The sequence below is a fragment of the Cryptomeria japonica genome, unplaced genomic scaffold, assembly GCF_030272615.1.
Source record: "Cryptomeria japonica unplaced genomic scaffold, Sugi_1.0 HiC_scaffold_12, whole genome shotgun sequence".
Classification (NCBI taxonomy): domain Eukaryota; kingdom Viridiplantae; phylum Streptophyta; class Pinopsida; order Cupressales; family Cupressaceae; genus Cryptomeria; species Cryptomeria japonica.
The window spans coordinates 3,463-75,551 of NW_026728834.1; positions in this window are offsets into that span (position 1 = coordinate 3,463).

Genomic DNA, 72,089 nt, shown 5'->3' on the forward strand with positions numbered 1-72,089 from the left:
AACTTGATACTTAATATTGGTAAACCAAACTTAATGTGGGTTAATAGATTAAAATTTAATATCAATATCGGTGACAATGCATGAAACAAAGAGAGAAACAACATCCACAACACATAACATAGATATTTTAATGTGGAAACCCTGTAAGGGGAAAACCCATAGTGGGAACCTTACCTAGAATCATATGATACTACTCCTAAAAGAATCCGTATACAAATGGGGTTTGCACATGTAGAAAGGCCAACCGCCTAGAGAACACTGCTCAAATGGGAGTCGCAATGACTACAGTAGGATGGTTAAATCCTAGAATAATGTACTACTCAAAATAGCATCTACAATGCTAGATTCAGTACCGATTAAGCCTTGATAATCACCTTCAAACATTCCTTGAATCTTCTCTATGGTCTGCTCATATGATCTTCAATATTCGCACATACCATGTTACAATACCATAACCTTACATACCATATATCCTTTATCTCATCAATTGAGATCTTACATATATACAAAACCTAAGACCAAATGTGTAGGTCATCTCATTAATAATATTACAATAAAATCAATTACAAATAAGTCAAGATGCAATACATAATGTCAACTTAATATATTTACAATAATATCCAATCAAAAAATCATCTCCATAATGTGTTATGTTGATCTGGAATAGATAATGCATACCGGTCCATAACCTAGACCAATTTGCTGGTAACAGTAAATATGTCAACCCGATTAGACCAATAACCAAAATACCAAAACCAAGTATCCAAACCATGCCTTTGACATAATCAAGTGATCTCTAGATGATAACATGTCATCAACCATGTCGGTGAACCATATAACCTGTCGGTGAACAATATACCAGTGACTATGCATAAGTCACTGAACATGCTGGTAAACAAAATGTGCTGGTTCAACATAACCAAAGATCTCCGAAAGGATAAATGTTGACATCAATGACAAAACTAATGCAACACATCCATAATACCAACAATCCTTAAGTCTAAGAACACATTGCCAAGCATTGTTCTTTTCAAATTGATCCAACTCTTCTTCCATGGATCTTATCCATTTTTCATCTTTACAGGCTAAACAACATCTTTAGGTTCAACTTTAGAAATCAGGCATACTTCTTCTGCAGCTAACCTTCTTCTAGTCATCACACCTTTATTCTTATCACCAATAATCTAATTCTCAAATTGATTTAGTCTAATATACCTCAAATTCTTCTATTTGTTATGACCCTCAGGTTCCTACACATCATCACCAATAGCAACAACATCTAGATTAACAGTTTCTACTAGATCATTCTTATTAGGATCTTCAGGCTGAATAGGAGTTAAACAACATTTTGACCATTATCATAAGCTTTGATCTCCTTCCAAAGGTTCCCATCCACCATCACATTTGCACTCTCAACTATCTTTCTCGAACTCTTGTTATAGCACCGGTAAGCTTTACTCTTTGTGGAATATCCCAAAAAGATACCTTCATTTCTAGCATCAAACTTTCCAAGATCCTCATCTTTCTTAATATAACATTTTCTACTAAAAACTTTGAAATATTTCATAGTAGGAATATGACAAACCAAAGCTCATAAGGGGTCTTACTAGTATCACCTTTGATATGAACATTGTTGAGTATATAAACTGCAGTGCTAATATATTCTCTCGAGTATATGTTTAGAACATTTCCTTTAATCAACATGGTTCTTGCAGCATCCAAAGTAGTATGATTCTTCCTCTCAACAATCCCATTCTACTATGGAGTCCTAGGAGAAGATATCTATCTTTCAATTCCATGCATTTCACAGAATTAATTGAATTCACCGAAATAGAATTCTCCACCTCTATCAGATCTCGGGCACTTCAATTTCAATCTAGACTCATTTTCCACTTTATCTTTGAATATCTTAAATTTATCAAATTCTTTTGATTTTCCTTCAAAAAGACAACCCACATCATTCTAGAATAATAATCAATTAGTAGCATAAAGTATCTATCACCCTACACACTTCTAACATTTGTAGGTCCACAGGTCAATATGCATAGGATCTAGCAATCCATCAGATGTATAAGGTTTTCTCTTGAAATAAATCATTGTTTTCTTACCGAACTGATAGTCCTTACATATCGGATTAATAAGTTTAACAATATGAGGTAGATCTCTAACAACTTTTGTAGAACTGATCTTAATCAATGAATCAAAGTTTACATGATGCATCCTTCTATGCTACAACCAACTCTCATCTATCTTAGCAATCAAACAAATTTTCTCACCAGCATTCAAATGAAAAATGTTACCTTTAGTCTTAATCCTAGATGAAATCTCTATACCAGAGGTATTCAAGATCTTGCATTTACCATCCTTGAATTGTAGATCATAACCCTTATCAACCCTTTGTCCAAAACTCAAAAGATTATGCTTCAAACCTTCAACATACAAGACATCATCAATGTTATGCTTACCATCGAAAGAAATAGAACCTCTCCCATGGGCTTATAAATTTTCTTTTGTCACCAATCATATGATGTGAACAACCACTTTTAATCCCCCATACACCCTTTTCTTCTACCTTAGCAGCCAAAGCTTTCTCCTCAATAGGACAGCTTGTGGAATTACTAGGCATAGGTCTATCTTCTTTAATGGAAATAAACACAACTTCATCTCCTTCTGATTCATCATCTATAAAACCTTCATCTGCAGTATAATAATAGTTCTTCTAGTTCCTAAACTTCGAGTTAGACTTGTAAGGCTTATCATACTTTTCATGCTTATCATATCTATCATTCATATCATACTTATCAAACTTAGCCATTCTCTCTGGATGTCTAGAAGCAAAATGTCCTATCTTATTACAAGAAAAACATTTCAAGGGTAAATTTCCATCATACTTACCGACACCTTTAGGAAATATCTGAGCAATTAGTGCTTCAATCTCATCAAGCTCTTTTTATTTCTCTTCTATCTATCTTCTTTCTATTTCATATCTGGATATCCTACACTCATCAAGATCATACTTCTACTTACCGAATACTAATGTTGATGCTTTAAATGCAGTCTTAGACTTTCCATGTGATTCTCCAAATTTTCTTAGCTCAAATGCAGCAAGTTTTCCAACCAACAAATCTATTGTCACTGTAGTCACACTCTTGATCTCATCAATAGTAGCAACCTTATGTTTATAAGCAAGTAGCAAAGATCTCAGCACTTTAGCAAAAATGTCATCTTCCTCCATCTTTCCACCGACATTCCTAATATCAAGGACAAGTTCATTCACTTTAGTCATGTATGAATGTATGTTCTCATCATCTCCCATCTTCAATATCTCATATTTTCCCTTCAAGCTCTACAAATTATAAAATTTCACTTGGCTATGACCTTCATATAGGATCTCAAGCTTCTCCTAGATCTCATGTGTGGTCTAAGGTCCCATAACATTTGTCATTCCAAAATCAGTTAGGGCATTAAGCAATGCTTCCTTCACTCTGATGTTATATTCTGCTTCCTTAACCTCATTAGGAGTGGATGGTCCATTCTAAGGAACAACAGACATTCTTATTAATCTTCCAATAATCTTCTCCAAGACATTTCAAATGCACCTCCATCTGGCTCTTCCATATAGTATAGTTACTTCCATCAAACCTCAAACTATCCTTCTTGAAAAGAATACCTTGAGCTACCATCTCGGATCTCCTCAAACGATTAAGCTTCTACCAGAGGATCTAGCTCTGATACCAATTGTTAGCAAAAATCAAGAAGGAAGACTAAGAGGGGGGAGGGTGAATCAATCTTCCCAGATCAAAGTAGATTAAAATTCAAACCATAAACTGATAAACTATAGCAATGAATCAAATAAGAAAATTAACAACACAACACACAACACTAAGATTTTGACGTGAAAAACCCAGTTAAGGGAAAAAACATAGTGGGAACTTACCCACAATAAGATGATATTGTTAGTCAGTTCAAATAACCAAAAGACAACTAAGATAGGGGTGGTGAATAAATTGTCTCAGATTACCAAAACCTTAAGCAATTAAAACTTTAATACCAGAACCCAAAAGATCAATACCAAAATGCATAAACCAAATATCAAAATAGCAAATAAACCAATTAAGCATAAACAACAATCAAAGAATAAATACCATCCACATGACACCAAGATTTGAATGTGAAAAACCCAGTTAAGGGAAAAACCATGGTGGGAAGCCTACCCATAGTTAGATAATACTTCTGCAGTAAGTATGTGAATTACAATTGAGGGGCCTCGACTTGCAAGAAGGCCAATAGCTTAGAGCATAATTCTCATCACAAAAGGAGTCTCATTGACTATATAGAAATCCAGACTATAATCTGAAAGAAAGAATGAACTATAAAGATAGCATCTCCTATGCCAGAGTACAGTTCTGGTTAAGCTGAATACCAAAGGACTAAATCCTCTTACATAAATCCAACTCGATCACCAATGATTGACCAAATCCTCTGCCTAAATAATTATTACATTATTCATGCATTACATCCTCACATATCCCATTCACATATGATCTACAATGAGATCTTACATCATATATATACAAACCCTCAACTATAAACAATCAGGTTGACCACCAGACAATAAAAAAATTACATAATTACAAAAGAAGTCAGCCAAAGACCAAACAAATAATATCCAACCCATAAGACATCCTAGAAACACATCGAGAGTTTTAATCCACATGTTACATTAAGCTAGTCCATAACCTAGATAAACTGAGACCCAATTTAGAACCACACATGCTAAAGAAATGGTCCAGTTCCCAAGGATCAATCTCTTTATCTTTTCTTGTTTTTTGGGATGTTTTGAATGTGTTTGTAATAAGTCCTTGAAGGCCCTTTACTTATGTTGAGTTACAATTTCTATGAGGTCATCTTTGTTGTAATAAGCCCTTTAGGCTCTAGGGTGGTCAAAACTGATCAAAGGCCTTCCAAGGGTGCAATATTTCTATTTTAGGGTCGCTTAGGTTGTGTTGTGAATATTGAAGTTACATGGAGTCACAAATGTGTCAACTTTGTAATTGTTGCTAAAAAGTTGCTAAGTGCAACTTTGACAATTTTTGCAAATTGTTGCTTCCACCGACTAGTTGGTTATGCATGGTCATTGTAATTAGTTAAAGAGGTTCCAAGGAATTTTTTAAACCTCTAAAACTGATAGAGAATGTAATTTTGGAGATTCTGAAATAATTTGGAGATTTTTCTTTTATTGCAATCTTGTGTCTTTCCTACAAATTGACTATTTTCTACACTTGTACGGTCAGGTATGGATTGGCATCACTAATCAGAGTTCATGGTTGGATAGGCTAGTGACTTACCTTCACTTTGGATTTTGTTTAGAAGGATTGAAGTGTAATAATATGGGAGACCCATCACTTGGAAGTCTAACAGGTCTGAGAAACCCTTAAAATCAGGGTTTGGATGCAAATAGGTTCAAATTCTAACATTCCACCATGGGAACTTGTTGAGCCTTTGTGTAATGTTAGAATGGGTTATTACATAGATTATTTGGTAGTTCTTGTGAAGTTTGGAGCAGAATCTCTATTCTTTAGCATGATTCCCTAGGCTTGGCATAAGGGATGTGGCAAGCCTGTTGAGGGAGAAACTCAAGATAGCGGTGACTAGAAGATGTGTGGGAGTAAAAGGTTGGCACCTTGTGTATCCTTGATGATGTACAGACCCTAGACCAAGCCTCCTTCAAGTTCCATTTTGACTAGTGAATTTTTATGTCCAATTCTCTAATTGGTAGGCCTAATAGGCTTAATTGGCCCTAGGTGGGTTAACCCAGTCAAACTCAAAACCTAAGTCCCATTTTTCAATATATCTTGGAGGTTCCAAATGGGTATAAAGTAAATTCATCATCCTTAGGGTACCATAAATGATATTCAGATGTACCTTGCAAGTATCTAAAAATTCTTTTCATCGCACTCTCATGATTTTCTCTAGGATCACTCTGATATCTTGATGCAATACAAACAACATTCATTGTGTCAAGCCTAGTTTGAGTCAAATATAGCATACCTCCAATCATAGACTTGTATCTTGTAGGATTTACCAGTTTAGAAACATCTTTTGTTGTCATTTTCTCACTTGTAACCATAGGATTACTTCTTGGTTTAGAATCTTCGATGCCAAATTTCTTCATCAATTCCCTAGCATACTTAGTTTGACAGATGAAAATACCTTTATCAGCTTGAGTTATCTGCAAACCTAAGAAAAATTGCATTTCCCCAATCATAGACATTTCAAATTCTTTCTCCATATTTTTAGTAAATTCCATGCACAACTTATCTTCACCTCCAAAAATGATGTCATCAACAAAAACCTCCATAATCAGTATATCATCATTAATGACCTTATAATATAGATTACTATTAGCATTACCTTTAGTGAAACCAAGCTTCAAAAGATATTTATCTAAGCTTGCATAGCAAGATCTAGGTTCTTGTTTCAATCCATATAAATCTTTTCTTAACCTGCAAACCATGTTTTTATCATCTGAAAGTGAAAAACCATCAAGTTGCTCAATATAAACTTCCTCATCAAGGTCCCCATTCAAAAAGGCACACTTAACATCCATCTAACAAACCTTGTAGCTCTTATGTGCAGCATAGGCAAGAATTAATCTTACAACTTCAATCCTAGCTATAGGTGCAAAAGTTTCACCATAATCAGTTCCTTCCTTCTGAGAATATCCTTTGCAAACCAATCTAGCTTTATTCCTTACAACTTGACCATCTTCATTTAGTTTATTCCTAAAAACCCATTTAGTTCCAATAATATTCTTATTTTTAGGCCAGAGAACTAAAGTCCATGTGTTATTCTTCTCTATCTGATCTAATTCTTCTTCCATAGCTTTCAACCAATTGTTAGATAGTTCAAATAACCAGAAGACAACTAAGAGGGGGGGGGGGTCAATCAGTTGTCTCAGATTACTGGAGCCTTAAGTAATTAAAAATTTAATACCATAACCCAAAAGATCAATACCGAAATGCATAAACCAAATACCAAAATAAAAGATAAAATTAACAATAATCAGAGAATAAATACCATCCACATGACACCAAGATTTGTACATGGAAAACCTAGTAAAGGGAAAAACCATGGTGGGAAGCCTACCCATAGTAAGATAATACTTTTTTAGTAAGTATGTTAATTACAATTGAGGGGCCTGCACTTGTAGGAAGGCCAACAACCTAGAGCGCACTGCTCATCATAAAAGGAGTCTCACTGGTTACATAGAAATCTAGACTACAATCTGAAAGAAAAAATGAATTGCAAAGATAACATCTCCTATGCCTGGATATAGTTTCGATTAATCTCAATACTAGAGTACTAAATTCTCTTACATAAACCCAACTCGATCACCAATGATCAACCAAATCCTCTACCTAAATGATTATTACATTATTAGCTCACTGCATCCTCACATATCCCATTCCCATATGATCTACAATGAGATCTTACATCATATATATACAAATCCTCGACCATGAACAATCAGGTTGACCATTAGACAATAAAACAATTACATAAATTACAAAACATGTCAGTCAAAGACCAAACAAATAATATCCAACCCATAAGACATCTTGAAAACACATCAAGAGGTCCAATCCACATGTTACATTAAGTCGGTCCATAACCTAGATAAACTGGGACCCAATTTAGGTCCACACACACTAAAGAAATGATCCCAATCAACCAAGTCTCAAACATGATCACCATCAACATCCTGAATCTCCACTAGATGCCACACCGATACCACTTATGCATATCATCAAAGATCTTCAACAAAGATCTGTCAGTGAAACCCTCGCTAGAACAACAAACCAAGCTTACTAGTAAAACATGATAGCATCCGATCACCAAATCAAAACCAACTAACTGAATGTGAATCTGAGTAGCATGAATAAGCCAATTCCATAACTCAAACATATCGGAGCATACCAGATCTAATCCAACCAGAAACCAAATAACCTACCACGACCAGAAGGGTGTCGATAAAGCATCTAAAATAACTAGTGTTGACATCAATGACAAAACGTCAATGCAACACATAATCAATTCCTCCAAATGGCTAATAAATACTCTATAGTAGTATGTGAAAATATTACAATGAGGAATGCACATGCATTTAGGTACACTGCCTAGAGCTCACTTCTCAAAACATATTTTCCCGAAAGGCTATAACCCTCAGGGAAGTCTCACTAACTTATAATATGATTGAGACTACAATCCAGAAGAAATGAAATGCAATGATAGCATCTACAAATTCTTGATGATAGCTCTAGTTCAGCACAAATGTCTGCTCTGTAACACCAACCTCACCTCAACACTACACTAAATGATAAGTCTCTTGTTCTCACAATCACCTCTCTCTAATAATGCAGACATAATATCGACACCTAAATTACATAAGTATCTCACCTATAAATACAAATCATCAACCTTGATAACAAGATCGGCTAAACCCTAACCCTCAACTCATAATTATAAAAATTACATTACATGATACAAATATCAATCACTAGACCAATATAATGATTTATATTACATAACATGGACCTAATTAAAATTTCCAAATGATCACATCCACCGAAAATACCGCATAACATGAAAAATCATCACTGGTTCATAGAAATCACCAAAAACTCACACAAAGATCAATGCGGATCACCAAAACAAATAGGACACGACTAGGAAACACCAATAAACACATTATAACCCTCCAAAATAGTTGCAACAACACCATTTTTCAAATCTTCATCAATCAACATCTCAAAGCTCAAGAACACAACCAATTAGCAACTGTCATGAAGAAAGATATCATGAAGAGAACAAAAACATGAACCATCTGAAATGAAGATACACAATATCATCCCAATCAATATCCCAAAGTCTCAGCACAAGATCTGATCACACTGAAATATACCAGAGGAAATAGCAGATTCCACAAAACATTGATTAGCAAAACCAAACTTCAAAACCGGATTAGAAACTCTTTCCAAACTGACCAGAATATGTTGACATCATTAACAAGAACATATCCTTGTAGTAGAAATGACAATAAACAAATCCAACAAAGGCTTCCCAAGGTTTAATTATTTAGGAGATGGAGCTTAATTTGGCTAGCTTTTTCAATGAGGATATTGGTGGTTCTTAGATAATTTTACAGATGTCCCTATTTATCCTCTTGATAATTCTTATGATGAGGAGGAATCACTAACTAGGGTATCCGTTGACCAATTAGCGAAGATGGATAAACAATTTGGCAATCTTCAACAATGGATGAGTCAAGAATATGCGGAAAATGAATCTCTCCTAGTGATTGAAGGATTAAAAAGAATTATTCAAAGTGATAAACATGGTGTCGATATCTTGCATGGTATTTCTCATATTGTTGATTCTAATATTATGCCCATGAAGAGTTGCGTTGAAGCCCTCTATTTTGTTGATATTTTGGATAGAGATTGCATTAATGATATGTTGTCATTGATCTTAATTGGACCGGTAATGGTATTCATGTTATTGCTGATATTGTTGTTTTTGATATTGGCTAGTAACCGGTAAAGAGAGCTTAGTGGAAAATGTTGTAAACCTGTATGTTACGTTTGTGAGATAAACCAGTGAACCGGTGTAAAGGGTTAAACCTTTCTATGCATTGTAACCTATAAACCCTATCAGTTATTAAACCCTAACTGATCAAGTTTGATGGTTTATTATCTGATAAGCAGTAATGATGGAGACATGTGTGATCATTGAATGAGGATATGTTCAAATTGTTTTGGCACATTTGTTATTGTATAGGAAAGGAGCAAAGTGGATGGCATTTAATGCATAGTGTGTGATGAGTTACAAAGTCCTATGAAATGGTGATCATGGAGCAATTAGAATTTTCTTGAAGAATGTGAAGAGATTGTCATGATTTCTAATGGTCAAGATTATAATGACTTGTTTGTAATCTTGATGATGAGAATTAGGTTTTTGTTGTGTTACCAACCTGATTGATTTCTATTTAAGGTCGACGAAGTTGTTGTAAAGGTTGTTGGCAAGATTGGTAGAAAACCTGTTGAGTGTGCAGTTGCTCAACTAGTGAATGGATCTTCACTTTGAGTGAAGGTAGATTGAAGCTTAGAAGGATTTGATCAAGCAAATATAGTACTACTCTGACAAATCAAGAAAACCTATTGTTTTCTAACAATTATAGTAGAAGTAAAATCCCTTAACAAGGTAAGCTCTAACAAGCTTGGTTACTCATTAAATCCTCTAACAAGGTGGTCCATTAGCTTGGATTCTTAAATCCTACAGCGAGGTTACTCCTAACAGGGTATTGTGCTTTTAATCAAGGCATATTTGTAAATCCCTTAATTGGGTGATTCCTAACCGGAATTAGTTCTTAACATGACTTATTGTAAAGCTTTAATAGGCTTGACTCCTAACAAGGCAAACTTCAAAAGAGTTCAAATAGCTATCCTTGTGAGTCTCATCTCACCGTGGTTTTTACATATTTGGGTTTTCCACGTATAAACATTTGTGTCAAGTGGTGAATGCTTTTATGGTTGTGATCTTATTTGTTGATTTGGTTAATTTCTGATAAGACATGTTAAGTAGAAGCATTGAGAGATTGAAATATTGAGTTATTATTAAGCTTTGTTGATGTTCACAAGATTGAAGTTGTTTACTGTTAAAGTTGTCATAACAATTAAACCGGTTGATGTCAAGCATTCTTATGAATATTGATCTTGACTGAGACATGTTTACTTTATTTGACTAAGTTTGAGTTTGGGAACTTTGTATCAGTTTTTCAATATACAGATTCACCCCCCTCTCAATATTTTACTGGATACTTATTATTTTATCATACTATCACATTTTACACAACCTGCTAGTCAAGTTAATAATTCCATTAATTTGATAACTCCTATGACTAGTATTGCGACCTGCACATCAAACATCATGGCTACCTCTACACAAAATATCATACCCACAAGTGTTAGTCATGGGGGAAATCCCTCTTCTTTCATTCCTCCTACCATGAGTGTTCCCCTTGTTAGCCAATCACCTACACCACCTATAAATGTTATTCAAGGGGGAAAATCCTTCAATCACAATTCCTTCATTCCTCCTATGAGTCTTCCATTTGTTACCCAATCTTCTCTAATATCTACCTACCAAATGTCCCACCTCCTTATTCTCAATGTCTTCCTTCATTTAACAATGTTATTCCTCCCTCTCAATCTAACATCTCTAATTTCAATACTTTTGTATACACATAAAATTGGATATGAACAATTAAATAAATATTTACTATTTATTAAATAATTATTCTTCTATTAAATAGTTAATTTGAAAATATTAATTAATTTAATTGAGACATTTTATTAATTAATTCATTTAGCTTTTATTCTAATCAATTAATTAAATATCTAATGTTTAATTATTCTTCTATGGACTATCTTATAGTATTTTCAATTAAATAATTTCTTAATTATTTAATCTCCCTTTTCTAACTCCCCTCATATACACATCACTTCTTCTTTGCCAACTCATCCCCACCCTTATCTTCAACATTCATTTTATTTTTCAAATAATGTGTACATACACACATTCCTCAACCTTCCTATATTTTCTCCAACCTTCCTATGTCTTTGGAGGAAGTTGACCGTTGATCTCTGCCACCTAAGCTTGTGCACTCAAAAATATTTAAATAGAGGTCTCCTAAGCCATTTTTGAAACTAATAGCTAATCTTACAGTCATTCTAGGAGTCTTTATCTTTGCATCCATGAGTTCATGTGCTTAGCATTTTTAGATGTTTTGAGAAATTTAGCATAAATCATTTTCATAGTTTAGATTTGCATATCATATCAATTATCAGTCCATTCCACACTTGCCATCTTGGAAGCTACCAATGCTTATCTAAGAGAAAAATCATCTGCAACCAAGAACAATGGGGTTAGAACACAATGAGACATAATCCATGAAGGTATAACAATTTCTTTTTCTTTTTCATTTCATGTTGTTTCATTAGTTGAAGCTTGAGTTATATTTTCATGATAGACTAATGAGTTTGCAAGTTTAATCTCTAAGGTGAAACTTAAGTGGATACTTTTTTGGCTCCCACTGTGGGGACCAGGCCTCACACATATCCTTCTAATATCCTGTCTTATTCTCGTAGAAATCAATTTAACACATTTGTAAGTTAGATTCATGCTTATGTGCAATCTAGAAATGCATTTACTTAATAGGATAGCGCTTTTACTGCTTTGGTTAATACATATGCTAAATAGGTTAGCGCTTTTATTGTTGAAATCATGCAATTAAGTAGTAGAATAGTACATTTGTGACTACTGACTTATGTGCATGCAAGGTTTATTTTGAGCAATTTTCATGCATTTCCTCACTTAGTTTAACTAAGAGTACTCTGGGAAGTAAAAAATCATACATGTTTCACCTAGCTTAAATAAGAGGTAAATGAATAACATGCAACTTTCATCGTGTGTTTTCAGTAAGGTGGTTGCAATAGGTAATCTAAAGGGTAAAAGAACCATTGTCTAGTGTGCTAGTTTGAAATTATTAAGCAAGTATTCTCTCACCCTAATACTGTGATAAAAAAACTAGACCTTTTATTTTTCATGTTTTACCTTTAGAGGGCCTGCCTTCTTGAGCTTCCTTAAGGGGGCTAGTGAGAGGGAAATGGCCCAAGTGGAAATGGGCTAATATCAAGTCCTTCCGATCCACTCTTAAATAAATCATGTCTATGAAGAAATTCATTGACAACATGTGTTGATTAGTTCATATCGACACTATGTTTCCCCATAAACCCTATGGAGTGTAACCTCTATAGGCTGTGAACCTTATGTATTTACAGAGTGGAGAGCATCACATGTATGGCCACATGACCAAAAGCCCTTACTAAAAACCATTTGTATTAGCAGCCAAAATCCTTCTAATTATTAGCGTACGAGGTTGAACCTCTAAAGCGGCTCACACACATATGATTCTTAGTAGAGATATGAAGTTTGTCATGGGGAGTTTTCATGGAAACTAGTGCTTGGCTACCCCAGAGAAGAGAGTGTTGAGGGTGGAGCCAATGGAGTAAAGCACCTAAATATATGCTCTGAATAAGCGTAGCCTTGGGGGAAACCCTATGTGAGATTCAACAATTATTGTCTTGGCCTACCATAGGACTAGTGATTGCTTGTGTACTTTCATTTCTAAACATTGTGTCTTTTGTGTTTGTAAAATGTTCTCAAAATGGTCAAAAACTTTTTTAAAAAATCATCATCCTGAAATGAGTAAAGATCCAACACTTGTTGGAAAACTGAGAAATTCTTTAAACACAGTAAGAATCATACTTTTGTAATGCAGAAGAGTGCTTTTGCAACTCAGAAAAATGCTTTTGCATGTTAAAAAAACACTTTTTATCAATAGTACAATGCTTTTGACCTTTAAAATCATGCATTTTCTCAACAAAACAATGCTTTTACAACTAAAACAACCCTTTTGTGCCTTAATTTAACACTTTTATGGTGCAGAGCAGCATTTCCATTCAACAAAGCAACGCATTTGTTGTGCAAGTTAGAGCATTTGTTTTCCCACATTTGAAACAGTGAGCACTTCCACATATCAGACCAAAATTTCAACATCAGCTTTAGATACCCTTTTTCGAATAGATTTGTCTTCAACAATCACAAGTCTTCAAGCTAGTCAAACAATTAACTTATCAATCAAATAGGCTTTTTTCCAAAAATACCATAAGCATAAAACAACCAACAAGTTAGTGATTCAACCATCTCAAGTGCAAATCAACATCATTATTAGTTTCATATCAGGATATATCAAATCCTTTATCACAAAACTTGATCTTATCATCCTTTGTTCATTATCTTGGATATATAGTTCCTCTTTGAACCTAGGTTTTATAAAAATCAAGATTGCACTCACATTGGAATCAAAAAACTTGAAAATCATTACATGCTTATATGACTTTTAGATATTGCCTCAAAAAGGGAAAACCAAGTTGGAAGACTAACTTGAAGAAGAGGAAATTCTTATACATCAATCACAAAATCTTGCTAAAACATAGAACATTCCTACATCATTTTCATCACTATTTATGTGGTTACAGAATGGAGTTTGATAGAGAACTTTTGTAAGCACATGCCTTTCAACAAAAAGATGCCTTATCACAATGCACTAATAACGGTGGTAAAATCAACAAATCTTATCTTCCTAAATCAGTGATTACCTTTTGAGTTGCATTTAGAAATTAAAAAACTTGTGAAGTTCAAATCAATCACATGCTAGTTTGGACTAGAGCTCAACACAAGAAATTTAGAAGACAAAAAAAACAAATGGAAGAGGAAAATCCAATGTTTCATCAATTTGGATATGCAGATGTTGATGAAGAAGCAGTAAATAACACCATTAGAGACCTTGAACAAGATTATAAATTTGAAAAACTAATGGAATTTTTTTTGGAAAAACAAAAGGTAAAGTAAATCCTAATGTTGGCAAATTCAGGAGCTAAATTGCCACAAGCTTTTAATATAGAAGGTTTGAAACAAGATGTAGGAACAAGTAACAATCAAAACACTGATGATCACAATAATGAGGATGTAAATCAAGTAAACCTTGAGGAAACAAGAGGAGATACAAAAAGAAAAGACCATGAGGATGCAAAGAACCAAGATTAAATAAGAAGAGAGTGTAGTGATAGAAGAACTTATGAAGATACAAGAAGAACCCGTGTTGGTAATCCTTTGTTAACTCTCACTCAACAGATGCAAACCTTGCAACAACAAATATAGGATATGCAAAATGGAACAAGTTCTAAGAAATATTCATTGGAGGACATCTGTCCATATCCTTTTGATAAGAATTTAAACATGATACCATTCCCACAACATTGTGAAATTCCTAAATATGATAGATATGATGGAAAATATGATCCTCAGGATCACATTAGGGAATTTTGAATGATGAGTGTGGAGTTTGCACACAATGAAACTTACTTAATGCATCCATTTGCTAGAAGCTTAAGTGGACAATCAATGAAATGGTTTTCAAGACTACAATTTGGGATTAAATCTTTTGAAGAACTTGTGAATAGATTTATCTCACAATATTCCTACAACATAAGGCATGAGATAACAATGCTAGATCTATGCAACACTAAGCAAAAAAATGGTGAACCTTTCATGGTCTTTTTACAGTGATGAAGATGAATGTTCAATAGATATGCAAGAGTTGTACCAGATCAAGAGAAAATGGATATATTCATTGATAACCTTACCAGGGAAATGAGTTACCATCTTAAAATGTAATGTCCTCCTTCTTTTGTTAAAATGATTGAAAATTTTCTAAAGATAGAGAATGCAATTCTAAAGAAAGGAGATTTAAAACTCTACAACAGTTCCTACAACAAAAATTACAACAATAACAACAATCACAACAACAACAACAATGGTAACAATAACAATGACAAACCCAATTTTGGTCAAAGAATAGGAATGTTACCAATGGAGGAAATGACAATAACAATGCTACCAAAAAACAACCAATCTTCAAATTATCAAGTCAAGTACCAAATAACAATAATCGAGAGAACAGTAAATCCAAGTCTTTCTTCTCTAATCCTCACAGGTAATTCACAAACATTAGGGAACCATTGGAATCAACTTTGAAGACTCTTCTTGCAAACAAATTGATTACCTTACTAGAAGCAATAAATTATGAGCCTCAAGTTAAACCTAATTGGTGGAATGACAATCATTTTTGCAATTATCATCAAAACAAAGGACACCAAACCAATGATTGTCAAAGATTGAAGCACCGTATTCAATATTTAATCAATAATGGAACTATCATAGTGGATGGTCATAAAATGAATGAATCACATCTAGCATTCAAAACTCCACTCCCAAATTATGAAAAAGGTGAACAATCCAACCCAAATGATGACAAGGGCAAAGCTAAGGTAAATTATACTTACACATATTATGATGAGGTAAATGTCATCATTGTCAAAGACAAAATACCTTCAGAACCAATCAACGTCATTACAAGAAGCAAAGAAAAGGTTACATTTTTGGGTATAACAAATGAATCAACATCCACTTCAAGACAATAAAAATTAGTGGAATAACAGCAAAAGATACCTGCTCAAGTTTCAATTTTGGAGCTCCTAAAAGTTTCACCTATACATAAGAAAATATTTAAGAAAGCTCTAGTAGAAACAACATTCTCAAAAGACCTGGATATGGATCAATTCCAAAACATGGTGGGACATCTCATAACCCCACATTTGATTATCCTTTTCTAAAAATGATGATGCATCCTTGCAACACCCTCATAATGCTCTCCTACATATTGAAGTCACCATTCATAAAACCCATATCAAATGTGTACTCATAGATGGTGGATCTGGCTTTAACATTTGTGCATTAAGTTTAATAAAAGATTTGGGATATTCAGAAAATGTAGTGGATCCAAAGAAGAAAATAACTATCAAGGCTTATGATGAGGAAGAGCATTCTTATAAAGGGATTGTAGTGTTACTGATCAAAATAGGACTTGTGGGAAAAGATACATTGTGCCAAGTTCTAAACTTGAATTTATCTTATAACATTATTCTGGGAAAACAATGGATTCATGGCATGCAAGGCATTCCTTCTACCTATCATCAGTGTGTAAAATTTCCTCATAATGGACAAGAAATCACTATAGCAATAGACTCTAGTCAATATTGCAATAATCTGAAACCAATGCAAGATACAAGAGTTCCACATAACAAAGAAGCAGTCTATCCCACTAAAGAAACTCAAGAAAAATTATGGGAAAACTTTGAGAAAAAGGTTAAATTAAATGATGAAGGAATGGAAAAGTATTCTTTGCATAACTTACCACTTTCACCTAAATCATATTGAAAACCTACAAATGCTCAACCATGGATCCCACAGAAATCAGTTGAAATGTTTGATGGAGCACTTGTTAGAGTTAGAACACTTGCAAAGGAAACTAAAGAGAAGGACATTCTTAGTTGGTTGTACAAAGATGAAAACAAAAGTATAGTAATAGCTGCAGAAGTTAATCTTCCCACAATACAATATGGAAATGGTTACAAGATCATACAAAAGATGGGATATGAAGGAAAAGGACTAATTGGCAAGCAATAGGAAGGTATTTCAAAACCCATTTGTCATCATACAAAATCTAAGGAAGATAAATCAAGACTTGGGTTTTCTAAATCAAAGCAAAGGCACCATGATTATCAACATCCAAAGTGATGAAAGAAAGAAATCCCTAAAGAAGAACCATGGAAAGGAAAGCTACATCAAGCAACAGAAATAATAGCTAACAATCAGAAACAAGAAGAATATGAGAAACAATAGGAAGAACTTGCTATCAAAAGAGAAGAAGAATGTTGCAAACACATCCAAAGAGTACAAGAAAATATGGAACCTGATCAAGATATTCTAGAAGCAGTGAAAGAACAAATGACAAAAATCAAAGAACTCTTCTCACCATATAATATTCCTATTAGGTATAGTGGTGTGGTTCTAGCCAATGATTCAGAAACAGATTCAAATGAATATGAATGGGGTCCAGATCCATCATATGATGTATCAAGTGAAGAAAATGATGAGGAACAAGTTGTTGTTATAGGTGAGGACACACTTTTCACAAAACAAAGAATAGAGATGGAAAGAAGACAAGAAGAAATCATAATTTAGAGGAAAGAAGCATGTGCAAGACAACAAAGAAAAGAGAATGAGAAGGAACAAGAAATGATAAAAAAGGAAACATAAAATATCAAATCTATATAAAACATTGAGAAAGAGATACCAAGGTATGGAAGAACTACATAAGAACTAGTATAAATTCAAGCAAGAATGACTATTAGTCCAGAAGAAGCTAAGTTTGAGAGAAGGCAAAAGCTAGCAAAGAAAATAGTGACAAAATCATCTATATCATGTGCACAAGTATGTCAACTTCAATCCACAAATGAATCTATTGAAAGTGACCAAGAAGGAACCTGTAGTATCAAATATGTAGTATCAAAGATGTATGTGTTGATAGAATCCATTTGTTTGAGGGACAAATGTCAAATGATGAGTCACTTGAGAGTGAATTGTAAAATACCAATCTTGATTTTGTTAGAGCTAATTGGAGAGCACTTGGGAGAGATTATCCTCAAGAGAGTTTTATCTATGACATAACCTATTCTACACCAAACTATGACTATTACATCATGAACCTTGAAATACCCAACAATGACAATGACTATGACCTACCCCTGCTTCATCCAAAACTAATTGATTGTGATAACCTAGAAAACCCTGAATTGGATGTCTTTTCCAATGATCATGACTTAGCCATATATATTAATGTTGTTGAACCAATCAAACCTAAGATATCTTCCATCGATGAATTGAATAACACTTCTTACAGTTAGGAGAGTGCCAAACTTTCTAGTCGCAAAATTGAAATAAAACAAGGCAAAACACCTAGTACTGAAAACCATTTCATGGAAACACTAGATCAATCAAGAGGAAAAATAAAGGATGTATTTGATGGTGAAAACCTCCTTGAGGCACGAGAAGATAGAAATTTTGACATCCTCCTTGTATATTTTTCAGGAGAGATCTGCTATATTGATAGAGCCAACATAAGCAATAAACATTGGCACATCAAAGGATCCTAAGGTCCTTCATCCTACTGCATCATTATCAGATGAAGAAAAGAAATACTACATAGAATTATTCAAACAAAGGCAGATAATTTTTGCTTTGTCCTATGTAGACATGCCAAGACTTGATCTAGATCTTATCATGTGCAATCTCAATGTGGATCCAAAAGAAAAACCTATTAAACAAAAGCTAAGGAAGATGCATCCACATATCGCTCTCATCAAAATGGAGCTAAATAAACTATTAGTTGTGGGTTTCATAAGTCTTGTTGCCTATCTAGAATGGGTTTCAAGCATTATACTAGTATCCAAACCAGATAAAATCATAAGAGTCTGCACCAACTTCAAAGATTTGAATAAAGCATGTCCCAAAGATGATTTCCCACTCCCCAACATTGATATAATTGTAGACTTATCAATAGGACATGAGATGTTTTCCCTAATGGAGGGATTCTTGGGGTACAATCAAATAAGAATCGGCCCTGAAGATCAAGAAAAGATAGGATTCACTTGTGCATGGGGTACCTATTGCTGGAATGGCATGCCATTTGGGCTTAAAAATGCATAAGCAACTTATCAGAGGGCCATGATAACAATTTTCCATGACATGATGCATACATTTATGGAAGATTATGTAGATGACATACTTGCAAAATCTCATACAAGAAAAGAGCATTTGAACATCTTGGACAAGATATTTGATAGGATTGAACAATATTAGTTAAGATTGAGTCCAAAGAAATGTGCATTTGGAGTTACCTCTGGAAAAATTCTTGGGTACATTATATCATCTCGTGGAATTGAAGTAGATCCTGAAAAAGTTAAAGCTATCATGAAGATGGAGTCACCTAAGAACATAAGCCAATTGCGTTCTCTACAAGGGAGATTGCAATTGATTAGAAGATTTGTTGCACAGCCAACAGATAGATGTCATCCCTTCACTCACCTATTATACAAGAATTTTCCATCCAAATGGGATCATAAGTGTGAGGAATCTTTTTTGCAAATCAAGGAATATCTTGCAAATCCTCCAATACTGGTATCACCAATCAAAGGGAAATGATTGTTGCTTTACATTTCAACAACAACAGTAGGAGATCTTTTAGCATGACATGATGAAGAAGGAAAATAAAGAGTGGTGTATTACATCAGTATACCACTTGTAGGCTATGAATTGAATTATACATCAATTGAGAAGACATGTCTAGCAGTTGTATTTGTAACTTAGAAATTACAACACTATATGCTAACTCATTCTATAAAATTGATAGCAAAAATATATCCACTTGTTAAGAAAGTCAACTTTGACAAGAAGATTGGCTAAATGGGTTATGATACTAAGTGAGTTTGATATAGAGTATGCTGATCAAAAAGTTATCAAATGACGGGTCATTACTAATTAATTGGTTGAAGTACCCTTGCAAGATGACACACCATTGCATATTGAATTTCCTGATGTAGACATTCTGATAGTTAGCATAAATTGTTGGGAGTTGTACTTTGATGGCTCCTATACACAATATGGATTAGGTTCTGGAATCTTGTTCATCACACCTCAAGGTCACACATTGCCAAAATCATACAAATTGTGATTCCCATGCACAAACAACGCTGCACAATATGAGGCATTGGTCATTGGGATCAAAATGGCCATTAAATGGAACATCAAGGAATTGAATGTTTATGGTGATTCATAGCTCATAATCAACTAGATAAATAATTATTATCAAACTAAAAATGACAAGTTGATGCCCTATAAACTACTAGTTGAATATTTGAAAGAACACTTTGAAGAAATATCTTTTACTCAGATCCCAGGAAATGACAACAAAGTAGTAGATGTAATGGCTACAACAGCATCTCTTTTGTAGAATCAAGAAAATCAACAATGTTATGAATTATTGGTGGAAGATATCTTGAATCCTACTGTTGAATCCCAGAATACCCACATGATTTGCCATATATCTGGAACTGATCAATCCTTATATAGCCAAACTTATCAATACTTAAAAGAGAATATCCTTCCCCCTGACCTATCCCACAATCAAAAGAGAAATTTTATCTGTTAGTCATCTTGATGTACTATCATTGTTGATACCTTATATAGAAGAGGTTAGATAGTACTCTACTGAGATGTCTCAAACAAGAGGAATCTGAGAAAGTTCTTAACGAAGTCCATGTAGGTATTTGTGGCATGCACTCAAGTGGTTTAACACTAGCTAATAAACTTATTTGATTGGGTTACTATTGGCCTACTATGGAGAGAGATTCATTTACATACACTAAGAAATGCAAATAATGTCAAATCCATGGGAATCTCGTTCACGCACCATCACAAGAACTACTTCTTATGGCAATTTCTAACTCATTCTCTCAATGGGGTCTTGACTTAGTGGGTAAGATAAATCCTTCATCTTCTAATGGACATAAGTTCATTTTGACTACTACTGAGTATTTCACTAAATGGATTGAGGCATTGCCTTTGATAAAGGTGACAGGAAAGCAAATATCATCATTCATCCTGAATTACATAATCTGTCACTATGGAGTCCCTATGACCATCATTATTGATAATGGGAGGCCATTTAAAAATCAAGACATGAAGGAACTATGTGAGAAATTTCATATCCAACATAGGTTTTCTACAACATATTATCCATGGGGAAATGGTAAAGTTGAGGCATCAAATAAGACAATCCTAAAGATCTTGAAGAAAATAGTTAATGAAATTGGTAAAGACTAGCATATTCAGCTAAATCCTGCTCTTTGGGCATATCGAACCAACATCCACACACCAATAAGGGAAACTCCATATTGCTTAGTCTATGGATCAAAAGCCATATTGATGAGGAGGTAGAGTAGAAGTTGGTCTTCTTTGAGGTTGGTGGGCTTTTGTTCTCAATGTGCTTCCCAAATCAATCCCTAGGCACAAATGGGATTATTCTAAACCTTTCTCCTATCTCCTCCTCTCTATTCAACACTACTTGCACCCTATTGTATTGGACATCACTCCTCCTTACCTTCCATGCTAAGGCATTCAAGTCTGAAATGAGTTCCTCTTGAGTGTCACCAAAAATGAACAAGTTTGGTTGTCCAACTGGCTGAATCTCCTCTCTTCCAGGAATGGGCAACTGTTGGAGAACCATGGTTTACCTAACCTTGTTTGTACCTTTAAGGATTTCAATCATATTAATGTGTTGACTGAACATCTAAACAGGTCTGCAAAGTCTATTGACTGTCCTTCACCTTTCAAGAATGAGAATTTCCAAGTTGGGTGCAAAGAACGTTGGTTTACTCAAGGCAACTTCTAGGTTCAAATGGTAATTTTGATCAAATGACTTAATGAAATGCTATGGATCTTGTAGTAGGGTGTCTCAGGGCTTAACTCATCAATTTTTATGATTTGAAACAATCATTTGCTTCTCCTTCCTTACCGATTTCATGAAATTGTCAAATTTGCTCCAAAAAAGGCTACTAGAATTAGCCCTAGTTTCTAGTGAAAATTGTTCACCCTACTCAATCTGTTAAACTTCATGACAAACCCTTGGAGATGTGGTCTATTTATGATGAATAATCAAGGATTTTTGCTATGGCAAGTACTGTACGGACTGCTTGAGGACTATCCCACAAAAGAGGCATTTTTCAAGGGTTTTTGAAGGTTCTAGTGAGGATTTGCAATTTAAAAGTCTTCTCCATGATACTAGACCCAAATTGAATGTTTAAACATTTCTATGACATCTAAAAAAAACTTACAAGGATCCAAAAGCCAACTTAGGATAATATCATTATGTCAAACAAGTGCCATACTGCTGCCCTTACACAGAAAAAACAGTCTAGAGGACTGGGACAGCAATGTTTTTAGTGTTTTGCATACATTTTCAATATTTGTAAACCAAATACAATGAAGTTATATCAAATTCAGATGCAACAATGACTTAACATGATTTTGAACACCCTGCAAAGCAAATAAGAAGGGATTTCTTATGACTGTTGCTCATAAACCGCCATCATTGCACTTTAACAGTCTTACAACTGATTACAACTTTCTTTCTTTATTTGATTTGCTTCTTCACTCTATCCTTGGTCTGCAAGAAGGTGTTAATAACAAGGTAAAATAATACATATATCTTCTTCAAGGATCTTATGAGTTTGAACACTCAAAAGATGTCACAAAACATGGCAACCATATAAGACTGTGATAGAAAATACATTTCTCTAGGATCCTTATTTAGGTCCTTTACAACCAACTTGTGCATCTTGTCTTATTAGTATTAAAAGCATTTGTAAATACATTCCTTGATACATAAAAGAAAGAATCCATCATTCCATACTGTCCTTGAGGGAGGTTGGCACTGAGGTTTTAACAATGAAACAGTGACACACTGTCTTTCAGTCTATTTACACCTTTTCTTCTTGCATCCAACCAAGTCATGAGAGAGAAAAGGATGGTAAAGTGCAATAATAACTCTTGCCAACTTAATTCTACTTCAAAATTTCAAAGTACAGTGCTATGAACAATAAAGTACCATTCACACAACATTAAGAATACCCAAGCCAAGTTGATCACTTCATATACTTGCCATGGGTTTACAAACACTTGTACATTGCTAGAAAAGGAAAATAGATGTATGGTATAGTCTGTACAGATCCAAAAAATTCCCTCAAAGCCATGGATGAAGAGACTTTGGAGAAATTAGTTGGACCATGAATGATCTTCCATTGGAACCACAAAACAATGCCTTTCACAAGAGCACTCCAAACAAAAATTGTTCCAAACCCCAAGAAAAGATAAGAGATCACTACTCAAAAATCAAGATAGGTCACACCAATGAAAAAAAGGAGTAGTACGGACTCATGGAGCCATGGTACGGACTGTACTCTCAAAAGTACAGAAAACTAGTTAAAAACTCACAAAAAATGAGAGCAAAATAAGTATTTCTATTACTTTTCCAACATGACCAACCCATACAATGATGGGAACATGGTTTTTATACATGTTAAAACTTATTGAAGCCCTTTTATGGACAGGTATAGGCTGGAACTAACCAAAACCACCAAAAACCACTTTTTTGACAACTTTTGACAACTTTTTGACAACTTTTTGTTGCTCAAAAATTGCATTTTGACTTCCAATGACTTGGCACTCAAACCAATGACTCAACATCATTTAGAAACACTAAATAAACATGCTCCAATTCCTTTCAAGGATTTACAACATAAAAAATTCAAAAATGCTCATTTGGACCCAAAATTGACAATTTTTGGCCCACTAAGGAAAAACCAAAAATCTTGGAAACTCTTACACAAAATGAGTTCCAAACCTCATTACACCACAAAAAAAACCTATTAAACCTAATAGAAGCATAAAATAAACACACATACTTAATTTGCAACAAAATGCTATACCTGCTGTGATTTGAGCATTCAGGTGCTCAGGTGCTCCTGCACCACATATTACTAGTAGAATTAGAGATATCTTCTCTACAAGTATCCTTGAAAGGTCTTATCCTAGAAGAAGAATAGTGAGTCTCTAGACTTCAAGAACTTGAGCTGATTCAGGAGCATCACAAAATGCTTTAGATCATTTGAAAGCATATCAATAGAGAATGGAGAGAAGTTACAATCACAGAGTTAAGCCAAGAATTTTTCATATTAGAGATCTATTTCTAAGAGAAAATCCATGAAATCAACAAGATTGAGAAAAGAAAGGTAAATTTGAGCCAAACTGGTTAGGTTCCTTTGTCGAGGTAGCAACATATGGTTTAGGAGCATACATATTATCTACACTAGAAGGAGATTGGTTCGATGAGCCTATCAATACTATGCGTCTGAAGAAATTCTATGCTTAAAAGTATCACTCAAAAATACCCAAAATAGTGAAAAAGTAGAAAAAACCTAAAAATCCCTAAAAAGCATAAAAAGAGAAAATACAAAAACAATGAAAAACAACAAAAACTATTACAAAAAAATAAAAGATGGAAAAAATTCAATTGATTTAGATGGTGAAAACCTGGTAAACAGGCGCTATCTAAAAGTGGGTTCTTCCATCTATGAGATCGCTTTGCGTATCTATCCATCCTATCATATCCATCCATCCTTGTGTATCCATCTTATCTTTCACATTCATAGCTCTAAACCATTAGCAGAAAATATGCAACTTATCAAACAATTATCAATCTTTGATATACTTATCATAGTCATTATCTTAGATTTCTCATAATCAATCAATCTGCAATTGTATCTCACCATGGTTTGGATCATTCTTTTTACATCCATAATAAATAAAAAATCTGCTGGGGGCAAAATCCTAAACTCCTTTTGCTAAGGAGATCTTTGAAAATCCAAAAACATTTAGAAAACTTAGAAAAACCAAAAACACCTAGGGTTTCAAAACAAACGATAAATAACAAGGCAACGAAGATCAAGGCATTTGTAACAACTACATGGTGAAATTTAGAATACAAAGATTCAACCAGCAAGTAACGAAGGATTATCAATGATCATTCATCAAGATGATTATATCAGATAATGACCATGAGAACATATGTATGACTCACAAGATTCAGTGTTAATATCTTGATTCTCATTAATCATGTGTCTTACGAAACTAGATAATGTCCAAGACTAGAGGAGATAGAATGGGACTGATAATATGATGAAACTATAAAGATACGATCATCTACTGAGAGGGGGGGTGAATCAATAGTTAGAAAAGTACATACCTTATCAGTTGACCAAATACTTCAGTGATATAATGCAATAGATTTGAAACTTAAATACCATTTGACAAACACCTTAAACCACTTCACTAATACCAATAATAACATATTTCAGATCATTTCGATTCATTTAAGTATATCTATGAATATTTACCAGTCATTCATATCAACCATACCAAAAACACATCCACAAAATCATTCACCACTTGATACAATGATTTTTCATGTGGAAACCCAAATAGGAAAAACAATGGTGGGGATGAATACCCACAAGTATTTTGAACTCTTCTGAAGTTTACCTTGTTAGGAGCCAAGCCTAGTTAGAAGCTTATACAATAATATTATGTTAGGAACAGATCTAGTTAAGGACCACACAATTAAAGGATTGACTACAAATACCTTGTTAAAGGAAACCTTAGTGGAGGATTTCAAATCCAAGCTAATGGATTACCTGGTTAGAGGATTTCAACAACAAGCCTATTAAAGCTTACCCGATTAAGGGATTTTACTGTTGTAATGGTTAGAGAACAACAAGTTCTTGATCAATCTAGAAATAACACTTCCTTGCTAAATCAAATCCTTTACCACTCCAATCTGCCTTCACATCTTTCTGCAGACACACCTCCTGGTTCATCAACAATCAATTTCACACTTAGCCAAATTTTATGATATCTCATTGAATCAATCCATCAACCTTATAAACAAATACATTAGATCGGTAACACAACACAAACCCTAAAATTCTCATAGGGATTACAAACACATCAGTTCAATTTTCACCATTAGATTACATGCAATCAACTTTATATTCTTCTAGGCATCTACAACCTCTCCTGGATCATCGCATTTTGAATCTTGTAACACATCATGTGCTTGTCACTTCATACTATGAATGTGACCATTCCCAAGACAAACAGTTATCTTTACACACAAAAACCATTTTGAAACTCATCACGTGCAACATGCTTATGCGTAGTCTTCATCACCGATCATCATTCGGTCATAAATCATCGCAGCCGTCTCCAATCTCTATTGATTAGGGTTTGTCTTCTCAACTGGTTAGGGTTACTGATTGATCTTCACTACTTTATTACCAGTTGCTTTACTGCTTCATTACCGGTTGCTTTATTTCATCATTACTAGTTGCTTTACTACTTCATTACCAGTTGCAATTGACATCAATGACAACACTTCCAATCTTCATGCAATTCCAATAGGGGCATCATTATTTTCTTTGTTTGTTGTCTGTGGTTTATCTCTTAGTAAGGTATGTACTTTTCTAAGGATATGATTGGCAAAAGATCAAGGAGGACGTTCTGAGTCATGCATGAAAAAGGATAATTCTTGTCTGTTCTGCAAGAAACACTCAAGTCAACTTGATTCATTATATCAAGTTGCTTGTATAAACTTTCTATATCAAAATTGATGTAAGAAGCACTAAGGTCAGCTTGAATCATTATGTCAAGTTGCTTGTATTTTCTTACAACATTTAAAAGCTCAATGATGAAATCAAGCACTGTTACAAGAAAGAATGTGAGGAATGGTAGTATCATTTAGGTTAGATCATTTTAGATTAGTTCATTATCATTTGCATTATAAGCAGTCATTTTTAGTTGCATTATAAGCATTTCATTTGAGATCAACGGTTAAAATAAAGATTGAGTATATTTGGACAAAAAAACAAAAAAACAATTGCATTGATCATGATAAATTGCATTAGATTGCATTTAATTAATTAGGTTCATTTCATCTTTTAAAACATTAGGTTTTCATGTTATCATAATCATCATGTCATTCACTATTCATCATTTATCAGTTGCATTCATTTTAATTGCATTAGGTTTGCATTCATAGTCATTTGCATTGATCACATCATTATTAGTTAGATTCATCATGATCATCTTTTGCATCCAATTATCATTAGTTTCATTTAAAATCTTTAATCCTATTATTATTCCATCATTATTTATATCTCATCATTTAATCATTATAAGCATTTATATTTGCATCCATAATCATCAAATCAAAAATCAAATACATTTCAAGTAAATCATTTCATCATCTTATCATCACACGCATATACATCAAGGAATAGAAATAAACATCCATTTGCATATATAATCATTTTCATATAGGTCAACTAAATCATTTTATATTTTCATCATTTTCATATAGATCATGTCAAGCATATATAAATATCATGATCACATCACATTGATCATTATCATATCATCAAGATAACATCAAGGAATATAAAGGAAAGGAAAGATCATCATTACATCATCCATGAAATCACTACATATATAGATTAGTAAAGCATCATCCATGTAATCAATGCATATAGGTCATCACCATCATAGTAGTATGCATAATAAATCATGAACCATCAATATCATATAGTGTCCATATCTACATATCATCATAAAACAATAAAAAGTCCAAGTATACAATGATATCAAAGAAATAATCAATAACATACAACTGTCTCATAATATCAAATCAAGTCTCATGGCTGCCTTGTACTACTCCCACCTAACTTTTTCCATCTCTGTGGTTGTGGGGAGATGATCCTCCAGATGGACCTTCTCCATGACCCCTACTCCTCTAAGGAGGCCCTATAACCTCACCACTTCTAGTATCCATCTTGTCGGATGTAGGATTAGTCGCATAGCTCCCTACTCTTTGGCCTATAGAGGCTAGATCCTCATATCATTGTCATTAAAATGTTGTCTCCTTCCCAGACCGGTACAGTGCTCTAACATTAACAGCTGAGAGAGTGCCAGAATATGATCTAGAGTAGCCTATGTATCCTAATATCTCCTAACAACTTTGTCTCTCTCAACAGTGAGTGTCTAAACCTATGCCCTAAGCTAATCAATCTATGATCTAAGGTCATCTATGCTCTCTTATTGTGGCACATCCTACTGAGGTATATCTTGCATGGCATCATCACAACCTCCCTCTCCACCTACTTGAGTCTCCACCCATGTAGCTCACATAATCTGCTGTCGAATGAGGGGCACGTGATCCTCTAAATCCTCCTCCCCCTCATCCCAACCACCATGAGCTGTAATCACCCCTGGATCTGGATGCATCTAACCAAAATAAATCCCTCTCCCTCAACCTTTGTCCAATCCACCACCTCTTCCTAGTTATGGAGAGGGTAATCCTCTCGTTTCTCCAAATCTTCCTCTTCCTGTGTCTCTCCCAATCCGGCCGACATCTCTCCCTGCCATAGGAAGAGGCCTCCCAACTCTCCCAACCTATCCAAAAGGTCCTCCTTGGACTCTAACCCAACCTCCCCTCCATCCTTATCTCCCTCCTGTCTCATCTCCACCCTCATCCCCCCCATCTCACATGGCCTCTCGTGCAGCTATAAGCTCTTACCTCCATCTCCATCGTCAAATAATAGGATCATTTGAATCATCCTCCTCTTCTCCTGAGCTAGGAGGAGGGTCTGCAAGATTAGTAATGCACAAAAAGGGGTGTGAAATAAGGTACTGAGCATAATTTGATGTAATCCTCGCATCCAAAATGTGTGATCTCAAATCATATGCTACAATAGGAACAACCAAAAAATTTGCATATGCTATCTCAAAAGATAACGAAGGCCCCCAATCTTGCCTATCCCTATATCACCATGCATATATGGCGACACCAAAAGGAATGTGTTGAATAATACCAAACTATCTCAAAATGTGACCAAATAACTACCTCTCAATGATATAAGGAGTGTGGTTGATCAAATGCCTACTCTACAAAATCAATGGCAACATCTAAGTGTCCTCCAACCAAGGCTCACAATCAATATATGGCCTCCAAATCACAATGTCCATAGAGTCTAAAACCCATCACCAATACTCAAGCTTACCCATCTTAGGCTGATTAAAGATACCTCCATACAAATATACAAATGGCTGGTCATCACTGCAAAATCTATAATGAATAGCCTAGGTAATAGAAATGTGCTCCCAATACTAGACCTGAAGTAGTGTGCATCCAGACGAGAGACTAGCTCTGCCATCATAAACAACCTGATGTAGATCATGATATAAATGTGCAAGCATACACACACCCCATGCATATCAAGTATGATGTTGCATCATGCTCTGCAAGATCCCTCCCCATCCAATGACAAAAGCTCAAGATCTTCTATCAGGACAAATAAACCCACCAATCAACCCTACAAGAACCACTGGGAGACTCTCAAAATGCATCATCATGTCCTCCCATATAATCTCTCCCCCATGATGCTCTCATCATCGAACATTGTCCTGCATGCCTCAATCCCACCAAGATCTTGGTGGTCATATTAGATGAGCTTTATAGTCATAGGGATGTGTTGAATCCTATAGACATCCTTGACTATCATACTAATCTCAACAATGGGTAGGTGAAACATGTTATGCTCACTATGCCATCTCTCAACTAATGCAATCAATAAACCCCTATTATGTATAATACTATGTATAAGAGGTGATGGAATCCACAAGCATCAATATGTCTAATATCATCCCAAGCCAACTCTAGGACTAAATGGCACATTGCCCAAAAATTTTCCTGACACTGGAGAACATCTAGTTTCTCTCGTTCAATCAAAATCAACATTCAATCAAATCTTTTCTATCAGTCAAATCAACATTCAATCAAATAATTTCTATTAGTGAAATCAACATTCAATCAAATATTTTCTATCAATCAAATTAACATTCAATCAAATCTTTTCTATCAAGCAAATTAGGCTATCATTCAATCAATCAGGCTATCAATCAATCAATCAAGCTATCAATCAATTAATCAGCTATCTTATCAATAAATCATCTATCCTATGCATCAAATTTATCAAATCCTCTATTAATCAGACATCAATTATCTATCAATCTATCAAATTCAAGTATCAAACATCAAACCAATCAAACAAACTAGACTTAAAATTTTGAATCAATTCAAAAAGTTCATTTCAAATAGAAGTTGTTGATAATATGATGAAACTATAAGGATCCGATCAACTACTAAGAGGGAGGGGTGAATCAGTAGATAGAAAACAACCTAAACTTTCTCCAAACAAAATTTCAACTCAGAATCCAATCACTAAACTTAACTGGTTTAGTCACTATATAAAAAACTACAACTTCACTGTCAAAATTCACCAGTTGACCAAAAAAATAGTGATACAATGTAACAGATCTAGAACTCACATTCCATTTAACCAAAACATTAATCCACTTCACTAATATTAGTAATAGCTCATTTCAGATCATATCTAGCCATCTAAGCATATCTAAGTTGATTTACCAGTTAATCATATCAACCATATCAAAACACATCCACAAAATTATTCACCACTTGACATAATTATTTTTCATGTGGAAACCCAAATGGGAAAAACCATGATGGGGATGAATACCCACAACTATTTTTAACTCTTCTAAAGTTTGCCCTGTTAGGAGCCAAGCCTTGTTAGAAGCTTATAAAATAGTGTCCTGTTAACAATAGATCTCCTTAGGGACCACCTGATTAAGGGACTAACTACAATACCCTATTAAAGTCAATACCGTTTTAGAGGTAACTGTAGTAGAGGATTTCAAATCCAAGCTAATGGATCACCTGGTTAGAGGATTTAAACAACACCAAGCCATTTAAAGCTTACTTGACTAAGGGATTTAATTGTTGTAATGGTTAGAGAACAATAGGGTCTTTGCTGATCTGGTAATAGAAATGCCCTGCTTAATCAGATCCTTTTATGCTCCTATCTGCCTTCACAACATTCTGCAAACACTTTTTCTGGTTTGGCAACAAGCACACTACCACACTTAACCAAATTTTCCAACACAATAACAAACAACTCATCGCCCTTATAAGAAAATACAATAGGTCAGTAACACATCACAAAACCTACAAATCTCATAGAGATTACAAACATATCGGTTCAACCATGATCATTGGATTATATATCAATCAACTAAACATTGTTCTAGAAAACTTCAACCACTCCTAAACCACTACACATCGGATCCTATAACTCATCACATGGTTTCACTTAATGCTATGCATTTGATCATTCCCAAGATAAACATCAATCTTCATGCACCAAATCTACTTTGAAACTCATCACACACATCATGCATATGTGGCATCTTCATCTATGATCACCATTCGGTCATAGATCATCACAACCAATTCCCCAAGCTCCATCAGTTAGGGTTCTACTTATCAAATGGTTAGGGTTACCGGTTGATCACTCTACTTCAATAATAATACCGATATCGATTTTCTTCACTGCTTTGCTATTGGTTGCATTATTGCATCATTACCAGTTGCAATACATCTTCATTACCGGTTGCTATTGACATCAATGACAACACTAAGCTTCATCAATGCAATATTCATGCAAATACCGACAATGGTAACCTAATCATCGAATGCGCTAAACAAATATGTGCATGCGTGAACCAACTCAGAAGCACTACCCTATCACATGATTGTGTGAACTCATCAAGCATTTGTGCTAACCTAACATTTGCGCTAACATCCTAAGTGATTGCTTGAACACTCAATGTGCATGCATTAAACTAACAAATGTGGTAACCAAAACTATAAATGCGCTAATCTACAATGAAAAAGCACTACACCTAAGTGCGAAAATCAGAAATTTTTATATTTATCCTAAATCATGTGTCAATCACAGAAAATCATACAAAAATAAAAAAAACCAAGATCAGGATAGGTCACTCACCAGTGGGCTATACTCAATAGGTCTTTGATATCAATGAACGCGCTCCAATCGATGGCTCTGAATGGGATCACCATCATGCCAGCTCAGCACTCCAATTTATTTTGTCTCCAAAAGCTGACAAATTTGCAAATGAGGATAAAACTGACTTAGGTTAATTTTATTATTACCTTTTTTTTATTTTGGAAGTGGGGGCAATTTTATTTGTTTTTCAAAAATGAATTTAATTGAGAGGCCTATGGTCAATCAAATCTTTTAAATCAAATATTGTGAGATCAATCGCTCACTCAAAAATTTTCAACAATTTCACGATCAATCTCTCGACACACAATCAAGATTTTTATCTTCGTTAGGCGCATTATTGAGACTTGATTTAATCTTTGAAACAATGTTGTCTCAACATCATCTCAAAGAGGGGAAAAATGTATGCAAATAAATTTGTCTATGAGCAATTAAATAAATATTTTATATTTATTTAATAATTACTCTTCTATTAAATAGTTATTTTAAAAAGATTAATTTATTTAATTCATTTCAAATTCTTCTATTAATTAATTTAATTGAAACATTTTATTAATTAATTCATTTAGCTTTTCTTCTAATCAATTAATAGAGAGGCCTACACAAGAGAAATTACACAAGGGACATCTCATAACAACAATATATATGAGGAAAGCCTAAGATGGGAAAAACCTTGGTGAGCAATGCTACTAGAGTCTACTGATCCAATCCAGCCTCACAATGAAAACATTGTTACAAAGTTTAGGGCACCAACCCCTAACTTTATGGGCTACAACCAAAAGGAGCACCAACCCCTGCACCAAGCTACAACTCAGTGTTCTTAAAGTAAAATTCAAATACAAAAGTATATATCTTGTTACAAGCACGAATCTTGCAACCATTTCATATACCTTACTCAGTCGGTGAGATACCTTGTCTGCAACCCCAACTCACTTCTCTTGTTGCTCTTCACTTGTTGCTTCTCTGTCAGTAATCCCTATCGGTACACCTCTTAGATCTATTGGATCTCCACTTTAATCTTTTCTCTTTACCAGTACAACACTTTGCCAGTTTTTTGTCTATCTTCTCTGCAACCTCCTTCACTTTTGCTCTGTCGGTATGACCACTACTAGTTGTACCCTTCACTCTCCCTCTTGTCTTAGATACTCTCTGAGCACTTGGTTGATTTTCTCTCACATACATAAGTAACACTTAATCACTTCACAATAGCACAATATATTTCTTCTCTTCAGTAGCAACAACTAACTATTGTAGACGTATAAAAATGACCATATTCCTAAATGAATATTTTATGTTCATTTCTCTATTTAATTAAATCCAATTTAATTAAAATATCCACATTCCTCTATTTAATTAAGTAAATTACTCAATTAAATTCACTATACCATTTAATAGGATAAATCCATTTTATTCAATTAAAGCCCCTATCCACTTTTTAATTAAATTCAAATTTAATTAAAATAGTTATCCTAAATTAAATAAATCTAATTTATTTAATTGCAACCAAATTTAATTAAATTCAATTAAAACCTATTTTCCCTCACCCACTTGCAAAATCCTACACCTCCCACTTGCATACATAACCCTCTTTCTAACCTCTTCTAGATTCTTCTAATCCTAATTAATTAACTCAAACCCATCCATTATCCCTTTCCCCTAAATTTGAGGAGGTCACTTCTCAAATTTGGAGTAAAGTCTTCAAAATGCATTAAAGCCTTTATCCATTCAACAAGCTAACTTGTTGAATGCCCCCAATTTGGAAGGACTCTTACAAAGTTATCCCCAAAGTCTTCATAACCATTAATGGTTAACTCAAACCCTCTTACATAGTTAAATAATTTCCATAAACTCAACCTCCATCTAACCCAAGGGTCTCATCAAGCATTTATTTCTTTGACCATGGTTATCCTTAAACCTTTGCACAAGAGTTTATCCTTTGGGTAAAAGCTTTATCCAATGGATAATCTTAACCTAACCTTAACCCTTAACCCCTAGGGTAACCATGAGGTCTTCTCAAGCATTTAATGCTTCTTACACCTCCTCTCAACCAACCTTATGTTGACAATTGTCACCATTTCATTGGTGCCAATTACAAACATGGATTCCCAACTTTTAAACTTGGCCCTTGATTAACTCTTTCAATCTTGGCCATCCATTGCCTTGTTTCTGCTATAAATAGAGCTCTCATTCCTCCATTTTTGAGATATCCAAGACTTTAGCATCTCACTTATACTCAAATCCATTCAATCTTTCATATTTTATATGCTCATCATTTAGCTTCTCTTTTAAATTAGGAATTAATCTAAATATGCTGATTTAGAGTATGTTCCTTATCATATAGCTTAAATCATGAACTAATATAGCATGCTAGGATAGTTTTGTTTACTAACCTTGTCATCTTATAGCTAGTTTATTGCATTTGTAGCATCATGCATAGCTTAGGATTCATCTCATATTAAAAATCAACAAAAGACACCCTCGTTCTTGCATTTACCATCCCTAAACCATTTTTCTCAATGATCTAAGAGCAAAAACATTGGTTTAAGGGATCGTGCAAGATAGAGAACCATGGAACCATCTTTGGGAAGCTGAGCCATGCTTCATGACTCCATAGCTTGCACCAAGAAGTCCTGTGGGTGTGTGAGAAAGGCTCCATAGAGCTCAGTTTTTCACATATTGAGTTCTATCGACCCACTTTTCCTGCATACAACTTTATCTTTTTCCTTCACATTTATAGACTGGTTTTCCCACCAAGAGCCAATTCAAATTCTAGGTGGTTAGGGTTTCTTCACCATCCTTGAGGCAAACAAAAATTGAATAAGATCATGTCTGATCTAATCTTCTAGATTGTCAACCTACACAACTCTGCCATTTACGTGCCTCCTAGATCATGCCTTCCATATCTAACGATCTTCCTTTTACCCTATTGGCTGATCTCTTGGTCAAACACCAAGATTTGGTTCTATTGTTTCCTTCATCCACCTCGATCTCATCAATGACTCTTAGCAGGCTCGTAGTTGTCCTCCAGACCTTGAGCCACAAACCCCTTCAAAATTTCTGCAACATGTCCCGTGATTTGTGGGACCTTCCATTAATGTCAACCAACCCTATAACTACATTGTTGGTGTACATTCCATCTTTACCCAAATGTAGGTTCACCACCTTGACTCCAAGTGGCATCCATGTCAACCATCTACTAGCTTAGTTCTTCATGTCAATCCAAATAGGATCACTGACCAAACACTTCTATCAGTTCCTCTTCTCTATTGGTATACAAACTCTACCAACATCTCACACTCTACTAGTTAACTCATTTTTCTCTCTACTAAACTATCAGTGTAACACCTTGTGTGGTCGTCATACATTTTTATCTTGAGCATGCTCATTCCCACAAGGTGGAAAGACATCTGCATCTACACCTTGCTCATATTACTGGTGGACTTTCATACTGGTAAACCTTCTTGATGACATTCTGTCATCAACTATTAGTAGACTTCATCTTTAGTCCGACCATTCTCCTCTAGCAGCATCTGATCAGCTTTGCCTTCTTCCTAATCAACTCGGACTATATCACAACTAGTTTGTGAAAATGAAAGACACACCACACTCCTTCTGTACTGACATTTCAACATGCCTTTAATTCTTCTCTCTTATCTCAAATAATTATGATGCACACTATACATGCCTAGAGATAAGTTCCATTTACCAGTGGAGTAGAACCTTGTCTTTTGCATCTTGCAGTGTACTTATGTGACTACCCTATTTGTGGAGCATTTCTTCAAATAGGCACATGTGATTCGGTGATGGCATTTTCACTGTCAGTCATTTCATCTCATGATGACTGCATCTTCATCCGATGGGAATCCTACTGATCTGCAACCTCATAGCATATTGGTGGCCTGTTCATTGTTCTCCTCTAGTGTTGATATGATTGAGGTAACATTCTGCCTCTTCATCACAAACAACCACTCAACCCCTTGTCCATCCTTCTTGTACACTGGTCTTGACCTTTGCAGGCTAACAACCACTCACTTGGTTGATCAGACTTCCCCATGTCAACACGTTACTTACCAATTGACATCCTTTCCTTACTGGTGATCTCCAACACATGGTGATATCTAGGATATCTCAACCTATACTTCTTCTTGATAGTGTTGCAAATACATCTCTCATGCTGATAGTAATCCCATACCGGTTGACATCAATGACAATCCAATGCCAACAATCTCCCCCATTGGCATTGATGTCAACTCATGTAGTATCCGACATACTACATAATCCTTCTTCCCCTTTCATTGATCTATGGATTCTTAACACATGGAGTATGTTGTATACTACAAAATCCTTCTCCCCCTTTGACAACAATGGCAAAGGGCACTGTCAAGATATCATTCCTCCTTGTATTTACCAAGTACTGATAGAATTCTTTCTCCCCCTTTGTCTTTACCAAATGTCTTTCCTTCTTCGATACCAATTGTTACAAATTGTTACATTTTCTCAAGTCACAACTCTTGACATGGAGGATTCAACCATCAACTAACACCAATTGAGTATGTAAAAAATGTACCATTTGTTAAAACACTCAAATTTCATAGGGATGTGTAAGTGAACACTACTCACCTACTAGTCAACTTGCATCACCTCCTGTTTGATCCAAATTTCTTTAGGAATCAAATGTGATTGTACAACCAATGAAACCAACCAAAGGACAGGTAGATACCCCTTACAATGAAATTCTCCCAGGTATTCCTACTACAATTTTCATCAGCAATTTGGGCAGTCAGTATCCTTATCAGTTCAAGCATGTCAGTTCTGCATCATGAGAACTTGAACTCCCCCTGAGTTACACATCTTAGGTTCTCATCATTGGTCAAGTCCAATACCGGGACTCCAATCTTCACCATATATTGGTTGAGCCATGCATATATGATCATCTGATGATCCTTTAGTTCCATTGTATCCACCACAGCTTCTGACATGATCCTGAATTCACACAATGACATCATCATGCCATAAAATAAATTGGTTAGCCCAAAGATATGCAAGCCTACATGATCAGCAAAAGGGCCCACTCATGTCATTCAGGTCTTCATCAACACTACCTAAGACATAGCCAACACTACCTAAGACATAGCTTCACTCCATTCTACCGGGGCTATTGCAATGATCTCCAACCTTATTGTCTTACATAACCTGTAGGTACTTGTTGGTAGTCATATCTGTAACAATCTGCACATACCAGTTTCTTGTAATGGTCCATTATCACTACCGAAGCACCTTCATGTGACTCTTGACATCTTGTGTCACCATGTATATGATTCCAATTGTTATCTTGTCATGCACTTAACACATCCGTAGTGATCCAACATTCATCTGTAGGTGTGTAGTCAAGGAAGCCTCTACACACACTTATCTTTTCATTTTCATTCTGCATACCAACAACAACATGTCCTTCCATCTTGCCTTCATCACTAAGGGGGTGAATGATAAGTTCAATGTGCTACTCCCCCTAAGGTCCTACATCTCTTTTAGGCCTTAGGAGACATCACCTATGCAATGAGTGCATAGTGGTGGCCCATGGTCTTCTTCCTCCATACCTTCTTGGTCTCATTCTTCCTCTCATCTTCGGGCTGGGGAGAAGGTCTTTACTTCTTCTACTAATGGATCCTTCCATTTCCTGATTCTCCATTACTACCAGAGGTATTTCTATAGTAGCACACAACATCCATCCCAACTTCATGATTGGGAAATCTCTTGACATATCGGTTTAACCATCTCCTCCTGGTCATGTTGCTATGACTAGCAACTGGGACTGGTGGACCTCTTGCTCTCGTAGGGACATTTCTCCTTTGGTTCCATGTAGGTCTCTAACTTCCATATGCTTTGTTTTCACTTTTCTATAGATCATAGTTATTGTACCAGCCTCCATGTGGTTGCAAGTTCCTCTTCCTGCACTCAAATTCTCTATGGCCAAAAACATTGCAGTTATGATAGACAACATTTTCATAACCGGGAGAGGGGACATGCATGTATCTACTCCTAGATACATTTTTCTCATATGCATGATTTCTATGAGATCCTAGGTCATTCCTTCTAGATCTCTTTCTACATTCTTCTGCCCTATGGCTATAGGAATTACATGCAAAACAGTAACCGGTAAATGATGGCATATGACTTACAAATTTATTCTCCCATGCATGAGGAGATCTTATCGGTTTTGCATCTCCATTTCTTCTTCTTTGAGAATGGATTCTTGATTGTCCATTCTATGTAGCTCTTCCATCTGATCTCTTCTCCTCCCACACTTTCTTCGCCCTATGGGTAGTAGCATTTCTTTGTCCTCTATTGATAGAGGGTCTTCTTTGTTGCTTCCTTATCTCCCTGCTTTTGATGAAGTTGTCCTCTCCCATTTTCCCTTTACCTTTGGGATCTGCATGATTGTTCCTCTTTGTAGCTCTGGTCTTCACCCTAGTTTGCAAGTCCTCACCAGTTGTGGTTAGTTCAACCTTCATTCGAGGAGCATTTCTAACTAGGAAGGTCTGGCCTTTATTTCCTCCATTTGAGGAGATAAACAGAATGTCATTGTGGGGGACATTCTTGCTGGTGGAGCATTCACCGACACCACTTCTTGGTCCTTCAATGTCCTTGATGTGCCTTTGCTTCTTCAACATTTATTCCAAGGCATCACTATTGCCATCAGACCGAATTCTCACCTTGAGCTCATCTTTACATTTTTCAGGGTCATTTTGGAGGACCTCTATTTCTACGAGCAACTTATAATGTTCTTTATCTTTTATCTCTAGCTGAGAGGCTAGATCTTCACACTGGCACACCTTTGTGTTCTCTTCATGAGACTTCAACTCTAAGAAAAATTTATCAGTATCTTTAAGGCATTTTGTCACCTGGTTCTGCTCTATTGTAGCAACGTTCTTGAATAGCTTGTATTCCCTTCTAACTCTATTGAGTTCTTCAAGTGCATTCACAAGCTCTCCTTCAAGATCAACTTTTGCTTCATCCTCTTCTTCCCCTTCCTCATCACTTCCAAATGCATCTTGTCGATGGGATTTATTTGCCCTGGCACTTTTAGATGTGTGCTCCTCTTCTTCAAATCCTTGAGCCATGAAGAGGTGGATTCCTTCTTCATCACTACTATGGATGCTAGCAGATATATCTTCATCATCCTCACAAACATGAGATGTATTTCTCACATTTCCTTCACATGTTAAATCTACAGTAGTGGGCTCATTTCCATAGAGCCTCTTCAATCTTTCCCATAAGCTCTTTGTTGTTGTCCATTTGTCCACCGGTGAGGAGACATCACTAGTGAGTCCATTGAAAATAGCCTTCATGGCTTCTTCATTACACTAGTTTCTTCCTTCTTGTACAGATCCAGTAAGAAGACTGACCTTTCTAGGGAGACCATCAACTAGTGACAACCATATATCAAACCCTAAAGAGGATAGGAAGACTTCCATTCTACAACCAATAAATAAAGGAGCAGAGATTGACACTAGACAAACCATTGTGTCCTTAGGCCAAAATCCACCCAGGTTGGAGATCACCCTTCTAACTAGGAACCTATACCCTGATACCAATTGTTAGACACAATGCACCACTGAGAGGAGGAGGGGGTGAAGCAGTGGTTCTCAAACTTTTCCCATTATCTATCCCATGTGAGCACATCGGTTAATGGTTCTAACTAAATGTAGACTTACAAGTTAGTAGAGAGACCTACACAAGAGAAAAACAAGGGACATCTCATAACACCAATATTTACGAGGAAAACCCAAGATGGGAAAAGCCTCAGTGAGCAACACTGCTTGAGTCTACTGCTCCAATCCAGCCTCACAATGAAAACATTGTTACAAAGTTTAGGGCACCAACCCCTGACTTTATGGGCTACAACCCAAAGGAGCACCAACCCCTACAATGAGCTACAACTCAATGTTCTTAAAGTAAATTTCAAATACAAAAGTAGTTATCTTATTACAAGTGAATCTTGCAACCATTTCATATACCTTACTCTGTCAGTGAGATACCTTCTCTACAATACCGACTCACTTCTCTTGCTGCTTCTTTGTCGGTAAGCCCTACCGGTACAACTCTCCTCTTCTTTTTCTCTACTGGATCTCCAACTTAATCTCTGCTCTTTACCAGTACAACACTTTGCAAGTTTTCTGTCTACCTTCTCTGCAACCTACTTCACTTTTGCACTACCGGTATGACCACTATGGGTTATGCCCTTCACTCTCCCTCTTGTCTAAGATACTCTCTGAGCACTTGGTTGATTTTCTCTCACATGCAGAAGCAACACTTAATCACTTCGCAATAGCACAATATATTTCTTCTCTTCAACATCAATAGCTAACAATGTCTTTTGCCTTCATATTTATAGACTGGTTTTCCCATGGAGAGCCAAATCAAATTCTAGGAGGTTAGGGTTTCTTCACCATCCTCGAAGAAAACCAAATCCAATTAGATCATGTTCGATCGGATCTTCTAGATTGCCATCCTGCACAACTCCACTATTTATGTGCTTCCTAGATCACGCCTTCCATCTCTGGCAATCTTCTTTTTACCCTATTGGCTGGTCTCTTGGTCAAATACCAAGATTTGGTTCTATTGTTTCCTTCATCCACCTTGATCTTCTCAATCACTCTTAGTTGGCTCATAGTTTTCCTCCAGACCTCAAGCCACAAACCCCTACAAAATCTTTGCAACATGTCTTGTGATTTGTGGGACCTTCCATTAATGTCGACCAATCCTACAACTACATTGTCGGTGTACATTTCATCTTTATCCAAATGTAGGTTCACCACCTTGACTCCAAGTGGCATCCATGTCAACCATCTACCAACTTGGTTCTTCATGTCGGTCCAGATAGGATCACCAACCAAACACTTCTATCAGTTCCTCTTCTCTGTCGATATACAAACCCTATAGGCATCTCACACTCTACCGGTTAACTCATCATGTCTACTCTCTGCTGAACTATTGGTGGAACACCTTGTGCGGTCATCAGACATGTCTATCTTGAGCATGCTCATTCCCACAAGGTGGGAAGACATCTGCATCTGCACCTTTCTTATATTACTGGTGGAATTTCATATCGGTAAACCTTCTTGATGACACTTTGTCATCAACTATCAATAGACTTCATCTTCACTTGGGCCAATCTCCTCTGACAACATCTGATCGGCCTTGCCCTCTTCATGATCAACTCAAACTATATCACAACTAGTTTTTCAAAATGACAAACACACCACACTCCTTCTATATAGGCATTTCAACATGCCTTTACCTCTTTTCTCTTATCTCAAAGAATCATGATGCACACTATGCATGCCTGGAGATAAGTTTCATTTATCGGTGGAGTGGGACCTTGTCTTCTACATCCTGCATTGTACTTATGTGACTTCCCTATTTGTGTAGCATTTCTTCAAACAAGCACATGTGATCTGGTGATGGCACTTTCATTGTTAGACATTGCTTCTGATGATGACTGCATCTTCATCCAGTACGAGTCCTATTGATCGGCAACCTCATAGCATATCGGTGGCATGTTCATTATTCTCCTCCAGTGTTGATGTGATTTAGGTAATATTTTGCCTCTTCATCAAAAATAACTGCTTAACCTCTTTCCCATTCTTCTTGTACACTGGTCTTGACCTTTGCAGGATGACAACCACTCACTCGATTGATTAGACTTCCCCAAGTCAACATGTCACTTACCAATTGACATCCTTTCCTTACTGGTGATCTACAACACATGGCAATTGTTGGAATTTTGGCACTAAGTTGTCATTGAAGTCAACTAACATGATGGATATTCACATAAGGGTGAGCATAAAGATTCAAGGCCTACCAGTAAAGTACAAACTGGTCTCAGGGTTGGCTTCTTTGTTTATGATGAAGTGGGAGAATGTGAAAGTTGTCACAAACCATTGAGGGGAAGTTGTGCTACCAGTATAGTGTGCTCTACCAGCTAAACAAAATAATAAAGCTCTACTGGAAAAGGGATGTACTGGTATGTATTTACTAGACCGACTATGTGTTGGTGGGCCATGTCTTGATCACTGTAATGCCATGTGGAGTAGAGGAGGCAAACATGTTGTGGTTGGTAAAGCCTCATCGATAGGGTAGATGAAATAGATAATCACCATTAATGAAGGAGCCACAAATCATAGGATTGTATCTAACTGTTTGAAGCTTGAGGAAGAAGGAATGACAGAGGAATATTAGGGAGTAGTTGGCACCTAAATCAATGCAAAGGAAATTCAATTCAAGAAGTCCTCGAAAAGGAAACTACTGAAACACTTTATGTGTCAAATGATTTCATGACAGAAGATTTTATTTAAGATTGCCTTTTTTCCAGAAAATGTGTGTTGGATAATGGAAATTGTGTATAGGTGCATCCTTGAAAGACACGTGATCGATCCAACATAGGTAGGATTGGATCTCATCAAGATTGTGTCAGAAAGAAGAAACCCTTGCCGCTCAGGTTTTTGAATTGCGTTCTGGTGGGAAATCACGGTATAAGAAATAATATCTCAAGACAAAAATTTCTTGATGTTGCAAAGAAGGAGAAGAGAAGAGAGTGTGAGCAAGGAGAATGATTGCAAGCCATAGAGAGAGTTATAACAAAGTTGCAGTGTGCGTGAGCAATCATATTGGTGAGAGGGTTCTACCAGTAGAACTATAATCTTGCAGTTGAGCCTAACTGGCAAGATGTTGCAGATTAGGCAACATCCAAGTGTGACATAGTATGTTGAGAGACTATGTGTGAGAGGGAGAGAAAGATAACAAAGGTCAAGAATTAGAGAGAGTAATCTTACAACGAGAAGTGTGAGATTCAGTGAAGGAGAAAAGACTATCAACCAAAAAAGAGTTATTTGATTAAAGAGTTGCAAAATTCATTTACAACAAGAAGCCTTAATTGTATTCAAATAGTATTTCAATATACATCACCAAGTTGAAGCTTGGTGCAGGGGTTGGTGCTCCTTTGGTTGCTGCCCAAAATCTTTGTAAGTTAGTGTTTTGCCTATGAGGCTGGATTGGAATAGTAATCTTGAGTAGCTTTTCTCACCGAGGTTTTTCCCATATTAGGTTTTCATCATAAATCTGGTGTTGTGAAGTTACTTGTGTGTGAATGATCTATTTGGTCTTCTTTTTGTACTACCGGTATGACTATTTGGTAGTTAAGTGAAGAATAGATATTTAGAGGTTAGATCAGAAAATCAAAAAGGTTAGGAACCATTGATTCACCCCCCTCTCAATGGTATTCTGTGTTCAACAATTGGTATCAGAGCCTAGGTTCTTGGTTATCTTTAAGCCTTGGGTAGATTCTGGACTTTGAACACAATAGCAAGAAGTGAGTTTTCTTCCTCAAAAGCCCCCATGTTTGATGGATCCAACTATGCCTTTTGGAGTAGAAGAATGGAGACATATATTTCATCTCTTGGTTTTGATGTGTGGTTGTCGATCAAGAATGTGTATGTCATTGCTAATACTCCTCCCTCTGATCTAGATGCAGAAAAGGAGTATGAGAATAATGCAAAGGCAAAACATGCTATCTTGAGTGGACTATCCAATAATGAATATGTCAAAGTCATGCATTGTGTTTCAACAAATGAGACATGGGACAAATTGCAAAGGTTGTTTGAGGAAGATCTAAAATTCAAAGAAGCCAAGTTGCAAAAACTAAGGAGCCAACTTGAAAGAATCAAAATGAAAGATGATGAAAAGATTTCAGACTATCTTCATAGATTTGATGAGATCATGAATACTATTAGAGGACTTGGAGAAGAGATTGCCGAAGAGATTCTTGTGAATAAGATACTTAGATCTCTCACTCCCAAATATTATACTAAGGTGTTAGCCATAGAAGAAGCCAAGGATCTTAAGACTTTTACAATGGATGAGTTATTTGGCTCTCTGATAGCCTATGAGATGAAAACAATGGGTGATACCTCCTCAAGGAAAGAAGTAGGATTCAACATCACCAAAAACGGCAAAGAATTTTCTACTCATAAAGAATCCAGTGAAGAATTTGATGCAGAAGTAGCAAACTTTTTCAGGAAGCTCAAAAGAGGATGTGACTGGTACAAAGGAAAGATACCACTTAAATGCTTCAATTGTGGAAAGGTAGGACACTTCACTGCAAATTGTTCTCACAAAGAAATCAGTGGAGATGAGTCAAGAGAGTTTAGAAGATCTATCGGCAAAGATAGACAAAGGAATGACTACCAGCAGGGAAGGAGAGGATACCGGAACCAAAACACTCTATATACCATTGAGGATGACACAAAAAATGATGAAAATGCATCACAAGATGATTACCATGACAACGATAGAAAAATCAATCTTTTCATGGTACTTGATAGACTAGCTGATGAAGATAAGGAAGAAGAGGATATTGAAGCTAAAGTTGATTTGGAGAGCAAACTTATCAGTGTGCTTGAATAATTGAGTAAAACAAGAATATAACTCAAGAGGGTTATGCTTGTTGCAGTAGATGAAGAAGATCTCTTGAAGCAGTCTCTGGATGAGTCCGATCAAGTCATATCTGACTTGAAATTGCAACTAGAAGAAACTAAGAGGATTTGTGAAGCTACAACATCTGATCTGACAAAGAAAGAAAAGGAGCATCAAGAGCTAGAAGAAGAGATGGTAAAGCTCAAAAAGGAGCTTGAAGAGAGTAACGAAGAAATAACAATGAGTTGCAAGTATGAAGGCAGTATTGAGGCATTAGATTAGATGTTGAGCAAACAAAAGCAATCCAAAGACACCTTTGGCTTAGGCATTGAAGAAGGTCAAAGTTCAACCCACAAAGATAGATCTAAAAAAGGAATAATGTTCACCTCTTCAGTTAAAGGTGAAGAAAAGAAGACATTCACTGTAAGCAAGGATACTAGCAAAAAGACATATATAGATGTTGTTGGAAAATGCCACTCAAATCGGTATGCAAAAATGAACCGGAGCATGCACTTCCTACACCAATATGCAGACCCAAGGAGAAATACAAGGATTGACTGAGAAGGATTCACCAGATTTAACAACATGAAGGGAAGACCCCCAATGAGGCAGTTCCATTCAAGACCAAGACAACCTAACCGATATGTTTCAAACTTTCATGGTTACTGTTATCGGTGTAACAAATTTGGGCACAAAATAGCTGACTGTAGGTTAATCAATAATCCCTCTATGACCTATGAAAGTAGAAATCCTTTTAATGCACTCCACAATATGAGTGTTGTTTTCTATCAATGCAATGGATATGGTCATAAGAGTTTTGATTGTAGGAAGAATAAACTAGTACCCTACAATAATTTTAAGAACATCCCCTTAAATGAAAATGTAAAATGCTATAACTGTCAAGAATTTGGACACATAGAAAAATTATGCAAAAACAAGGAGATCAAACAAATGAAGGCAAATCTAGATCAAGAGCTGGTAACTAAACCTGAGTTTGATATAGCGGCTGACAAGAAGAAGGAAATCAAACCAATATGGGTTGAGAGAGAAAAATAAAAGGCATAATCAAGTCTCATAGTACAAACTGCATTGCATGCTGAAAGGAAAAATCTATGGGTGGTAGATAGTGGTTGTTCAAACCATATGACTGGTGACAAAAATAAATTCATTAAAGTTGAAGATTGGAATGGTGGATCAATAAGATTTGGAGACAATTCCTCCATCAAAATAAAGGGAAAAGGAACTCTAAGCATTGATGGAAAACTGAAGGCACATGATTTATATTATGTGGAAGGCCTAAAGCATAATCTGCTGAGTGTGAGTCAAATGTGTGACAAAGGGTACAAATTTACCTTTGACTCAACCGGTTTCCAGATAAAGAAAGATAGTATTGGTAAAGTTGTGGCAAAAGGAAAGAGAATAGATGGAAACATTTATAATATGAAGGAATGCTATGAGTCTCAATGCATGTTAGGTCAAGTAGATGAAAGTTGGCTGTGGCATAGAAGATTAGGTCACATAAGTTTTGATAACTTAGTTGCAGTAGGCAAAAAGGGGTGTGTGAGGAATATTCCACCCATCATCAAGCCGGTAAACACATTTTGTGTGGAATGTGTAAAAGGTAAGCAAAATAAAGTGAGTTTCAAGTCAAATGAGCACAACACCTCAAGACCACTTGAAATTGTGCATATAGATCTATGTGGTCCAACTCGGACAAAAGCACTTGTAGGTGAAAGATACTTTATGCTCTTCATTGATGACTACTCAAGAATGGATGGATGCCATGGAAGAAGAACTGCACCAGATTGAGAAGAACAAGACTTCAGAATTAGTCCCTAGACTAGAAGACAAGAATATCATTGGCACAAATTGGGTATACTGGAATAAGATGAATGAAGAAGGTAAGATTGTTCAACATAAAGCTAGACTAGTGTGCAAGGGATACTCTCAGGTAGAGGGAATTGACTTTGAAGAGACATTTGCATGGGTAGCTAGATTAGAAGCAATTAGAATGTTTCTAGCCTTCTCTACCTATAAAGGTTATAAAGTATACCAAATGGATGTAAAATCTATCTTTCTAAATGGAAATTTGGAAGAAGTGTACACGGAGCAACCAAAAGGGTTTTTGTTGCATGATGATGAGACATTTTTGTACAGGTTGAAGAAGGCCTTGTATGGTCTAAAGCAAGCTCCTAGAGCATGGTATTCAAGATTAGATCAATACCTAAAGGAGAAGGGATTCAAAAAGGGGAGTGCAGATAGAAATTTGTATATAAAGAAAGATGGGAACCATATGATCATTGTGGTTGTGTATGTAGATGACATTATCTTTGAAGGCAACAAGGAAACTCTCTGCAAAGAATTTGTTGAACAAATGCAGTCAAAATTTGAGATGTCAATGTTTGGTGAACTGACATACTTCCTTGGTCTGCAGATATTACAGCAAGATAAAGGAATCGTTATCTCACAAGTCAAGTATGTAAAGGAGATGGTAAAGAAATTCCAATTGGAAGATTACAAACTGGTAAGTACCCCCATGGTGACTAGGATAAAATTGAGCAAGAATGATGAATCACTAATGGTGGATCAAACTCTCTACATATCCATGATAGGCAGTCTACTGTATCTAACTTCTTCAAGACCAGATATAGTTCAAGCAATGTGCATGGTGGCCAGATTTCAAGCTGCACCAAAATAGTCACATATGAATGTTGTTAGCAGAATTTTTAGATATCTACATGGAAAGCTCAACTATGGCTTGCGGTATCCTAAACAAGGAGATTTAATCTTGGAAGTATACATTGATTTTGATTGGGCAAGATGCATTGATGATAGAAAGAGCACAAGTGGTGATGCATTCTTTCTAGGTGACTGGTTGGTCTCATGGCATAGTAAGAAGCATGACTCAGTCTCTCTATCTACTATTGAAGATGAGTACATTGTTGATGCTTGTAAAGCGGAAAATCACAATCGAACCCTAGTTGCTCTCCCCTCTTCCAACTCCAAGGAGAGAGAAGGGAGGTTGCTAGGGTTGATGGTTTTCACTTAGGGGAGACTTTACATTCAAAAGAGGGGTTGAAACCCACAAGATCCAATCCCACACAATGCAAGATTGGATGCTAAATGCATTTCAAGGGTTAAGACAACAAGGCTACCCTCTTTTGTAAAGAATGTTGATAGAATGATTAGGCTAGGAATGCATAGAAAGTGAGAAAGATTCGCTTATAAACTCAGATAGGGATATAGGATGAAGCTGCGGACTTGGAATTAGCAGTAAAATGTCAATACGGCGCTATCTTGCAAATTTGAGCAAAAGTTGACGGGACGATGGCGCCCGGCGCCACGGTCCTCCGAAAAATCCGCGAAACGAAGGGGGATCTGTTTGTCTCTGCACAAGGATTCCAGATCTTCAATTTCAGCCGCGTACCTGCAACCTACACACAGAAAAGCAAAGACGATTGGGGGGTTAGGGATTAGGGGTTTGCCTTTAGGTCAAACCCCAGTTTTGGAATTAACCAAGAAATGAGAAATGTTGTAAATGTAAATGTTTGTAATGTAAAACAAGTACTAATACCTTGTTGTAAGGATGTTTGTATCCTTATGTGCGAAGGTATAGATGTTGTTGTTTGTTGTATGTTGTATGTTGTAGTATGTGATCTCCTCTTCAATGGTTGAATCCTTGTCTTGAATGCAACACTTAGCCTTGAATGGAGACTTGGAATGAATGCTTGAAGGAATGTTTGAATGCTTGAATGTCTGAGTATAGTTTCCACGCTTGTACACATATGTCCATCTTACCAAAATGGGAGAGGAAAATGTAGTTTATATACTTGTCAATTAGGGCTGATAGACTGATTTTCCCGACCTTAGGCCGACCAGCAAAGATAATTTTCCAATTTGCAAACAAAAAGACCCAAAGTCCCATAGGAGACCGGGCCCAAAATAGGGCCAGGGACCAGGGCGCTGGGCGCCATGGTCCTGGGGGACCAGGGCGCTGGGTGCCCTGGTCCTGAAGGACCAGGGCACTGAGTGCTCTGGTCCCACCTCCCGGGACAGCAGGGTGCAAAGGAGGTTCAGGCCAGGGTGCAAGAAAATGCAGTTTTTGGTGTCAAAAATAGGTTTCGGGGTCTCCATTCAGGTTGCGTGTTGCGTCGCCATCGTGAAGACCGAAATGTAGTCAAAATTGCAAGTGTCACAATTTTAGGACGCTACATTTAGCCCCCACTTTAGCCGGAGTATGTATGCTCATACTTCCGGTAAAGTACAAGGAAACAACATTGAAAGACTTTCACCACGTCAAGGAGGCAAGACACACCAAGCCCCCAGTGGACTAGGGATCTTACGACTTCGATTGACAAAGTAAAAGGGAAGATCACGAGGGAGAACCATGACTGTCAGTAGTAAGGTTCCCTCACTATGAGTCATGCAAAAAATACCAAAAATTTTCAAGGCAAAACTAAGTTCGCCAAGAAATTTTCAAGTATCCTGAAGGGATAAACAGGGTGTATGCCCCCCTATGTTAAAGCGATCACACACGCCTCAATGGGGGTGATTGTTTTAACGTAGTGATACACATAAGAAATGAGAAGGGAAGGAGCATGTTATCACAAAGATTTAGCCCCCAAGTGTGAGATAAACCCAAGGATAATAGACACAAAACACAAAGCACGAGGTGACTTCGCTTTCCTCGGGGTCAGTATGCTGTATGATAATTCATGTATATATATCATATGTATGTATGCATAATTGTTCTTCATTCCCCAATCAAGGAAGGTCACCTAGAAGAAGGGAACACATGTGTCTTTTGAGTCAACATGAGAGAGACCAAAAGAGATCTCAATGCTTTGCATCGTCCTCAAGTAGACAACACTAAGGACAACAAATAGAAGAATGAGAATAACATATAGAAGAAGTAACACAAGAGAGGAGGAGAGAATCTGCTATGCTAATGTAACTAGTCTAGCACGTCATCTACCCCCCGATCTTGCTGATCAATGTTTCGGGAAGGCAGGGAACATGCTAGAGGAGGAACATCCAACACAGTAGATGGAGCTATCACAAGATCCAAACAAGGGCTATGTTCATGTTCCGAGCCACGTTGTTCTTGTCTAGGAGCTAGGATAAGTGCTTTAGAAAATTCATTAGATAAATGGTTATCAATATCAACAAGTTCATATTCACTATCAGAAGCAAGAGAAGTAACATGTTCATCATAAATAACATTTTCATCTATATCGTCATCAAGATTTATAAAAATAGGATCTTTAACTCGCACAGGATCAAGACCATCATGCATCTTATGTTTAGGAGATTTAGGCTCAATTTCTGGCTGAGGAGAAAATGGAATAATGCTTGTTGAAGGTGTTTTTGGAGATTGGAAAGTTTGAGAAGCAGCTGCTTGAGCTCTAAGACGACGCTTTCGTCAGTGTTCACGTGTAGAATGATTTCGTCTAGTCTTAGTAGGGAGTGTAGAAGATTGAGGAGGAGGAATGTTCTCATCCTTATCACTTGGGTGTTTAGGTTGTGGTCTCTTAGGATGGATAATAGGAGAAGAAGGTCTCTTCTCTCTATAAAAAGAAGGAGGAGGAACTGCTCCATATAAAGGAGGAATTTTTGGTTTAGGAAGAAGACCAAGTCCATCATGACGAGGAGGTATAGGTCTATTTTTAGAAGGTTTATTAGGCATAGACATAGTCACATCCATGGGAACGGGTTGGGAATCTTCTTGAGAAAAGACATTAGTTTTATCTTTCAAAGGAAGAACTTTCTTCTCAAGAATGATAGGAATGTCAAGTTTAGGTGTTCTATGTTCACTTAGAGATAGGATCATATCTGTTTTCCACTTTTGATAAGATTTGAAAAGATGATCACTTCGTGGAGGAAGAGATTGGAATTGTTTAGGCCAAAAGTAATCAATAGGAACACTAGAAGTTCTTTCAGCTGGTTTAAAGAGACTGTGATTGACAGTAACAATTTCACCATTATGGGGAAATTTCAAACACTTATGTATAGGAGAATCAATAGCTTTCATGGAAGATAACCAAGGATAGCCAAGCTTCACACGAAATTGTTCGGATGAAGGAATAATAGAAAAGTTCACATCAAGGGATTTATTATGGACCTCAATAGGTAATGTAATAGAACCAATTGCAGGAGAAGAAAATGCATCAAATAATTTCACAATCACATCTGTTTTGTCATAGATCACTTGATTCAATTGCAAAGTAAAAAGAAATTCTTCAGTAATAACATTAACCATGCACGAAGGATCAATAAGCACTCCATGGCAAGGTGTATTCTTGACTTTTGCAACTATGTATAAAGGACCATCAGGTGCCTTGATAGTTTCACTAGAATCAAATGTGATGGAAGGTTCTTTAGGGTTTTCTTGCTGCTCTACAAAGTTAATCACATTCAGAGTCATAGACACAAGACCATCAGATGATAAAGAGGAATCATTAGTCTCAATCGCATTAGAGGTATGAGAAGGTAATGGATCAGTAAAAATCTGAAGATTTTGGTTAGGAGGAGCTACAGATGTGTTGCCTTTATCATTCACTCCAGAAACAGAAATAGTATTATTATCAATCAAATCTTGAATTTTACCCTTTAAAGAAAAACATTTTTCAGTATCATGCCCAGGTTGATGATGAAATTGACAAAAGCCTTTATTATCAAAATAAGGTGAAGTAATCTTTGCGGGATCAATTTACCTTATAGGAGGAAGAGTAAGCACATTTTGTTCCAATAACTTATTCATAATACTATGCAATGATTCATTCAGAGTATACTTTCTTTCTTTCTTGAAAAATTTAGAAATAGGAGGCACACCTGATGCTGCATTCACATTGTTGTTGATGATGTTTTCATTGAATTTGATGGAATCTCTGTTCGGTTTAAACTTTCCAAATGGTTGTTGACTGCTATCACCCTTATCACTCGGAGCCATAGGATGTGATTGTTCCATTTGACTCACAGTCAGTTGATAATTGTGAAGAGTTGCACACAACTGTTGGAAAGAAGTAAACTCAGAAAATAGAATTTTGTCTCGAATATCTTTTTGTAAATTAGAAATAAAGATTCTTTGAATATCATTGTCAGGCACTGGAAAAGAAATTTGAGCATACAAATGCTTATATCTACCAATGAAATCAGTCACTTTTTCTTTAACACCTTGTTTACAATGCATTAAATCAATCAAAGTAACTTTAGGACTTATATTGTTTTGAAATTGTTGAATGAAAGCATTTGCAAGTTGTTCGAAAGAAGTAATAGAATAAGAAGGAAACGAGCAATACCATTGTAGGGCTTTGTCTCTTAATGTTCTAGTAAATAGTTTCGCAAGCAACCTTTGGTCATAAGCAAAATTAGTACATATTGTTTGAAAAGTCTTAACATGTGTTAGAGGATCACCTTTACCATTATAAATTTCCAAATGTGGGATTTCAAAATGTTTAGGAGGGATAGCTCGAACAATGTCAAGAGAAAGTGGGCTCGCAACATCAAATGTGGGCACACTAAACTTAGATTGATTCATAGAGGCAATTTGTTGCTATAAAGAAGAGACAGTTTGTGCAAGACTGTTAATGGTCGCTTCAGTCGAAGAGTTCATATTAGATGTGTTAGATTGAGATGGAGGTGTTATGTTATTGAAAGAAGGTAGAGAGTAAGGTGGTGGGACCCTATGATAATTGGTCATAGGAGATGATTGGATAGGAGGAACACTACAAGGAGGAATGGAATGGTTAAACGAATTGCCCCCTTGCGTCATGTTCATTTGTGAATATGTAATAGGAACACTCATTGAAGGAATGAATGAAGAAGTCGGATTGAATGAAGGAATAGGGTTAATTGAAGGGGGAGGATTGCCCCCATGATTGGTGATCATAGGAGGAATGTCTTGTATAGAAGTAGTCATTATGTTTGATGTAAAGGTAGGTATGCTAGCAATAGAAGTTGTCAAAGGAATAGAATGATTGGCTTGAGTGGGAGGTTGTGTATAACCTAAAGTTTCAGCACAACTCTTCATAGGCATCACATTCGAATCCACAATGTGTGCAATACCACGCAAAATATCAATTCCATTCTTATCACTTTGAAGCATATGTTTTAGACCCTCAATTAAAGGAAGAGCTTGACTATCAAGGTATTCTTGAGACATCCATTGTCGAAAATCATCAAATTGATTATCCAATTTCGAAAGCTGTTCTACAGAAACCTCATGGAGAGCTTCTTCATCAGTAGGAGGATTAGAGGAATTACCCATGTCCTTGTTAAAAAGACTACTCAAATTAGGTTCCATCTCCTCGGTAATTAAACCTTGGAAAGACTTAATTCTACGGCTTCGTCTAATGGGAATAGTGTAAGTAGGGCTTATTGTTGTAAAACTCATGCACTAGAGAGGGAGAGAAAATTTTGAATTTAGAGGTAGCAATTTTTAGTAAAATCAGCCAATCTTCTAGATTTAAGCTATTAAATGCAATCACGACAGTCTCCCGAAATTTCGAAAAAAATGTCCGGGACCGTGGCGCTCGGAGTGCACATGGTCCTTGCAACTTTTTTCGAAATTTGCAGGGATGAAAGGTATGATGATTTTAAAGCTAATCTGAAAAAATTGAGTGATTTTACAATCTGTAGATAGGCCAAATTAAAGTTGCAATCTCAAAATTGAACCCTACCCAGATTGTCGAAAAATGCAAAATTTGAATTTTGAAAAAGAGAGGAAAACTGAAATTTTGAATTTTATGATTTTAGAAGGAATACCAAAAGCAATGCAAGTTTTGAAATTTAAAAGTTGACTCAATTTCACGCAAAATTCAATTTTGAAAGCGAAAATCAAAGTTGTTGTAATTAAGCACTTAATTTCAAAAGTCACAAATTGCAAGAATTTGAATAAAGCACTGAAATTTCGAATGAATGCAAACACACTTTTCAGATTTAGGATAGTAAGAACACAATTTTGACACAAAATTTCAATTCCAATGATTTTTGAATGATTAGAAGCCCTAAACCAAGCAATCACAAGACCAACTTTGACTGTAATTTTGAAAGTGTTATAATTGACAAAATCAGCCAAAATTCTGGATTTTAGCAGGAAAATACAGTAAAATCTTGCTCTTGAAATTTCAGAAAAAATGTTGGGGACGATGGCGCTCGGAGTGCACACAGTCCTCGCAACTTTTTTCCAAATTTTCAGGGATGAAAGATTTTGTGATTTTATTGCGGAATCCAAAGTTACAGCTGATTTGGAAATGTTTTGATCAGTGAAATTGTCGGACAAAGGTTGAATCAAGAGGGTTTCAAAAATTAGGGTTTTGACACTTGACCACTTAATTTTCAAAATTAAAGCACAAACATGAATTGATAATTTGTAATAGAAGAGCAGATCTGAAACAAGCATTAACAATTAAATATTTCACAAGTTCAATTACCAAAAAGAAAATTTAGGGTTTTTTATGTAATCAACCTCTAAAATTTTGCAAAAGATCAAACATGGAAATGTAATCAAGGAATCAAATTTTCAGATTTAATCATGAATAATCAGAAAGGATGTTCACGTTGGGTTCACCAAAATGTAAAGCGGAAAATCGCAATCAAACCCTAATTGCTCTCCCCTCTTCCAACTCCAAGGAGAGAGAAGGGAGGTCGCTAGGGTTGATGGTTTTCACTTAGGGGAGACTTTACATTCAAAAGAGGGGTTGAAACCCACAAGATCCAATCCCACACAATGCAAGATTGGATGCTAAATGCATTTCAAGGGTTAAGACAACAAGGCTACCCTCTTTTGTAAAGAATGTTGATAGAATGATTAGGCTAGGAATGCATAGAAAGTGAGAAAGATTCGCTTATAAACTGAGATAGGGATATAGGATGAAGCTGCAGACCTGGAATTAGTAGTAAAATGTCGATACGGCACTGTCCTGCAAATTTGAACAAAAGTTGATGGGACGATGGCGCCCGGTGCCACGGTCCTCCGAAAAATCCATGAACGAAGGGGGATCTGTTCGTCTTTGCACAAGGATTCCAGATCTTCAATTTCAGCCGCGTACCTGCAACCTACACATAGAAAAGCGAAGACGATTGGGGGATTAGGGATTAGGGGTTTGCCTTTAGGTCAAACCCCGGTTTTGGAATTAACCAAGAAATGAGAAATGCTGTAAATGTAAATGTTTGTAATGTAAAACAATTACTAATACCTTGTTGTAAGGATGTTTGTATCCTTATGTACGAAGGTATAGATGTTGTTGTTTGTTGTATGTTGTATGTTGTAGTATGTGATCTCCTCTTCAATGGTTGAATCCTTGTCTTGAATGCAACACTTAGCCTTGAATGGAGACTTGGAATGAATGCTTGAAGGAATGTTTGAATGCTTGAATGCTTGAATGTCTGAGTATAGTTTCCACGCTTGTACACATATGTCCTTCTTACCCAAATGGGAGAGGAAAATGTAGTTTATATACTTGTCAATTAGGGCTGATAGACTGATTTTCCCGACCTTAGGCCGACCAGGAAAGATAATTTTCCAATTTGCAAACAAAAAGACCCGAAGTCCCATAGGAGACCGGGCCCAAAATAGGGCCAGGGACCAGGGCGCTGGGCGCCATGGTCCTGGGGGACCAGGGCACTGGGCGCCCTGGTCCTTCAGGACCAGGGCGCTGGGCGCTCTGGTCCCACCTCCCAGGATAGCAGGGTGCAAAGGAGGTTCAGGCCAAGGTGCAAGAAAATGCAGTTTTTGGTGTCAAAAACAGGTTTCGGGGTGTCCATTCAGGTTGCGTGTTGCGTCGCCATCGTGAAGACTGAAATGCAGTCGAAATTGCAAGTGTCGCAATTTTAGGATGCTACAATGCTACATGCTACTCTCAGGTGCTTTGGATGAACCGGACTCTCAAAGATATATAGGTGGACATCACTGATCGTATTCTCATCTAGTGTGATAATTCAAGTGCAATCAACATACCATAGAATCTAGTCATGCATTCCAGAACAAAGCACATTGCTATCAAGTATCACTTTCTATGAGAAAAGGTTGAAGGATAGGAGGTAAGGATGGATTATGTTCCTACTAGTGAATAAGTAGCAAACATCTTCAGCAAACCATTACCAATAAGAACTTTTGAGTATCTCCGACACCAGTTGGGATTTGTGTCATTTGTTTAGGTAGGATTTATGTGGCTCGGGGGGAGCTTGGTATGGATCAAAGGGGGAGTGCATAGTACCCTTTGTCATTGTGTCAAAGGGGGAGAAATGTACCCATATGGAGTGAATCGTGAGAAGTTGAAATCAATGCTAAAGGGGGAGATTGTTGGCATTTTGGCACTAAGTTGTCATTGATGTCAACCGGCATGATGGATATTCACATAAGGGTAAGCATAAAGATTGAAGGCCTACCTATACAGTAAAACTTGGTCTGAAGGTTGGCTTCTTGTTTATGATGAAGAGGCAGAATGTAAAAGTTGTCACAAACTACTAAGGGGAAGTTGTACTACCGGTATAGTGTGCTCTACTAGCTAAACAAAAGAAGAAAGCTGTAATGGAAAAGGGATATACTGGTATGTGTTTTCTAGATCACCTGTGTTTTGGTGGGCCATGTCTTGATCATTGTAATGCCATGTGGAATAGAGCTAGAAAACATGTTGTGGTTGGTAAAGCCTCATCGATAAGGTTGATGAAACAAATAATCACCATTAATGAAGGAGCGACTAATCACAGGATTATATCTGATTATTTGTGGCTCTAGGAAGAAGGAATGATAGAGGAAGATCAAGGAGTAGTTGGCGCTTGAATCAATGCAAAGGAAATCCAATTCAGGAAGTCCTCGAAAAGGAAACTACTGAAACACTTTATGTGTCGACTGATTTCATGACAAAAGATCTAATTTGAGATTGCTTTTTTCTATAAAATGTGTATTGGATAATGGAAACCATGTACAGGTGCATCCGTGAAGGACAAGTGATTGATCCAAGATAGGTGGGATTGGATCTCATGAAGATTGTGTTGAAAAGAGGAAACCCTTTCCGCTCAGCTTTTTGAATTCTATTCTGGTGGTAAATCACAGTATAAGAAATAAGAACTCAAGACAGAATTAAGAACTCAAGATAGAATTTTCTTGATGCTGCGAAGAAGGAGAAGAGAAGAGCATGTGAGAAAGGAGAAGGATTGCAAGCCATAGGGAGCATTCTAATAAATTTTCAGTGTGTGTGAGCAAGTATACCAGTGAGAGGATTCTACTAGTAGAACTATAATCTTGCAGTTGAGCCTAACCGGCAAGGTGTGGCAGATTAGGCAACATCAAAGTGTGACACAATATTTTGAGAGAGTATGTGTGAGAGGGAGAGAAATATAAAATAGGTCAAGAATCAGAGAGAGTAATCTCACAACTAATAGTGTGAGATTCAGTGAAGGAGAAATGACTATCAACCAGCAGAGAGTTATTTGATTAAAGAGTTGCAGAATTCATTTGCAACAAGAAGCCTTAATTGTATTCAAATAGTATTTCAATATACATTTCCAAGTTGAAGCTTGGTGCAAGGGTTGGTGCTCCTTGGGATGGTTCCCTAAAAGTGTAGGGGTTAGTGCCCAAAATATTTGTAAGTTAGTGTTTTACCTATGAGGCTAGATTGGAGCAGTAGTCTCCACCAATTTTTCTCACCGAGCTTTTTCCCATATTGGGTTTTCCTCATAAATTTGGTGTTGTGAAGTTACTTGCAAGTGAATGATCATTTTGGCCTTCTTTTTATACTATCGATATGATTGTTTGGTAGTTAAGTGAAGAACAAATATTCTAAGGTTAGATCCAAAAAGCAAAAAGGTTAGGAACCACTAATTCACCCCCCTCTCAGTGGTATTCTGTGTTCAATAGTGATACCCAAGATATCTCAACCTATACTTGTTCTTGAGAGTGTTGCACATACATCTCTCATGCCGATAGTCATCCCATACCGGTTGAAATCAATGACAATCCAATGGCAATAGTACACACATTCCTCAACCTTCCTATATCTTTGGATGAAGTTGAGTCCACTTGTCCTCTTATCCCTAAACATTCTCTAACTATCCTATATTCTCTCAGTCTTCATTCTTAGTCAAGGTGAGATGAATAACACTCAACTTCTCCTTCCATCTTTTGCTCCATTCTATAGGTGTGGGAGTAACACCTTCCACCTTTCTCTCTCACATCTTAACCTCTTTCTCATAGCCATCCAAATTGCAAGATTTAATCATGATCATTGATCTTTGCCACATAAGCTTATGCACTCAAAAATCTATAAATAGAAGTCTCCTAAGCCATTTTTGAAACTAATAGCTAATCTTATAGCTGTTTTTGAGCAATTTAGCATAAATCATTATCACAGTTTATCTTTTCATATCATATCAATTATTTGTCCATTCCACACTTGCCATCTTGGAAGCTACTAGTGCTTATCTGAGAGAAAAATCATCTGCAACCAATAACAATAGGGCTAGGACACAATGAGACATAATCCATGAAGGTATAACAATTTAATTTCCCTTTTCATTTCATGTTGTTTCATTGGTTGAAGCTTGAGTTATATTTGCATGATAGGCTAATGAGTTTGAAGGTTTTATCTCTAAGGTGAAACTTAAATGGATACAACTTCAACCGAAGCTACCATGAATAATTCATCTCAAACAGTGTCCTCCTTACAACAACAAATAGCTTCTATGAATCAATCTAAGTATAATGTGCCCACATTTGATATAGCAAGCCCATTATCTAACGACATTGTTAGAGTTTTCCCTCCCAAACAGGTAGAAGTACCTCAATTGGAACTTATAATGGAAAATGTGATCCCTTAACTCATGTTAAAACATTCCAATCTTTGTGTAGTGACTTTGCTCATGATCAAAGATTGTTAGCAAAATTGTTTACTAGAACATTAAGGGATAAAGCTTTGCAATGCTAGTTTTCTTTGCCTCCTTATTCTATTACCTCTTTTCAACAATTGGCTAATCCTTTTATTCAGCAATTTCACAATAACATTGGTCCTAAAATTACTTTGAATAATTTGATGCATTATAAACAAGGTTTTAAAGAAAAAGCGACTAATTTTATTGGTAGATATAAGCATTTGTATTCTCAGATTTCTTTTACTATTCCTGATCAATATATCCAAATAATTTTTATTGCTAATTTGCAAAAACAAATTAGGGATAAACTTCTCTTAACTAAGTTTACTTTCTTTTTGCAGTCATGTGCAATACTTCACAATTATCAACTGATTGTGAGTCAATTGGAGCAATCTCCTTCCATGGCTCCGACTGATAAGGGTGATAGTGCTCAACAACTATTTGTGAAGTTCAAACCAAACAAAGGATTCATCAAATTCAATGACAACAACAATAACACTCATGTAGTAGCCACTATAGGTGTGCCTCCTTTTTCTAAATACTTTAAAAGAGAAAAATAATTCACTCCTTTGAATGAATATTTGCATAGCATTATGTCTAAGCTATTACAAAGGAATGTGTTAAAAATTTCCCCAAGCAACCAATTGATCCATCTAAGTCAACTTCGCCTTACTTTTATGCTAAATCCTTTTGTCCATATCATTGTCAACCTAGTCATGACATTGAAAAGTGTTTTTCATTGAGAAGTAAGATTCAATACTTGATTGATAACAATTCCATATATGTGGTAGGTGTGAATGATAAAGGAAACAAGTTTGTAGCTCCTCCTAATCAAAATATTCAGATTTTCACTGATCCTTTACCATCCCATTCCACTAATGTAATTGAGACTAATCATCTTGCTTTCTCTCCCAATGATGTTGGCCTTGAATCTAATAAAGTAGTGAACCTTGTAGATAAACAAGAACCTCCTAAAGACTTGTGTATCAAATTTGATCCTAGTGAGACCATTAAAGTATGTGATGGCCCGTTATACATAAGTGCAAAAATCAAAGGTATACCTGCTAGAGGAGTACTCATTTATCCCACTTGCATGGTTAATGTGATAACTAAATAATTTGTTTATAATTTACAATTGCATCAAGTGATATATGATGATACTGATGTGTTAGTTAAAATTTTTGATGGCTTCTCTTGTCCTTCTTTAGGCTCTATAACACTTCCTATTGATGTTGGCACTAAATGTTTAGATGCTAAGTTTTCTATCATTCTTACATCTGATCATTTTCATGTGAAGTTGGGACATCCTTGTATCTCTTCCATGAAAGAAATTGCTTCTACTCATCATAAGTGTTTGAAATTTCCTCATAATGGTAAAATTATAATTGTGAATCATAGCATGTATTGGCCTTGAATCATCTTCCTTATTCCTAAACCACGAAGCATTTGGATCATTTTCTGGCAAGTTATCAAATCTGGATTCTAAGACAGTTTTCTGGCACCGAAACCGCTTGGAGATATTTGCATTTTTGAATGTACCAAATCCCTTCCAAAGCTTGTGGAGACCAGTTCATTAATTCCAATGTTCCTTAGCATGTGGATGACCTTCACTTTGATCTTGTTCTTTGACATTTAATCCCTTTTGGCCTGACTAGATCTCCTTGGATCATATAAATCAATGTAATTAAGCATCATAAATCAATCAGATAGAGCATAGAAAATAGATCTTAAGATTTATAGGTCTGGAGTTGACCAATTTTGTAACTAAGTAGGTATGTAGCAGGCCAGTGAGCTAAATCTTTTAATCTAGATGTTACCAATTATCTGTAATCAGTTCTCATGATCTAATTCATTCAGTTCTCTATTGCATTCATCACACCTTCTTGTTTCTATTGTGTTTACTCTTGTTTCCCAGTCCAAATTGATCTCTTTGAGGTCCCTCCTAACTGGTGATTGCATCATTATCATACTGTGGTAAGTAGCAATGTATTGATTATAACATTTTATTGACCCTATGCCTAACATCAACATATCATGTCAATAACATGCCATTTTATTGACCGTCTTGAGTATTTGGGTAGAATGTTATTGATTGTTGGGGCAGTGGTAGGTGGATAAATATTTTGTAGTGTAGGAGAAAGTCTTTTTAGACTCCAAAAATCTAAATTTTTTGAGTTAATAGGTCTAGCTAGTCAACTCACTTAATCCTCACGGATTGATGGGTTTCATCTCATTTGTGGGCCAGACTCCAGGGTTCATCCTTACCAACTGATAGTAACATCATTTGTTATCCCTCAAGACAATAGGACCAACCAAAGGGTCATGTAGGATAAGGCAGGCAAAGCAAGGAAGGGAAGGTTTCCCTTCTCCCACAGGGTAAAAGATGATGAATAGAGGTTGCACAAGATAAGGCCTACAAGGAAACAAAGTGAAGGAAAAGTTTTCCTTATCCTACTAAGGAGAAAGCAACAAGAAAGGGTCACATGGGACAAGTTAACAAGGGAAAAGTAAAATGTTTTCTTAACCTGTACATCCTCACGAGGATAAGAAAAGGGTTGCAAGATAAGAAGGAACTAATGTAAAGGGAAAATGACTTATCCCACATCAACGCAGAACAAGGTAAAGAGACATGATAGAGTAGTACAAAGACAAAAGGAATATGAGCAATGTAGGATAAAAAAATATCAAAGCAAAAGATGAAAAAACTTATCCCGCGTGGCAACAAAGATCAAGACTACTAGTGTATGAAGAGACAAGGAGTGAAGATGAAAATACAATGTGAGATGAGAATGATCAAAAGATACTAAAGAAATCCTTATCATGCAAAGGTTCCCATCAGTCAATTAAGGCTAGCAGAATAAGAAAATGTTAAGAAAAAAGACAAAAGACAAAAGGGAGACTTTACAAGCTTATCCTGTAGAGGTAAGGAAGATGTCTCCAAAGGCTGCGGGATAAGGAAACATGAAGATGATGGAGAAGGGGATTATCCCATGAAGGAAATAAGAGCAGTCCCATGACTCATGGGATAATAAAGTGAAGCAACACAAAGATTAATTTCCTTATTGCATGCGTCCCCATGGGGATAAGAAAGAGGTCAAAGCTAGAGAGGAAGATAGAGCTCCCCATTATCCCGTAGTATGAAAGCGATAGAATGAGGGGCTCACAAGGTAAGTAAGAACAAGGAGAATGGTGTAACTTGTTATCTCATGGTGCCTAAAGCCATGAGATGGAGTAATAGTGCACATAACATGCACGTTATGTGACTCTCAAATAATGCCACCATGTGGCCCGATCGTCAAATTGTCCACATGGAGGGTTGATGGAGGTTGACTAGAGGATAGGGGGTAATATTTTAAAGATGTGGCATGTGCAGATTGCAAAGATTCCACCTATCGAAAGAGAAGATGATGCCAATGAAAATGATAGTGTTGACATGCTGTAGGTAGTTTTCTACGACCAAATCAGATTGGATCGCAACGATAAAGCCCTAGAGGGAGATAGCATTTAATGAGGATTAGATAGAAGATCAGTTGAGTAGCTCTATGAAATCTAAGGATATGCTATCAATGAGATTTCATTGCCTCAAGCATGCTAGAGGATCACCGACCAAAGAGATGAGAGGACACAAAGGTATAGATTACTAAGTATAGTAATTTAGGTTAAGAGATTGATCAGGATGTAGAAGAGGGTAAACTTAAGGAAAATTTCTATGTGGCTCAAGAAACTTACTTCTAATTGTCCTCAACATCATGGTCCTAGGTCCTAGAGGCTATCTTTATAGTTTCTTGCATTAATTGCCTCCTGATGGATTGTATACAAAGCAAGAAAATAGACACATCATGGCCCATCTATGTCCCAAGCAATCAAATTTTGACATGTGTAACTCACATGGCCTATGGCTTGTTTTTCTCCCTTGTTCTTATAAAAGGGAATTTAGGGCCATTGTGAATGGGTTGATTCTGAATGTAATTTCTTCTGGAAGAAAGGCTTCCATCAGTTTGAGTTTTATTTTAGTTTGTAGTTCTTAATGTTTCAAATAGTTGTAACCAAAATACAAGCAGATTTAGAGGTTTTATTTGCAGTTGTCTCTCTTATGTATGCTCTATTTTATAAAATAAAAATGATTAAGGATATTTTGTTTTGTCCCTACAAGTCAAGTGTATATCTTTTTGTTTGCTTCCCTTCCAGGAAGGGATTGATTTGTTTCTTCAAGGTGTAGGAATACTGTTGTGTATATATGAGATTGTTTGGTAAGGTTGTTCGTGAAATCAAAAGGGAGAATGTTGATGTAATGCATTAACATTCAAACCTCAAAGGTTGCATGTATCCCTATTTGAATGTTAAATTTGCATGTTGTGTGGTTAACTCTATAGCCCATACAAGGCACTGGTCATGGTTGTTGCTTCCAGTTTTTCAGAATCATTCCTTAAATTAAATTTATTTTACTTTCTGCATTTCCTTTCTGCATTAGGAGTAGGAGTAGTGTAGAAACCACCTCAATGAGTGCTTAGATGCTTACAAACTAAGGTTAAATCCATAACTAGGATTTTATCCATCTTCCTTAGTATCGTTTATTGAGATGATCTGTTGTAAGTTGTAGTGTCTTGAGTATTGTGAAGCTAAAAGTTGTTAGACACTACATAGGTTCACTCGCCTTGGTCTCGTAGAGCCAAAAGTGTAGGAGATCTTAGTCTTGTATTGAATCTTGTTTGTTGGACGAAACCCTTCCCTGAGTTTGTCGATGAGACAGTGGAAATTCCTTTAGCACCTAGGGACTATTGGTTTGGGAATTAGCATAATGGTGACTCTGGTCAAGAAGTGTCTAGAATCTGTGGTTTCTAAAGTTTACATCATTGTATAGATTGCTCGATCACTACATTTGGAAAGAGTCAATATAGTGGAGACACGGTATGATAAAATACCTAGAATGATAAATTATTGGTGAAAAAAGGACCTAGAATGATAAAATACTTTGGATGGCTCCCTGCTATTCAAAATATTCCTTTGCAAGGAGGGGGTGAATTTTTCATGAAAGGAACCAGAAAGATGTGTGGAAAGGGTTCCAAGTTTGAGAGTCTTTGTTTGTGACTCACATAAAGTTGAACACTCTACTGGATGAACTTAGAAAATGTATGTGTATCTCAGAAAACTTATTCATTCAAAGTTGTAACAGCTGGGGGAGAAAGGGTACACAAGCTTCTTCTCGTTCTTATTTGTTGACCCTAATATGTGAAATGTAAATGTTGGTGCACTTAGGAGTGTTTATTTATCACTTTAATATTTATTAGTGATGCCTGAATGTAATGGATTTGTTCATCCCATGGGTGTTCCTCCTATCATTTATGATTTGAACCGTGGGTATTGTGATATTTATATGTATCCTAGTAGTACTTCATTGCATTGTAGTTATGATTTTGCACCTCTTGAAAATTTAGATATGAAAATTCCTATGCATAACCATGATAGAATGGCCAAAATGTTAGAAGCCTTGGCCCAATGAATAGAAATATTGAGGAAATAAGTAAGTTTCAAATTTGGGGGTCCCCAAATATCATGTATCCAAATGTATATGCACGTGTTGAACCAAAAGGAAGAGGTAGTGCCTGATGAAAGTATTGTAGATTTGAATGAGATATTTATGTCTTCACAAGATCAACTGATTTTTAATCATGAAATGCCTCCCATTCAAGTAGCCCAATGTAGTCAAAGTAGAAAGATCCAATGAAGGACATCCCCACCTTGCAGCTCATAACACAAAACACCATGTAATATACTAGCATAACACAATGCAAGATACCAACATAACACAAAGCACTATGCAAGATACCACCAACCAGTAAAAAGATATAACCAATAGAAGCAACACACAATATAGCCAGTAACAAATAAATCTATTATTATAATATTTTAAAGAATTGCATAAGCCTTCAATGGCTACATATGATGGACTGCAACCCAGGATTACAAAACAATCCATGCAACACAAATATAAGATCCATAGATTTTTTTCTTAACAAATAGGCCTCCGGTAACAATCTACATTATTGTGCACTGATCCAGAGTTCAGTCCCTCCAGACTTTAGTCCTCCCGGACCAGAATATCTCTGAAAACTACATCTTCGCTCGGTCTCTACTTTCTTCAACCTCTGTCCTCCCAAAATGAATCTCTAAAGTTTCCCTTTATACCATCTACAAGCAATAAAAACTTGATCAAGTCAGCCAAAGAACAACTAGTGCATGATGAAATGTGCAAACAATAAAATGTCCGCCCAAATCACCAAGAACATCTTCAAATGCATAAACTTCAAGTGATCCTCTAAGACATTGGACAAGGCCCAAAACAACATCTCTCAACAATCCGTAAGTTATGGAAACCACCCACAACTCAATTCATCTTTGTTACATACACTGCAAAAACCAACTGATAAGAGCACACCAATACTGGGCCAATACCAAGATCGATGTCTCACTGGGATCAAAATCAAGGTGCTGATTTGAACTACTCCTGCGCTCCTGCATCACAGTTGGACCCCCTATTTATTCTCTTGATCTATTGTATGATCAGTTGGACCTATCATGGGTGGAGCATGAGTTCAAAACCATGCCAACTCATATTTATAGTTAGATGCATAGTTTTGACGGTTTCAACATATGTGAGGGGAATGCACATGTCCAAAGGTTTCATAGTTTCATACATAAACATTTGTTTAGAGAAGTGGACATGTCCATAAGATTTTTTGTTAGGTCTCTTGATACAAGAACTAAGGATTGGTACTTAGGTTTCCCTCACAAATCCTTTGCTTGTTGGGGTGAACTAGTGGGTGCATATTTGGAAGAATTTTCAAGAGAACCCATTGATCTTGTCAAAGAATTATCTCAAATTAGGAGGCTAGATAAAGATACCAACATCACTTTCAGTCATAGGTTTGCAAGTTCATTGTCACAAATCCCTGAAGGTTTTAGGCCCGATACACCAGCATACACTAGTATGTATTTTGAAGCCTTTGAAGAAGGTTCTAGTGCACTATTGGAAGATCTCAAAATAGTTAATATGTTGATGGCTTCTAATTCTATGGACATCACGTATAGAATGAGACATGAATACATGAAAAATTTATCATCCACAAGTCTCAATGATGGTGACAAGTGTGCTAAAGTTGCAAATATCTGCATGGATGCATATGACCAAGAACTTTCATCCTCAAAAGAAGAAAAATGCATGATTGATATGGTAGGGATCGAAGATGAAGAAAAATGCAGCCTTGAGATTGATGGTAATGGTGTTGTTTGTGCTCAGTCTCACTGGGGATACGTATCATAAGAAGAAATCAATGAGATGCACAATGACAAAACTCAGTACAATAATGAATAGCAGCAAGGTGAAGAGTCCAATCAGTCAATTGAAGACCAATGTACAAGCATGAACCGCAACCATGAAGACCCAAATACAAATTACATTGAACATACATAAAGTTTTCATCCTATGCCAGACTATGATCTTTTTAAGGTTGTTGTAGATGCAATCTCTTATGATGATGAAGTACAACTTTGTGGTCAACCCTTTGGTTTTTCACAGTTTGATGATGGTAGCATTGTTGATCATGAGTTGTAGCTTGAGGATACTAATAGTAGTAGTAAGGATCAAGAAGAAGAGGAGGTAGAAGATTTAGATCAAAGAAGTGGTCTATTAAATAATGATGAAATTTTAGATTTGTTGTTAGTTGAGTATCAGAAACATATGGATAGAAGTGGTTCTCAATCCTTATGTTGTTCTTAGGCCAAGGATTATGCTTTGGTAAGGCCATATATGACAGCATATCTGATTTTTCTTTTACCAGTGAGTGGGTCAGCATGCATAATGACAATGCACATGATGTGGACATGGTGGTTGAGTGCCATGATCAAAGTAGTGATAGGTCTGATGAGTGTGACGATGAATCCAATTTATCAAGCACGTGCCATACCTCAGCCCCATGCATTAAATTCCATGGTGATGATTTTTCTTATGAAATTAATTATTCTTCAGAGAACCTTCACAATGATGTGGAAGATGATCATCAGTTTGAGCCAAAACTTTACACTAAATCAAAATCACACTCTTATGATTCTGTATGGGATTCAGACAATGGTGCAATAACATGATTGGAAAATGAAGAAATGCATGAACCTATGGGTATGTTGGAGCTTCCAAGTGATCCTTTTTTCCATAATATTGAGTTGTTGTCATAGAGTAAACCAATATGTTATTCTTTGCTAGTTCAGTTATTGGATGAATATTTGAAGGAGTCACAAAGTTTGCAAGGGTGTCCTCTTGAGTTTTTTTAGTTTGACATGCAAACCTGTGCTGAAATTTCTTTTAAATGAAACCAACTGCATGTGTGTGCAAGAGTTTATTCATTTTCAGCTGGGTGATATTTTCATGAGGTGTGATAGTGGTTTCGGTCATAATGTGTGTTATGAGTAGCAGGCTAGTGTATTTTTTGATGAGCATAACACACTTATGTCACACAATAATCAGATTTTTTAGTCATTGTATGGTGTCGTGCCCAAACTTTTGGGCAAAAAAATGGAACAACAAAAAAAATTTTGAGCACATAAACTAATAACATATCCTACATTATAATAACTTCAATAGAGTTTTGTCTTAACTAGGATGTAAATAAAATTGTTTTCTAAGGTTGGATTAATTAACTAACTCAAACAAGCGACTTTATTCAGTGGAGATTAATTAATGTCGCAAATCAGTTAGTTAGTCCAATTATCTTAATTAAGTTGTCGCTAATTAAAAACAAGGAATAATTAGTTATCTCAAATGCATTTAAATCATTCCTGACAAGATAATGATAATGCTATTAATTAATTGATACACACGCAAATTTATTATTTAAATCCAACTGATAAGGGTTCAAAATTCTATAATGACGTTTGCCAACTAAATCCAGTTTTAATTCCCCTAAACCTTTAAATTTGACGATATAATTAATCTGGCCAATATTGGCCTCAAGCGCTAAGAATTCCTAAAAATACTTAATAATCTTCAATTATAAATATTTTTCCAATTTTAACTTTAATGACTATATACAAATGAAATATATTAAATAAATGTAAAGTGTCCTTAGCCGAAATAATTTAAATAAACTATATGATCAATGTAAATGATATTAATCTACCATTTTAAATTTTGAAGAAAAAGACCACACTAAAATTTAATTCTCTTCCTAAATGAATTAATGAATTTTTTTAATTTATATGGCTAAGTTATATAGGGGAAATTCTTTTCCAAAATTGAAAAGCATTCCCCCCCCCCCCCCCCTTTTTCTTATTTTAACTTAAACTTTTAAATTTTAAACCCTAAATTGGGTTGAGTAAATTTTTCCTTACATCTAATTTAAATTCTTTGAAAATCTCTTATTCTTAAAATGGTAACCCTAACCGAAAATTGGGTTAGGGTTGCATTTTCTTTTTATTTTAACACCTCTTTATTTTCTTTCTATTGACTTATACCCTGACCCAAAATGGGTTAGGGTTTATTGTATTATATTTTTCTTTTGTTTTGTGGTGTGTGTGTGTTTGTGTATGCAGGAACAGGGTCAGATTAGGGCACAACGGCCATGGGAGGCGAAGAGGGTTTAAAGAGGGAGGGGGGCAAACATGGGGATACCATCATGGAAGCCCATAGTGGCGGCCCCGACGCCACCCACTGTGGTGGCTCCAATGCCGCCCACTGTGGTTGCCCAAAGTGGCAGACTCAGCTCCGCCCACTATGAGTTTCCACAGTGGCAGCACCAATGCCGCCCACTATGGTGGCCCACAGCGGTAGACTTGGCTCCACCGATTGTGGGTTACCACAGTGGCAGCATGGCCCATGATGTCTCTCATGAGGAGGGGTAGGGTTTCGGCGCCCCCCACAAATCGTTTATTTATCTTTTGTATGAATTTTTTTTTATAAAATAAACATATATATTTATAAATATTTATATGTATATATATCTATATATAAATGTATATAGAAATAGATCTGAACATATTCTAATGTTTTCATTTGAGTATATTTTTAAATGCATGATTTTATATATATATATATATATATATATATATATATATATTCGTTTAAAGCTTGCAAGATTGGATAAAATAATGACAACATTTCAATGACTATATGTTTCATTTCCTAGGTGTGTTTTATTTTAATATGCAGCATTAGGGGTTTTATGACAGTTATACAAAGAGGTTTTCTATATCAAATTTCTTTTGTGTATGGGTTAATTTTCTATTATGTAAAAACAGAAAATGAATAAATGATAGAATTTAACAACATTTAAACTTTGCAAATAAATACTTCTTAAAACATATTGCATTTCTTTTTTTTTTCATTTCTTTTATTTACTTAAATTTGCAGAATAAACAAAGTAACAAAATTCCTTTTAAGACAAAATTTAATAAAATTTACAGCAATATTATAGATTTCAAAAATTAAATAAAATGCACTTTTCTTATAGAGTTTTTTTTTTGAATACAATGGCCCACTATTGCAATGGGTGAAACAACCCAACTGGTCTCTCATTCTTAATAATGAGGAATTGCATAAAAGAATGCATTTCCTTATACAGAAATATAAACAACATTGAGTTTTCCTATTTACATTGCTGCAACAAATCATAGTATTACATTTCCTATTTCCTTTTCTACAATTGAATAAAATCTGAACCAAATAGAATCTCCAACTCCTAGCTTACTTTCCTCTTTCCAAGTAACCTGCAAATAATCATAAGGATACGACCATGGGGTGCTCACCTCCTAGCCTAGGCTTACTAGAAGCCACCCCCGAGCTTGGAGAATCAAGTCCTAGACGGGGTTACTATCAAGCAAACACACAACAAGCAGGGGGAAAATGAAACACAACAAACACATTCCCTTCCCAAGCTAAAACTTCATCACATAATGTGATGTTTTACTAGGGTGGAAGTGGACCAAGTACCCTAGGGGAGATTCTGCTAGATAGAACTCACAGCCAACTCATGGTATTGAAGAAAACATAACCAAAACTCATTATTAACCCCTACATCCTTATTACCCCCAAAAAAGGTAGACATGCCATATTTGCTCCCCTTATGATCCCCAAGTGAAATAACACAAAAATGCAGCAAGGGTCACATGGACAGACCCTTGAGATCACTCTCATAATGAGAGCCTCTCACCTTAAGGCTGTCATACTCCTTCCACCCCCAAGACCAATCTACCCTCCTGAGGGAAAGATGGTCTTGGACACTCCCCAAAACACAACAATGCATAAAACAGAAAATAAGCAAGAAATCACATAAAGCTTTCATAAGTACAACACAAATAAAATACAACATTTTCCATTCAAGCATTCTACAATAGATTCTCATATTCACAAGTAAGAAAAGAAAACACCAACCTTGACTCTGCCAAGGGTATTCTAGGGGAAAGCTTGATGAAGAGTAGCCCAATCCTCAAACTTTTCTTCAACACTTAGCAAAATTTTATATCGCAAACTGGTTTTCCTCCAAAAATTCTCAAAAATCTCCAAGGATGGAGAGTGGGTGATTAACTCACTAAGCTTCCATTCCTAGCCTAAGAAGGCTTCTCTCACTCCTTCCAACCTCTTGGATAGAGTGAGGGACTCCTATTGGTTGGCCTTCCCTAGGTCTTACACACTCCCTAACCAAGGCATCGAGAGGAGGGGAATGAAATGGGGAAGAGGGATTACACCTATCAAGAAGGTTATCCTATCTAGGATGGCACTCCTATAGATGGAATTCGTCCATCTTGGGAAAACCACTTTTTTGGGTGGTTAAACAAGCCCTAAGGGAAAGTCACATGGCCAATTTTGGCCTTCACCCATAGGTACCCCATGAGGCCTAATAAAAATGCTCTAAAATTGACTCTAGGAGTTGATTTAACCCTTAGAAAGTCCACCTAAAGTTAACCTACGGGTCAACTCTGAGTTGACCCTCCTTGTGTCTCACTAACCTAGATATCTTGGTTCCTTCAAGGATAATTAGGAGATATAACAATTAACAAAAATAAAAACTTTCCAAAAATGTGACATGACAAATTGCCAACAAAATATACAACATAGGTGTCAAGTGACACTACAAAATAATTCCACATCACAAATACACACATGGCAGTTGTCCCTTAAATGATTTAAACAATTCAATAAATACAATTTACACTCATGCAACATTTTACATTTACGAATAAAATACAATACATACGGGGTGTTGTCTCTCCAAATAGGCAACCCCTAGTTTTATGAACTCACATAGGCCTAGGCTTGATTCTCCATAATATTTCCTTGGTCACATGGATAATTTCCTACGCATCTCAATTTAAACATTAGTACTTTTCAATAGCCTCATATAATATAAAACACATAATTAGAATACAATACAATCATTCTGCACAGAATTGACATTACACAATACAATTGTCACATATCAAAGCAATTCACATAAGCAATTCATCATAGTCCTCATAAATTGATCTATTTACAAGATATGCAAACATATTTCTAGCATCCTAATCAGATCCTACAAATTAGATAATGACATACATCATCTCAATGTTACCCTATTCTAGGATCATATAAAATTCTATATCCACAAAGCATAGAAATGAAGCATCAATATATATCAATATTACCAAATTTGTGGGACCATATAAAGTTATATATCCATAATGTATCAAAATAAAGCACCCATTATAGTTCCAATTATGAAAATAACTGAAGAGATAGGATGGGTTGGGGTAGGGCCTCACACCCTCCCCCTCTAGGCATGAATGTCCTCCTGGAGTTCATCAAAAAGATGAGGGTACTGTGATCTCATACGTGCTGCATCCTCCCATGAAGCTATAACCTCATCATAGCAATCCCACTGGACCTTAACTTGGTCCATCTCTCGACCTCAAAGGGCCAATGTCCAGTGAGCCAAAATGAAAATAGGCTCCAAAGCTATCTTCCCATCTGACTCCACCTGCAAAGCATCCCAATCTAAAATATTAGACTCATCATAGATATACTTCCTCAAAACTAATACATGAAACACATCGTGGATGCGTGACAGGCTAGGTGGTAAAGCTAGGTGATAAGCAGCTGGTCCTATCCTCTCAAGGATCTCAAAAAGTCTGACAAAGCGAGTTGCAAGCTTAAAACCCTTTCCATAATGGATTGGACTCTTATGCGATCGCACTCTCAGGAAAACTCTATCCCCTCTGGTCTATCCTCTTTGCAACTGCATATTTCTTCTGCCTATCCAATGCCTCTCTAAGGTGACATCTAATCAAAATTACCTACTGCTCCATATCACGAACCATCTTAGGGCCTATGACCACTCTATCCTCAATACGGTCCCAACTCAAAGGTGTCCTGCAAGGTCTGCCATACAAGGCCTGAAAAGGTGGCATCCCCAAGGACATGTGATACCCATTATTGTAGGCAAACTATACTAAATGTAGGTACTCCTCCCATGTGGTCTGATGATCCATGACGTACATGTGGAGCATATCCTCTAATACCTAATT